This window comes from Protopterus annectens, chromosome 3.part0, assembly GCF_019279795.1.
Source record: "Protopterus annectens isolate FY-2018-M chromosome 3.part0, PAN1.0, whole genome shotgun sequence".
In the NCBI taxonomy this organism is placed as follows: domain Eukaryota; kingdom Metazoa; phylum Chordata; order Ceratodontiformes; family Protopteridae; genus Protopterus; species Protopterus annectens.
In genome coordinates this window covers 791,573,622-791,645,710 of record NC_056731.1, presented here as the reverse complement: position 1 = coordinate 791,645,710, position 72,089 = coordinate 791,573,622, and positions in this window count along the sequence as shown.

Genomic DNA, 72,089 nt, shown 5'->3' with positions numbered 1-72,089 from the left:
ACAGATTCTTAACTATTTCTTTTGCATTCTATACATTTATTTTATACATTTTATAGATTTATTAGAAACAACTGCCACAGATTTCATACAGCTCTTACATCTCCCCTTAAAATGTATTTAACTTAGCTTAATATGGCTTTTCTGCATTCACATCTTCACTGCATGGCTTACTGTCAGACAATGTTTTTCCCAGAGCCTGACTCAGTTGAAATAAATAACATTACTTAACTAAATAATGTTATTTATTGGGCCACCAACAAATGCTGTAAGGTACACACATGCCATAAGTGCTGAAAAAGAGAGGTGTTAGAATTTTCAAATTCCATGATGTAGATTTCCAAAAGAATGCTCCAAAAAAGTTAGTATAAAATGAAAACAGTGAGAAACAAGGAACAATACATTCATTTATAAAGTATTGTAACTGCAGTAGAACCAGGTAGAAATTTACAAAAAAAAAAAAAAACAGTGTCACATGGAATATCTTTACAATAAAGAACTTGTAAATACTAGTGTGTAATCACATGCAACTGATTAAACTATCCTTACTACAATAAGTAACGTGTCAAGACATAATGCTGAAAAAAATGACAGCGTCTCATGGAATATCTTTGCAACAAAGAACTCTTCTTAACATTTTGAAAGGATGTTAGCAGAATGAATCAGGAAAGGCAAAAAGGAATTTTGCACGTATGTAACAAAAAGGAGAGAGGTACTTCTGGACAAGTCGGTGTAAAGATGGGGTGAGATCACAAAAACAGGGAAAAGCAGCAATATTGAATGACTACCTTGCATCACAAGCAAGAGGAGGCTTGAAAGTTGGGAATGAGGTAAGGCAGAGTGTAGAGAAACAATGGAAAGGAACTAGTTGAAATGTAGAGGAGAAAGAAGAGGAGAGGGATCTGTCTGCCGTTATGTTGGATAAAGCAGAAGGAGTGGATGTGCTGCCTCTCAAAAGCCTTTTGGAGTATTCAGGAATTTGGCCAGTGTGCAGATGGATCTTCAACAGATCACTGGCCAGTGGGAACAGCAAGAAATATCAAGGGAAATGCAGATCCATTAACTTAATATCACCGATAACAAAAGTCATGGATAGAAGCCTGAGATGAAGGTTTATTTCTTTTCTAGAGGACAGTAATATTTGGGAGAGCATGAAATATTCATGGATGCAAAAAAAAAAAAAAAAAAACTGCCAGTCAAACCTGATTTGGATTATAACTGGGTTAAATGTGAATCTTACTGAGGATGTCTGTCAGTTATCACAGATGATTAAGACTCTGAGCTGTTTTGAGATGCTTTCTGTAGTCAGGGTACAGGTTTGATTTCTTCAACCTCCATTTGCCTGCTGTGTTACTCTGAACAAGTCTCTTATCCAGGCAGTGTTTGCTGGTCACTCATGAAAATGGACATTTGTGTTAACAAATTGATAAAAATAAATAAAAAGAAACAACTATCACCACAGATAATATACCTGGATTTCACCATGTCCTTTGACATGGTGCCATACTAGTGGCTGATAGAAAAGATGGAGACACTGGGCTACAAGCAAGAATATGAAACTGGATTTGCTGCATGGTCAAATGATAGGATGAAGAGGCTTATGGTGATGTTAGTAGTAAAAATGAATCTATTGCAGTATTGCAAGGGTCAGTCTTGCATCCAGAACTTTTGCAGTGTGTTTGTTTTAGATACATCTTAGGGTATAGTGAGCAGGATCAACTCTTCACTGATGATGCAAAAATAAGTGCAGGAGTGAGGGACAAATGAAGATCTAAGAACAGATTCAGAATGGCTGACCAAGTGGGCAGAAAGTTGGCAGCTGAGCAGTGGCAATATTTTTCAGGGGCAATATGGGTGGCCACCTGGATCCCATAGCTTCGAGGGGGCCTCTGGCCTGTGCATGAGTCAAGTGCCACAGCTGCATCTGCAGTCCCCTGGGCCATTTATCTATCTGCTTATTTTGTTTTACAACAAAGAAAACAAGGTGTGTTATTCTAGCAATAAAGAAATAAATAACCAAGCAGCCAGAGCTTGTGACAAACTATTAGTCAGGTTGGTACACTTGACCAGTCATTATATGGGCTTTTTGTTGCAATTCCATTCCACATATCATGAGATAGTATTGTTAAGGTGCATAAAATCAATAGAACTGAAAGGGAAGATGAAAGTGAAAAACAACAACAGTAATGGGAGCATGAGATAATTATTTTTATTATTTCTGGCAGGCAAGCAGATATGGGATCATAGCTCTCAAACTCTTAGTTGAGGACTCGGGGTTGGATTTTAAATATTGTTCTTATATTCCTAAAATATTTCTAGAATAACAGGTTTTATATTAGCATGATGTTTCTAAAGGACCCTCTCCCCACTAATAGATGATGAAGTTCATGCTAGAAATAAACCGCTCTTGTAGATCTTTCTTCCCAGCAGTTGCATGACTTCTCCCCACGTCTTGGTGAGATGCAGATGTTTTGCCATGCTTCCATACTTCTCCCCAAGTCTTGGTGAGATGCAGATGTTTTGCCATGCTTCCATACTTCTCCCCAAGTCTTGGTGAGATGCAAATGTTTTGCCATGCTTCCATACTTCTCCCCAAGTCTTGGTGAGATGCAGATGTTTTGCCATGCTTCCATACTTCTCCCCAAGTCTTGGTGAGATGCCGATGTTTTGCCATGCTTCCATTGCACCTCATTTGCAAGGCGCAGCTTGAGGAATGCTGTCAGGATTCTTCTTCAGCATGTGCAGCTGATATTACCAATTGACAAAGATACAGTCTAGTATTACCAAATGACAGGGACACAGAATAACACTTTAGTGCTCCTATTATGAAAGATAGAAAGAAGGTACATGTCCTCTTCTAAAATGGATGGACTGCTGCCATTTTCAAACTGTCTCGTCAGTTAAGCAGTACTTACAAGGCTGACAGCCGAGATGTTTACAAGCTCATGTATGCTGTATTTAGAATTTCCTGTGAATAACTGTGCCAATGACCTTTCCAGAATCATGTGCTTTTGAACAGTCCTAAAGGTAAATATGTGGGCAGTTATCATTTCAAAAAGAAGTATTAGTTTGCCTTGTCTCTGACAGAAAAGAAAAATGTTTCTCCCCTATTTAATTAAAATGCTGAGGTGGAGGTTCATTTTGGAGGGGTCATACTACTACCTCTTGCTGATTGCATGCCACCTGATATTCCAATTATTTAATATATGGTAGTCTTTCCAGCCACAAAAGCACTAGTAGCATATGGTGTCCGAATACACAAATGTCATTTATTGACTACAAGTAATTCACAAGGCTTTGTCAGAAAATCACACATTTTATGAGTAACAGACCAGAAATATGAGGCAAAAGTAGGGACATTCAGTGAAATCAGGAACCGTTGAGAGATATAGACCAAGGAGTGCTGGTGAACAGCTATGTGCTTGTGTAAGACTGTGTTTGGAATATATTGTGAGAGATATGGAGGCCATGAAGACTGGTATTGTGTAAAATGGTGTTTGAAATGGTTTCCTATCATGTAGTTAAGGTTTACAAGCTTGACTACTGGAACCACCGAAAATCAGTACTGAAACATGGAATACCAAAGATATACTATGTCAACTGAGAAAACCACTTTGGACCCAGGAACAAGTGCTAACATGAGTCTGGGGGGGGGGGCTTTGATATTGCTGGTCTTAGGTATTCCAGCCTTCATTGTCCACATTTCTGACATGTTCAGGTTGAGCTTGCAAGCCTCGACAACATGGTAGAAAATCATTTGGAGTACATTTTGAAGTCTTTTATTTTATTTTATTTTATCACTGTGGTACATATGATGTCACAAATTATTCCCATTAGGCAAGCAGGGCAACCAGCTACACTTAATATTCAAAGTCTTAGCTCAGGAATAAGAAACAAAGCCAAAAAATATTAGAGGCAAGGCACAAAAATAGGAATAGATTTTACATATTTTTCTTATATACTTAGAACGTTGCTTGAGTAAGAGATTTTGACTTAATGTTCATTTTTTGGAATGTTGTGAAGTCTGAAATGCAAATTCATATTACAATTTTGTGACTGCAATCTTCAATAATTAGCCAGAAAAACACAAATTTTATAACAAAACAATCTAAAACTATAAGTTAAAAACCACCAAAATTTTGAAGAATCAGGACAGCTGAGAAGTATGCAAATATGGATTGTGGGAGCTGGCAAACAACTACATGTTTATGTAAAATATAATTTGAAATATGACCCTGGCAGTTATTTTATTTTATTTTTTTAATTACAGTCAGACATCTTGACATTTGTATGGACAACAAAGTAACTACTATAATTGCTGTATAGAGGGGCAGTCTGTAAATGAAAATGCTGTTGTTTGGTTATTATTCTATCTTTGTAGGACTAAAGTGACTTTTGTGAAGACAGATTACTTTACTGTGGCTATTGTTTATGTGAAATAAAGATGGGATACATTATTGTGACCATTATTTTCATTACAATAAGATATGTGTCCTATACAACAATATGTTTGATTTTTGTATAATTTCTGGATTATTGGACAAAAGTTGCTGCAACATCTATATAGTTTTAATTACTTGGCTTTATTTAATGTACTGAAGAATGACTACATTCACTTGATATGTACAGATTGCACAATATAGCTTAAATATGTTCTATTTTTTATTTTAGTGATATAGATTTGTAGCATCTTCTTTGCAGCCTCTAGCAATTGTGAAGAGGTCACCATTTGTCATCTGCATGTCATCTGCATTATTTAAAGTGATGTTTAGAATGCCGTGATCATCAGCATCCATTATGCAGCCATTGTTACATACTACTGTGATGCAATCTCCTCATCAAGATTATTTAGGAAAGATTTCTACATTTACTTAAATATTTGTTAATATATACCTGTCTTTTTGCAATCATTCCCTGATGTGTAGCCAATCTAGTTCAGGGAGCGTTGTAACAATGTCATTAGTACATCAGTTTTTTTTCATGTAAAAAAGTCATTTAGTCTTTAAAGGCACTGCATTTGTGGATGAAGTAATGGCATATGAATTTGGCTGCCAACAGCAATATCTGCAATTGTAACAGTTCTCTTTAATGTGGACTTATTCAAAGAAGTTTTACTTTGATAGAGACTGTCACTTTTGACTTATAATATATTGTCTAGTGGCTAACAATTCTTCTTATGTCTCCATAATACTCTTCTCTTTAAACAGTGCTAAACATGGCTTGGTTTTATGGTGTGAAGCCAGTGATCTTTACATATTTGTATACATTTTAATACAATTTTGTGCAGTTTATCTGGATCTTGCAATAAAGTACATATAATTTATTTATTCACAATAGGATTGTACACAGTCAACGAAGTGGTTATAACTCTTGGTGGGGCAGGGGCTACTTGTGGATGAAAGAACTTATGCTGCTGTCAACTCCTCATTATAAATCACCTTTTATTTGGCTTTGCATGACTAGTGTGCATTTCTGTGAGGCAAGTTGGAGTACTTTACTATGTGTTTCAGCAAAATAAACTTGAAATGTTTCTTTGGCCATTATTATTGTTATTGTTGTTATTTTTTTACCAAACATATCTGAGATGTCCACAATCAACAATGTGACTAGAATTGCTGTGTACAGTGGTTAACTGTGGATGAAAATAACTAGCCCTGCTGAGTTGATTAAGTTAACCAGTCATTAGTTTGTCTTTGCACAACTAGTGTGCAATTGTGCAAATATTTAGAATGCATTGCATTTTAATACAATCAGACATGTAAAGTGTACGCAGTCAATAAATGGCTATACTTGATGAGTTTTGACATTGGTGGATTACAATAGCATTGTTCTGATATTGATAATTCACTTCATGTTGTAGAAATGTTCACAACCTCAAATTTAAAACACAAAAAAGTTGTTTTATCAAAAATAGATATAATTCAATATGTATGTATTATCATATTATAGTAATGAAGATATAGGAGCACACCAAATCCACTGGATACACCACACAGAGGAATCCACAATGTAGAAAACTTCTTTAATGAAGAACTGGAACACACAAGCGCTTTCGCATAGTAACACTATGCTTCTTCAGGTGTAATAAAACATGAAATTGAGCAGCCTTTTATACAAAAGCTCTTGGTGCTCAAAACTGGCTAATCAGAACACTAATTGAATAATTATAGCATTCAAGCTAAGCTAGTTTAAAGGGGTATCATTAACAAATTCAAAGATGTTAAACATAGACAAAAAGAGAATAAAAAACATATGAAAGAGCATGAATAAAAACAGTTAACATAAAATGCGCCAAAGCGCTTTAAAACAATTATGCTGTCACACCAAAAAACAGCAACTTCTGGCCTAAGCTGACAGTGCAAGCCTGCTGAAAACTCAGAGTTGCTTATAAAACAAAGCAGCAAGTGTCAGTGATCAAATACATAATATGGTCCATATTTCAAAAAGTTCACAAAATATGACCAAAAGAGCCACGAATACATTAATAAAATACTTTAATAAAAAATAAAATAGATAATATCCCTAGAGGTAGAATCGCTCAACAGAGTTCATCGTGAGCCCCTTATCATAGAGCAAATAATCAGAGCTAATGCATCAAAAACACCAGATGATCATATTGTTGTATCAGTAAGGGCAAATGGTATTATCAAACTCTGCCTAGCAGAAATATCCATGTAATAAATAATGTCAAGAAACGGCAGTGTAGTGTCATTAATGAATAGTGCAGAACATGCCGGTTAATAAAATCAGCTTAATATCGCCTTCTCAATGAAAAAACATCTATAGAACCTACTAATGCACAAAATCCTAGACCTATATAACATAGTTGACTTACACAAAAGGTAAGTAATAAAACTCACCAGTAACGGCAACAATGAAAATAGAAATAAAACCGTTGTAGCATCCTGTATGCACGGAAAGCCATATGACGACAGTCAAAACAACGAAAACTGGTCCGACAGTAAAAAACATCCTATAACCAACAGCAACTGTCGGATTAAACAAAGAAGGACACACCTTCATCATAACCATCTGATCAACGGCTTTACGTAAAACCAGGAAAACCAACAACCAGAACCAACTGAAAAATCAAATACTGAGTATTGATACAAGTATATGAAAATATATAATAAAGCATCAGAGGATCTGGCGGAATGCAAAACACTATTTGCCACTATAAAGATGGTGCACATAAAAAGTGGCAGCGTAAGCCGCCCCAATAAGATGTAGACACCCAACGGGGATCTCACCATAGCATATAAATATAGCGACTGAAATATGGTGTGAATATAATGCAAATCTACCATAATAAAAAAAAAAAAGGCAACAAAGAGAGACACAATGATTACAAGAAAAATATATATAAAGGAATATACAAAATGGATATGTATACAAGACGTAAAACCAACTGCAAGTTAACTGCACACATAATATTGTCCAGTTATACAAAATACCAGAAGACTTATATAAGCCAAGCAGCAGTATGTAATGGCATGAACTGGGAAATGAAAAATCATAAATGTTATGGACACAATATGGAGGACTTAGAAGTGCATGCAACTGGTTAATAAACAGGTGTAGTGTAATGTGGCACTCCTAAACTTACCTAAAGCCACTATGACATAGAATGTGCTAATTAATAAAATTGGAACATGATGAACAGTTATAGGGAGTCAAACCATAGTTCAATCATGCCTCAAGGGGGCCTTAGCAACATCACATTAAACATAACTAACAGATAGGTATGTAAAATTACGGACAGACCTAAAACTCAGTGTAAGAAAAAATGGAAAGTGCATGATACATGCGGCAATGAAGATATATAAGTTAATACACACACACACACACACACACACACACACACACACACACACACACACACACAAGTTAAGTGTATATACATACATACACGCACATATACATTTATATCTATATCTATCTATATATATATCTATATATATATATATATATATATATATATATATATATATATCGGTCAACACTAAAAATATTGAACACAAAACTGAAAAAAAAAAAAAAGATTGACACCCTTGCACTCATGCTCAAAGGTACAACCTTGGACCATGCAAAAGAATGTCACTATTCTTTCCTGGGAAGCCAACCCCTATCCCCCATACCCAGTGCTAATTCTATATATACTAAATTTGTGATTGTGCAATCTCCAAAGAAGGGGCATTTGGGTGATTTTGTTAATAACTGTACTAGCGTTTGTGTGTGTGTGTGTGTGTGTGTGTGTGTGTATATATATATATATATATATATATATATATATATATATATATATATATATATATATATATATATATATATATATATATATAAATATATATATATATATATGGGTCTACTTCACGACTTGTTTGTGATTAAAAAAATGGTTTGCTATCATAATGTTGAAGTGGATTCAGTCAAATCCACTTTGAAAAAGTCCAGATCTCAAATGGTGACAATGTTGAACTCTGATATTGTCGAAGTACAAATCATGCCCCTATCTCGACCCATATTAAAACTTGTTCCAAGGTCGAATTTAGGATGTTATTTGACAGTATCAGACTTCAGCATTGTGATGTTTTGTAGATGTGGGCTGATGATATGATCAATCGACCGAGTCCGCTTCAACATTATGATAGTAAACCTAAAAAAAGTTACTGTAACTGTAACTTAAAGTGCTAGCTGTTAGAATAATGATAACAGTGTAGAAAGTAGTGTAGTGTTTCTAAATGTGGGTATTTCTCTTTACATTTTTATGGGAAGTATCTAAAGTAATATGGCGGATGTTTCATGTGCTCCCGGCAGTAGTGGCAGTATGTACAGTACTGGAAGGTAAGTAAAAGATATATGACCTTTTTCCCACTGTAGTGCAATCCTGGAGTCAGTATATATAGTTGGGGTGTGTTTGTGAGTGGGGGGGGGGGCTCAGCCCCCCATCTAGTTTGGTTTTATATCATTCAGTTTCTGTTAAGAGGGCTGTGATGCTGCCAGCCCAGCTAGCTGGAATTTATAAGGGAATACCTTACCCCATTCCCTCTCTTGAGAGCCCATCTGTGTTGGCATTGCTAACCCCACTGCAGTGCTGCACTGTCATATCCTATGCTTGCAACCCTAGGCTCTACCTTAGTAACTTGGCATTTTGATGGCTGGCTCGATGTAGCCATGTTAAGGAATTGTGGTCTATAACTACAGTGAATTTCCTTCCATACAGATAAGGTTGAAGTTTCTGCAGTGCCCACACTATGGCTAGGCATTCCTTTTCTACAGCTGCATAGCATTCCTCCCTGGGTTGGAGCCTATGACTGAGATATACCACTGGGTGCTCTTCTCCATCTGAGGAAACCTGGCTAAGTACAGCCCCCACCCCATGGTTTGAACCATCCACCTGCACAACAAATTATTTGCTGTCATCTGGACTGGCTAACACATGGGGTCCTACCAAAGTTTCTTTAAGCTTTTGGAATGCCTGCTCACATGCTGGGGTCACCACTACCTTATCTGACCTGTTTTTTCTTGTCTGGTCTGTGAGGGGAACAACTATGGTACTATAACTGGGGACAAACTTTCTGTAGTACCCTGCTGTCCCTAAGAATGCCATCACCTGCTTTTTTGTAACAGGGGCAGGACATGCTTGAATGGCTTCCACTCTGGCAGGTTCTGGCCTGACCTTACCACTCCCCACTCTATGTCCCAGGTAGGAAACCTCTGCCATACCAATCTGACAATTGCTTGGCTTAATGGTCAACCCTGCCCTCTGTAGTCTGCCCAGCATCTCCCTGACATGCTGAAGGTTCTCTTGCCATGAATGGCTGTAGATGGCAATATCATCTAGGTAAGCAATAGCAAAATCTCCTGCTTCTGCTAGGATACGATCTACTAGCCACTGGAAAGTCACTGGGGCATTTTTCATCCCAACAGGCATCTTTGTGAACTCATACAAGCCAAAACAAGTCACAAAGGCTGACCTCTCTCTAGCACTGGGAGTCAAGGGCACCTGCCGGTAACCCTTGGCAAGATCAGTGCTGGTAAGATACTTAGCCCACCCAGCTGCACTAGGGCTTCATCTGTCCTAGGCATGGGGTAAGCATCTGAGTCTGTGTGACCACTTAATTTCCTATAGTCCTCACAAAACCTGGTACTGCCATCCTTCTTTGGTACCAGCACCACTGCGGAGGACCAGGGACTGCTGGACTCCTGAATTAGCCTTAGTTCCAACATTTCTTGTATCTCCTCCCTCAGGGTCTGTTTGACTCTCTCAGCCACCCTATAAGGGGCCTACTTAATTGACCTTTGGGGTCTTGTATCCACATGGTGCTGCACCAGGTGGGTGCACCCTGGTTTCCAAGTGAACATGTCCCCAAACTCCTGTAACACTGCTCGGATATCTTGAGCCTGGGTAGGGGATAGCTGCTGGGACATTGCTACCCCTTCCCCTGAGGTGTCAGTCTGAGCTTCACTGAGGAGATCAGTCACCAGATTCCCCTCAGACCACTCCTGCAATCCACTAAAAATACTCAGCACAAGGGCCTCCTTATCATGGTAAGGTTTCATCATGTTAACATGGTACAAGTTGTGCCCCTGCCTCCTGCCTAGCAGTTCTACCTTGTAGTTAACATCACTGATCTTCCTTACCACATTGTAGGGTCCCTCCCAAACTGCCTTTAGCTTGTTGTGTCTGACAGGAATGAGAACCATTACCTGCTGCCCTAGAGCATACTCTCTAGCTCGAGCATTCCTGTCATACCAAACTGTCTTCTGCTGTTGGGCTTCTGCCAGGTTCTCCTGGGCCAAGCCCATAGGTTCCCTGTGCCTTGTCCTAAGGTACAGGAAGTATGCCACAACAGACTCCTTGCATCTATGCTTACAAAACTTTTTCCTGTAAGCTTCAGGTGTTAACATAAAGCATTCTAACAAACACATTTTGACTGTATTATAATTTAAGCAATCAGTATCAGACAGTTTAGAAATGGCAGTTACAGCTTAACCATGGAGTAAGGGGGTCAGGAATCGTACCCAGAGGCCTTGGTCAACATTATACTGTTTATATATCCTCTCCAACATATGAATGAAATTATCAAAATTATCCCCCTCTGTAAATTGTGGAAGAAATGTACTGACCTTTGTTGCTTCTGGGGCTCAGTTACTCCCTTCCCCATTACCTCCATGACTCTGGTGAAGAGTCAGCATCTCCTTTTCATGTTGCCTCTACTTCTCATTCTCTTCAGCCTGCAGATGTTGCAGTTTCTCATTTTCCTTAGCCTCCCGATATCTCAGTCTCTCTGCTGCTTCTATTTCCAAGTGCTTGGCCTCCAACTCAAGTCTCTTTAACTCCAGATGGATTTTTGATTCCTCTGTGAAAAGGTTCAGCTGTCCATTTTCTGAGAATTGCACATCTCCATGGCCAGTCTGATTGTCCTCCTGGTTGCTATTCTGTGATGCAGCTGTGACTAAAGCTGCAATCATATCTTCTTTAGTGAGGTTGGCATGCACCAGTTCTTTAGCCTGGCACATCTCAGCCAACTGGCTCCTTGTCAGCTTGCCATACTTCTCTGTTGACATGGATGCTTGCTCTCCTTGACTAACTAAGCTAACAAAAAAATAAAACAATTGTGATATGAACTCTGAATGTTCACTGCGTGGCTGATTGACCACTGTACACAGACTACAGGAATTCAATATCCACACCACTACAAGCCAATTAATATGTGCTGTGGCTATCCCACCACTGCCACCAATTAATATGTGACATCCCTGCACTGGCCCAGTAATCAAGTAGCCTCAATCCTCACCACTAGCACCAGTGAGGGACATACACATTGGGAGGATGACAAGTACACACACAGTAAAGTAGAATTTCTCTTAAGAGCACACAGAGATCACAGTCAGTCTGGGGCTGGTTTCTCCCTCTTTCTCCAGATCCCCAGTAAGACTCCTCACTGGCACAGCTATAGGGTTAAGATCACAGCTAAGGGGTCAGGCAAAGACCTCCAGCACCCTCTCTGTCCAACCAGTGCTTTGTGCCCCTGCTCAAGTAGCTGACATACATACATTGAGATTTGATTTATATACAAACACACACACACACACACACACACACACACACACACACACACACACACACACACACACACACGCGCACACACACACACACACACACACACACACACACACACACACACACACACACACACACACACACACCTGCGGAAGGCTGGCACAGGTTTACTAGCTATGCTCCCTTCTTCCCAGACTATAAGGTAGTTATCACTGCCACCAATCCCTACTTATCAGCTACTATAAAGGCCCTTACAAAGGGTGACCAGTCCTACTGTGTAATGTTACTATTATCCAAATGGTAAGTGTGACCAAGACTAAGGCTATTTAGAAGTGGCCTCTACATTGACACCAAATACATATGCAAGTACGCTAAGACCTTAAATATGTCCCGCAAATATCAGACACAAAGATAGATTTATATATATTTAATAATAAATAATAAAAGCACAAGACAATACTCAATCAACACAGTTACTTCAGAGTTCAAAATCACAGGAAATATTTTAAAACAACATTGTAGGACAGTGCCAAATAAATACAGAAAACATCTAAACTAATCTTTACTATATTTCTATTTATAACTAAAAGAAATTACTTTTCCCTAGTTACTTGCTATTAGCAAGACAAATACAAGTGATGATGAATGGATGCTTCTAGGTCCAAGAGAAGATAGAAAATGCCCCGTCTTTCTCTAGGAGAGTTCTTAAATTACTATCAAACATTACTGCTGGGTCAACTTGGATGACATCACTCTTTGTCATCTGTCTTCAGTTCCCAGGCTAACAGATACCAACAGAATTTTATCATCTCTGTGTAAGAAGTACATATCTCTAAAATGTGCAGCTCTAGGAAGTAATAAAACATTTTACATTTTAAACCTAGTAATTAAAATTGCTTTCAAGACAATAGAAAAACTTCTAACTCTAAACATTGTGTCTGCTTGCTGCATTGAAACTGAGAGATAACACAATCCTGTAATCATGACTGCACTGGTAAAACAACACACACTCCAAAGCCAAGAACACAGCATCCATGGGACCTGAGAATATCCCAGGCTGTGTTCTACATGAACTGCAGAATGAACTGGCACCCCATCTAGGAACCATGTTCAATCATAGCCTCACCTCAGGCTTTGTGCCCACTGAATTGCGCACAGTGACTGTTATCCCACTCCACAAATGGGGAGCCACCATGGACTCTGGGAACTACTGCCCCATTAGCCTAACGAGCATGGTCTGCAAGGCCATGGAACGTATCATCATGGAACTTATAAACAAAGACATTGGTAATCTTCAAACTTTGGACCCCACCCAGTTCAAGTTTGTAAAAGGCAGATCATGTCTCCTAAACCTGATCGACTTCTTTGAAGCAGTATCCAAAGCCATAGACGAGGGTAAGGTGGTTCACACAGCCTATCTAGATCTCGCCAAGAAATTTGACATCATCCCCCACTCTGGAATTATAGATAAACTCTAAACTAGGTATAAATCCCTATGTCACAAGATGGGTTGCCAACTGGCTCACTGACAGAACCCACAGTGTGAAAATCCAACTTCAGACCAGTGACAAGTGGAGTATCACAGGGTTCAGTTCTGGGTCCTCTCCTGTTTGGTATCTACTTTTCTGAAGTACAGGCTAACACAAAAGGTCTTTGGCTAATGAAGTTCACAGATGACTGCAAACTAGGAACCATAATCAAAACTCCTAACGATTTGGACATCCTACAAAAGGGCCTCATGGAGACAGATGCCTGGTGTCAAAGCCATGGCCTCAAGCTCAATGCCAAAAAGTGCATTGTCATCCCCTTTGGTAAAAACTCTGTACCCATGAGCTACCACATAGGTGGTAGTCTACTTAACACCAAAAGAGTGATAAGAGACCTTGGGATACAGGTGGGAAGTAGTCTCTCCTTTGATAATCACATCACCACAGTAGTCAGGAAATCCTTCTATGTGGCACACCTCATCACAAAAGGTTTCTCATCCAGGAAAAAGGGGTCATTGTTCCCCTCTACTCATCACTCATTAGACCCACTATAGAGTACAGCACCCCTTTTGGTATGTAACTCACAAGACATCTACAACAACTGGAAAGGCTGCAGAAATACCTCACAAAGAGGATTAATGGTCTCAAACAGATGCCCTTTGCAGACCATCTCAAAAAACTCCAGGTTTACTCCATCGCATATTGCCTACTCAGAGGTAATCTCTGCCTAACATACAAAGCTATGTCAAACCCAGAGCTGTTGGACATGCTGCATTTAAAGAAATCCCAATCCCTCCGAGCTACACACTCTAGGGACCTAAACCTTGTCACCACAATAAACAGAACATGCTGGAGGGATAGATTCCTGTCCCAGAGACTTCCCATACTCTGGAACAAACTATATATCTATATCAAACAAAGCTCCTCATTAGCACTCTTCAAGAAAAAACTTGATGATTGGATGGGAAATAGGAAATTCACCCCGGGGATCACCTCTGTGGCTCTGCTCGACAGGGGCACAAGAAAATAATTTTCTTGGGTGGCGAAAGCCAGGGTACCTTTTTGGCTAGGCTTATATAGGCCCTAGGACCAATAGCCTAGTACCTACCTATGAACCTATGAATCTATTTTGATTCCAACTTATTTTCTTGAAGTTTTGCAAGTTAACTCTGTATGTTCTAGATTCTACTATTAAAACATACATTTGCACAGGTATATAGTTTATATACATTTCTGTTCTTTTCCAGTAGGGTACACTGTGGTTACATTCTTGAAGCTCAGTACACAACTTACAGTTCTGTATAAATCATAGCAATATTCACAAATGACGTAGAATTATTTACAAAATTCCAGCTAGCTGGGCTGGCAGCATCACAAGAGTAAATAAGTAGTTTTTAAGTTTTGGAAAGAGTTAGTCATTGGTGTTTTAAGTGTGCACGTCTATGGTTTAAAATTCAGTATTTCGAAATCCAGAATTGCATTGTAAGCTTTCAGTATAATAAGACTCAATCAAATGAGTTTTCAGTATTTTGAAAATTAGATATTACGGTCTCAGTCAAACGAAATTCAGTATTTTGAGTTTTCAGTCATGTGAAGTACGTGCGTATATATATATATATATATATATATATATATATATATATATATATATATATATATATATACATGCACACACCAGACACACACACACACACACACACACACACACACACACACACACACACACACACACACACACACACACAAACATACACACGCATATGCACCACAGGTATGTGTCTAGAAATGTGATGGAGTTACCTGAAGACCCTACTCCTAGATGTCAAAGTCTCTGTGGAACACCTACATTGGTATCATATAATGAGGATGTGAGTTTGATTTTTTTTTTTTCATTACTGAAATTCAGAGCTAAACATGTTGCTGTTGCATCCCTTTGTTTTCACAAGTGTCAGACAGCAGAGGATTTCATTTGGGTTTTGCAACTGTAGGCCACTTGTATTCTGCAGATGTATACCTACTGAAGGTATATTTACACAGGTGCATTCCTGTAAATGTAATAGGGTTGAATGGAGAAAGTACAGTGTGTGTCAGCCCATGTATCTGAATCATCAGGTAGTACTCACACCTCCACCATCAATCTAATATGATAAGACCATTGGGTTGGTTTCATTTGTAGTGTTTTGGATTACTTTTCTGTGACTGACACTGCAGTGGAGGAGGTATTGCTGACACACACCTTGGGTTCATAGGTGAATACTAGACAAACCTCCCTGAAGGACCACTATGAGCCTAGTCAATAACCTGAGGTCAGAATCAAACCCTTTATCTTGTGTCTATGAGGTGAAGACCTTAATCATTGTGCCAAACCCACCCCCCTTGAGCATAGCTCTCAACCTGCAAAATTCTGACTCGGATACATGTTTTAAAATTATCATAACTATGGAAGGAAATAGGGATAATGCAGGGCAATGTGTCTTGCAGGATCGTAGGACATTACTAGGCTATTGACCTGAGGATCTTTACAAGCTTAGCCGTTAAATCCTAGTATAATACAAGATGAAAGATATCGTCTATGCCTAAGATTTTTCTAGCAAGGACTACCCATGTCCAGAAGAGAAGCAGGGACAATCCCCAGCAGAAATTTATGGTTCCCCATCCAGTCGTCCAGGTTGTGCTTAAACAGGGTCATGGAGGTGCTCTGCTTGAGAAGGATTGGAACCCTATTCCAGAGGAGTGGCAACCTCTGAGAGATGTATCTGTCTCTTCAGCAGCTCCTGTTTATGTCACAGGCTAGATTTAGGTCCCAAAATGGGTGATTCTAGTCCCATTTGACTTACGGATGTGCAGCATTTCCATTAGACTTGGGTTAGAGATAACCCTGTAAACCAGACACAAGTTGCCTCTGAGTAGTCTATACACTACTGAGTACAGTGACAGTGACTTCAGTCTGTCCATATAAGACATGTGCAGGAGAATCTGAATTTTCTTAGTTAGAAATCTGAGATTTCTTGAGTTGTTGCAGGTGTCTGGTATGGTGCAGAACAGAAGGAGCATTCTATTCAATAATAGGTCTGATGAGGGAAGAATACAAGGGAGTTATGACCTCTTTTGCTCTTGATGTAATGCCTTTGCTAATCAGGTGAATGACGTAGAATGCCTTCCTCAGCACAGTAGACACATGCTGGTCAAAGTTGAGGTCACAGTCAACTTGTGTTACCAAGTCTCTCACTACTGAATTGGTACTTAAGGTATTATTGTTTATTTTATAATGAGGAGGGACATTGTTTTTACTAAAGGGAATGATTATGCCTTTTTTAGCATTTAGTTTATGACCATGGCTTTCGCACCAATCCTTGGTCTGTGTAAGCTCCTTTTGAAGTATGCTGATATCACTAGGGTATTCAATGATAGCACCTAATTTGCAGTCATCCACAAACTTGGTTGGCCATAGCCCCTCTGTTTTTGCCCAGACTTTTGAGAAGTATATGCCAAACAAGAGGCAGCCAGCGCTGACCCTTGTGGAATCCCACCGGTGACAGGTCTGCTGGTAAAGGTAAAGTCTCCCACTTTGACTGAATGTTGCCGATCTGTGACCCAGCTTGCAACCCACCTGAGAACATAGAGGTTGATATTCAACTGGGTTAGTTTGTCAATAATGCCCGACTGTGGGATAGTGTTGAAGGCCTTGGCCAAGTCAAGATAGACTGCGTGCATGGCTTTGCCCTCATCTATGTCTCTGTTCACATTCTCAAAGAAGTCCACCAGGTTTAGCAGACATGACCTGCCCTTGCCAAAACAGAACTGAGACAGATCCAGGCTTTGAAGGTCACCTATATCCTTATTTATGAGGTCCATGATGATTAATTTCATTGCCTTACAGATGAGGCTGGTTAAACTTATGGTTCTAAAGTTACCCAGGTCTGTTGCTGAGCTGCCCTTGTGGAGGGGGTTAACAGTCACTGTTTTCCATTCAGTGGGGACAAAGCAAGTACTCAGTTTGTGGTTGAATAGAGTGCCTAACAGAGTAGCTAGCTCTTGTTTTAGAGCATTAAGAACACAGCCTGGAATGGCATCTGGTCCCATGGAGGCTGTGTTCTTAGCCTTGGAGAGAGCATTGATGATTTGCTCTTTGGAGATGCAGGAGGAGGAGCAGATGATGGAGACATGGGTTGTGGTATGCTTTGGGGGATGAAATTTTTGCCATTCCTGTCTGCTAGCAGGTTTGAAATTTCCACAGGGTCAGTGTGCTTGATGCCATCCACAATTAGTTCAGCACACATCTGAGTTCTACCTTTTAGGTTGCAGACATAGCTAAAGAAAGACTTATGGTTATCCCTAGCTATAGTTGCTCTTTGAAGATTTTATGAGTTGTCTTATTTGCTTGTATAGGCTGAGGAGGTGCTCTTCCAGTTCATTTGTATTTTTAGACAGCAGCTTCTTTCACCTATTTAATAATTTATGAATGCTAGACATCCACCAGGATGGTTTGTTTTTTTTTCCTGAGGAGCTTGCTTTAATCCTATCTGGCAGGGCTGTGTCTATACATGTGTGTAGATGTTTATACAGGGCATCAGTGTATACCTTAGTATATCTGTCAATTCCATCTGTGGAAACTTGAGCTTGGAAGTTGATTATGCCTTCCCTTAGGAGGGTAAAGTTAGCTTTGGTGAATTTTCTTACCCTAACTTCTTCTTTGGGGAGTTTTGGTGCTATTGCTACTTCAAAAATGACTGATTTATGGACAGATTAACTAGTGTGGGCCCTACACTTGAGGCATTGCATCTGTCACTCATATTGATGAGGACCAGGTCTAGTATATTGGAGCCCCTTGTGGGGTGGTGCACTATTTGTTCCAGGGCATTTGAATTAACAAAGTCCAGCAACTTTTGTGCGAGTAAGTTTGGACTCATATACGTTTCCCAATTAATGGAAGGATAGTTGAAGTCACCCATGACTAGGGTGTTAGGTTGTACCTTGATTGTCACAAGTAGGTCTAAATAAGCTGTGTGGGCATCTTGGTTCATGGAAGGGGACCTGTAACTGATGATGACCTGTAGGACGGTCTTACCCATGGTAATTTGGACTTGGAGTAGCTCCACAGAGTTTTCTTGTCTAACCAGTCTAGATGTGCAATTATTTTTAATGAAGATAGATACTCTACCTCCTTTGGTTCTCACACCTTCAATTTGTGGTCTGAAAGTGTAGAAGGCATTGTAGCCTTGCAAGGCCAGTTTACTTTTTGCGGCCTTGAGACAGGTTTCTGTGACTGCACAGATGTCAACATCTTTCAGGGAGAGGAGTGCTTCCAGAGAGTGCAGTTTCTGATTTAAACCCCTAGCATTTAGCAGCATGACCCTTAGTTTCTTTGCATTTGATATTTTTATGTCGGGAATTTTGTTGTTCTGACCTTGCCTAAAGAAGGCATTATGGGGGAAGCAAGTGCCTTATCCAGCAACTGGAAGCCTAGAGGTACCAGGTGAAGACCATCCCTGGCAAAGCAGCATGGTCTATCCACCATGTCGTCCCAGGCTGACAGGAACTGGATTCCCTTAGAATGACACCAGAAACTAAGCCAATTATTGAAGTCCATCATTTTCTGTTTATATTGTGATATCATCCTAGGTGAAGGTAAAATGCTTTTCAAAGCTAGGGACATACCTGCCTAGGACACATATTCAGAGAGCTCAATCATGTCTCTCTTCATATAGTTCAGAGAGGTCTGTCTGAGGTTGTTCACACCAAGATGAACTATGATGGAGTCATAGCGGTACTTGTTAAGAGACCTGAGTGCATGTGTGATCTGGTGAATCCTTGCATCAGACAGGCAGCTGACCATAAATTTCTCCTTGTTCAACCTGGTGAGCGGGGCATCTGTATGTCTCACTATACAATCACCTATAACTAAAACATTTGGAATAGTTGTGCATTGCATTAAGGGCTTATTTGGTAAGACACAGGTGCTAGTGTTTATTGGCTACTGTGCGTGTTGTGTTAGGTGTAGCATTTTTGTGTTTTGGAGGTCTCTGATGTTTAGGTAGATTTCTGGAGAGTACCTCTGCATATGAAGGTTTATGAGTTGGGTGCTTATTATGAATAGGAGTTGTGGTGTGTGTCAACCTGTTTAGTGTTGCTGCTCTGTGTGTGAGAGAACAGTGATTCCAGATTCCTACTGTAAGAGCATCTCTCACAAATTGTACTCTAGCAATTTAGGAGTAAGGAGTTGCCAATGTACATGAGGCAGTTGCTGCACTGCCTCAAAAAAAAAAAAAAAAACATGTCCACCAGGCTGACAGGAGAAACAGAGGGAACCTGAGATTCTATAATGCAAGGTTTGAACATGGTATCTCAGCAGATAAGTTGAAAAAGCTGCAAGCAAGAGTAAAGCAGCTAATACAAAGAAACCAATGAAAAAGTTCAAACTGAGCCCTGCACCAATAAAATAGCTCAAACTTAGCCCTGCACCAATGAAACAGCACAAACTGAGCCCTGAACTAATAACTTTCAATTAGATAGTCCCGCTGTATGCTCCTGCCATGAGGATACAGGAAGGCATCTCCAAAAAATGATGTCCAGATTTTTAGTGCTCACTTTACAAACATAACTAAATTCAGTCAGTCTGAATCCAGTCTATACTACAGCCCATAAAAGTGCAATGGAACAACAGAAAAAAACAGGATAATTATTGTTTTTAATTAAATAAACAATGTAAAAAGCAGCACAGATTTTCTTGAATTAATAATAGCAACAGAAATAAAGACAACAGAAACAAATATTTTCTTAAATTAAGTAAAAGCAGCAGTTTGTGTGAAATACAGTCAAAGTGCAATGGGTACAGTAGTAAACACACAGTGCAAAGCAGCAGCAAACACTGCAGTTTGTTTTTTTAAACTGCTGAAGTACAGTCACAGTATATAAGAGAAGTGTAAAGAAAAAATACTTATAGCCCTTTGGTGGGGTTCCCAGCTTTGAAAGACCAGGTAAACACCTACAGCCAATAGATGAATAATCCCAATTATCCTAATGTAAAAGTAGAGTAAGAGGGTGTCCAGACTGAAGTGCTACCACAAATAAACAAAGATATGGATACAACAGAGTATATTAAACAGCTCACAAAAGTGTGGTTATTCAATAAAAGTAGTTCACTTTATATAAATGAGCAAAGAGCCACTCAATTGTACAGAATTTATAAAGGCATTAAAAAGAAGATAAGCTGATTAATAAGCCTCCAGCCAATAAAACTACATGCAGAAATCTCAAGTGTTTCCTCAAAGTAGACAGACCAGGCTACCTCCCAGTGCTCTAGAAGGAAAATCCACTGACCTTGATGAGAAAACAAGTGCTTGCTAGAATATAAAAATACACTACTTTATCCAACAGCCAGCTAGATAATGAATTCCAATGAAGTAAATCAGTATAACAGACAATAAGAGGCAAAATGCACTTTTTTTATATAAGCACAAGGAAAGGCAAATAAATAATTCAAATAAAAAATTGAAGATATCAGCAGCAGTGTAGAAAGGGTGGAGCTTATTAAGCTCAATTTACAGAAGGGGTGGGAAGCTAAAAATCACCAGGTTTAAAACCAAGACCAACAAACCAGAAAGTGGGTGGGAACCCCTAGCAGGGAATTTCCAGTAGTGGTATACATTATGCAGGCTTGAAATCCTTCAGACAAAGACAAAGACCCAGAGTTTTGTATCACTCAGGAGACAGTTCAAATAAATCAATGAAAAACATATGAAATAAGAGCCTAGATAATTTAAGTGTCTGTCTCTCACACAAAACAAAACCACCAGGCCAAGATTTTTTAAAACTGAAAACAAAATGGAGCAGGTAAGGCAGAAATTAGCACTATCAGTCAAAGTCAAAAAATATAACTTTATTTTCTCACCCAGCAGGGAATTACCAGCAGTGGTATACCTTATGCAGGCTTTAAATCTTTCAGACAAAGACAAAGGCACAGAGTTTCACTTTGTATTTAAGTATCACTCAGGAGACAATTTAAATTAACCAATGGAAAAAACATATGAAATATGAGCCTAGATAATTTAAGTGTCTGTCTGTCACACAGAACAAAACCACCAGGCAAAGATTTCTTAAAACAGAAAACAAAATGGAGCAGATAAGACAGAAAGTAGCTTTATCAGTCAAAAAACAAAAATTACAAAAATATAGCTTTATTTTCTCACCCAGCAGGGAATCATGCATTTACTATTCTAACAACATCTACAATACAGAACGTTTTTTACCCATGTATCAGAAATACATAGAGGGCTTTTTGCAATACTGGACTCTATGCTTCTACAATTACTAAGAAGTTGCCCATTTGGGAATGTGGGAAGACGGGGGTTTCACACATGTGCCAAATAAAAGCATCATACACGCTGCCAATACACCATGCAAGTATATTGTTAATAATACAATCTGTATTAGAGCCATCCTAACACTTAAAGGCATGGCAGCAGCCTTTCCTGCTTACACAGACATCCTGTCTTGGGACAGGTGATGCCTTATGTATGTAATCACTGCCCCTAAAGACTAAACGGAGGAGGAGGAGGATGTTATTAATACTAAACTCCGTCATGACAATGGGTCTCATTTTAAGGAAATTAAATATGTTGATCCACATGCTGCAGTACCACATCTAAGAATTTATTCAGGATCCTCAAGGCAGAGGAGTGGGAGACCCCCAGTGGGCCCCATGTTGGTCACTGAAAAGTCACTGCGACTAAGATTCTTCAGACATCATACCTGTGTGCCATGCAGCCCTTGGGATGATATATGGCTGGTACAGGTAACAGTGGCTGCAGAGTAGATTCATGTCATCCCAGTATTGATCCATTACTGGACAACCTATCAAACCATGGTAACTCAGGTGTAGTCAGCACTGTGGGTATTCCTGTCATACTCCTATGTTCAGCATAAGTCCTAGTATTGTCTGAAGTTTATGTCTATGGTTCAAATGAACCTGTCCCATCGCAACAACTAACATTTCAGCCCCAATGGCAATATTTTCCTGCATGTTTATATGTATGACTGTAGAACACTAGTGTTCCACACTCTTCATAAACCACCACACAATTACAGTTCCACTCTGTTCCTAAACCACAACACCACTGCAGTTCCATGCTCTTCCTAAACCATCACACCAGTATTGTTTCACACTATTCCTAAACCACCACACCTGTGGTAGTCACTCAGTTGCATACATTATGTTCTACTTTTCATGCGCTGCATTTTGTGTGATAACTGGTTCTCTTGCATTTAGGTTGAAGCTCCTACATGATAAAACATAGCAGTACAAGCATCAGCTCAAGCTCAGAAAAACCTGGAAAAAAAAAGTATTTTTTGTAAGGGGAAGTTTGCTGCACTCCCAGTGTGGAGGGTTTTGCTCCGCTACTTATTTATACATATTAATAATCACATAACTTAAGAGAGAACCCCAGACAACTGAATCACGGCTGGCAAGCAAATAGAAACTGTGCCTTTGGAGAGAACTGATCGCAGACTTCAACACTGGAGACTTGAAATGGTTTCCACACAATGAAGTGTTGTACAACAGTGACAACTACCAATGCAGACCTTATTTTTGAATATGGAAAACCATACACATTTGAAAACTATGCAAGTATTAATTATGTACCATACACAATTGTTTTTGAATCCCACTTTTAGTTGTACAACTATAGCCTTATGCCTGTTTCCTAACCTCTTGAATTGCTTTTGATGTTTTGATATTGTACGGTTTCAGGAAGATTGCTCCAATCATTGCCCAATGTTATCTATGAAAGAATACTTTCCGTATCTCTCTGAGCAATACACTTTAAAATGGGTTCTCTTCTTCTTATCTCTCTGTCTCACGTTTGAAACATGGCACTTAACTGGATTCAACAGATTCTGCCAAAATGCTTAAGAATTTCTGTCGTGTCTATCCTCTGCCTTCTTTCGGCAGTACTACATAAATTATACTCCTTTAGTCTTTTTACATGGTTTGGGGGCACACCATGCACCATTTGTGTTATCTTAATCTGAACTGCCTCTTTTCGGTCTGCTTCAATGTAGTGATGAGACTTTCAAAGTTATAAAAAGTATTTTAGGTAGATTCTTAACAGCTGATTAAAAATAAGAATAATATCGTCTCATTTTGTTTAGTGATTATGAACATCTTAGCATTCCAATAAATGCCCCTGCAGCTTTTTGAGATTACTTGCTTCACTTTCTGCAGTCTGATACAACTGCCCCTGGCTTCTTTCCTCTTGTATTGTTGCCTGTACATCTCTCCCAATCTGTATATTATTTTTCTGTGATTTTTCTCCCAGATACATATTTTTTTCATGTTTGCAGTAAGTTTAGGTAAGTAGCATATTAGTGCAGTGATTAGCACTGTTGCCTTAATTCTACTGTCTGGTTCTTGACTGGAGTGCCTTATCTTTGTCTACATGTTTCCCATGTGTCTGCATGGGTTAACATTGGATTCTCTGGGTATCTTCTACATATTAAAGATCTGCAGTAGGTGAATGTGTGCATGAGTATATGTGCGTGTGTGTGTGCGTGTGTGTGCGTGTGTGCGTGTGTGCGTGTGTGCGTGTGTGTGTGTGTGTGTGTGTGTGTGTGTGTGTGTGTGTGTGTGTGTGTGTGTGTGTGTGTGTGTGTCAGTGTGGGAGGGGGCAGTGTTTATCATGTGATGGGCCTGTGTTCCTGTTAAGTTTAGTTTTTCTTTACTTCGTGCCTAGTTAATGCCATAATAGGCTCTGGATCCTCATGACATTAAGTTGGAATAAGCAGTTAAATTTGAGAATGAATGAATGTTTAACATACCTAACACACTAGTAATAGGTGACTCAATAGTCAGGCACACTGATGCCCCACTCACTAGGCTGGACAAGGAGAAGGTTACTGTTAGCTGCTTATCGGGAGCCAGAATCTGCCACATAACACAAGCACTCAAGTCACTCCAGAACAAGTACAAATATAACTTTGTCATTGTACATGTTGGTGTTACTGACCTGAGACATACCTCCCTGGACTACATGAAAAGAGACATGGAAGAGCTCTCTGATCATGTAGCCAAGACGGGTATGACCCTGGCCCTGAGTAGCATCCTGCCCTCACCAAGAATGATACCTCAGTATAAAGAAAAAATGATCAATTTAAACAACTGGCTAAGCTTCTGGTGCCATTCACAGGGGATCCAGTGTCTGTCAGCCTGGGATGACATGCTCGACAAGCCGCATTGCTTCACAAGAGATGGCTTGCACCTGTCACCCCTTGGCTTTCGAATACTGGCCAAGGCTCTTGCTGCCCCCATAGTGCCTTTTTTAGGCAAGGCTCAGAATTCAAACCCACCACTGTAAACAGCACAAATAAAAAAATGAGAGTTATGCTACTCAACGCCAGGAGTTTAAATCTCAAAATGCATGTGCTCGAAGCACTCCTAAGTATAGAGAACGTCGGCATCTGTGCAGTAACCTAAACCTGGTTCAAGGCTCCAAAGAGCACTCCAGCACTACTGGGCTACAACTCATATCACACATTTCAGCCACAGAACACAGACCGAAACACAAAAGGAGGGGGTGTATCCAAATTCATCAAGGATATCCACACCTCCAGGTTAGTGGCGCAGCATGATACCTCTGAGATCGTCCATGTGCAACTAACATCGGGCAAATCTGCAATGCAAATTGTGGCCTGCTACAGATCACCCTCCATGACCCAGGACCACCACTCTGCCTTTCTGGAGACACTGGAAAACATGAAGGTCCTACCAAACACCCTGATATTGGGCGATTTCAATTACCCTACCATTAACTGGGAAAACTACTTGAGTACAAACTCCCAGGCTCAGCGCTTCCTGGAATTTATCAACTCAAATGCCCTGGATCAGCTGGTAAACTCCCCTACCAGAGGCCACAACATATTGGACATGGTCATCACCAACATGGGCGACAGGTGTTCCGTACCAGAGGTCAACCCGTCACTGGTTAGATCAGACCATAAACTAACCACCCTGGATGTCCACACCCCACACCACCCCCAACCAAGGAAACCACAGTGAAAAACTTTTCTAAAGCAAACTTCGCCTTACTTAAGGCAGAGGTGGTAAGTTTCACAGCCCCCACGCTAAAGGATAACACTGCCCAAGATGCAGCATCCTTTACAATTGCACTCTATGAGCACCTACAAGGATGCATGGATTGTGCCATTCCTGGCAAAACCAAGACTCACTCCTGTAAGAGAAGGAAACCAGTCTGGTGGACCCCTGCCATAAACAGGTTATACAACAGAAGGAGGAAACTAGTTCAGAAAAAAAGCAAATCCCAAGAAGGAAAGACATCCCTGATCAGTATCAGTAAGAAACTAAGGTCCCTCATAAAATCATCAAAGGCTAACTTCGAAAGAAAAATAGCCAAGGATTCGAAAAATAACCACAAAGACTTCTTTAGCTATTTCAAGATAAGTGGCAACTCACAGATATGCTCTGAGCTAGTGCAAAGTAGCACAAAATATACTGAACCTACTGATATTGCCAACATCCTGGCAGATAGATTCAGTGCAAACTTCACCTCCCTCTCACTTTCAAAAGGGCCCACAACCATACCGGAAAAGTGTGGTGTCCCAGAAATCACAGAAGCACAGGTGAAAACAGCCCTTTCAAAAGCCAAAAACACAGCATCAATGGGGCCAGATGGTGTCCCAGGCTGTGTCTTGCACGAACTACAGAACAAACAAACCCCCCACCGAAACATGCTGTTCAACCTCAGCCTCTCCACAGGCTACATGCCCATATAATGGTGCACAGCAACTGTTATTCCACTCCACAAAAGAGGGGCCACAACAGACCCTGGTAACTATCGCCCCATAAGGCTGACTAGCCTGGTCTGCAAGGCTATGGAGCGCATCATCATGGAACTCATTAACAAAGACATTGGGAACCTCCAAACACTTGACTCGACCCAGTTTGGTTTTGCTAAGGGCAGATCATGCCTACTAAACCTGGTTGACTTCTTCGAGACAGTCACCAAGGCACTAGACGAGGGAAAGGTGGTTCACACAGCCCACCTTGATCTCACCAAGGTGTTCGACACCATTCCTCACTCGGGTATTATAGAAAAACTCACCAGCTTGAACATAAACCCCTACGTAACAAGATGGGTTGCCAACTGGCTTACAGACAGAACTCACACGGTAAGAATAGCGGGCTCCAGGTCCGACTCTAAACCAGTCACAAGTAGTGTCCCATAAGGCTCATTTCTGGGACCCCTACTGTTCGGCATATATTTCTCAGAAGTACAGGCAAACACAGGTTGACTATGGCTAACCAAGTTCACCAATGACTGCAAACTGGGAGCCATAATTGACTCTCCGGCTGACACGGACATCCTTCAAAAAGGCCTTACTGAGATAGACACCTGGTGTCAAAGTCATGGCCTCAAGCTAAATGCCAAAAAATGCATAGTCATTGCATTTGGGAAAAACAAAACACCCATGAATTACCACATAGGTGGCAGCCCCCTTAATACAGAAGAGGTAATAAGAGATCTGGGGACCCAGGTAGATAGTAATCTCTCCTTTGACAATCATATTGCCAAAGTAGTTAAGAAATCCTTCTATGTGGCCCATCTAAGTACTAAGGGGTTCACATCTAGAAATAAAGAGGTTATAGTGCCCCTCTACTCATCACTCATCAGACCCATCATAGAGTACAATGCCCCATTTGGGATGTACCTCACAAGACACTTCCAACAGCTGGAAAGACCACAAAAGTACCTCACTAAGAGGATTACTGGCCTCAAACATATGTCCTATGCAGCCCGACTGAAAAGACTTTGGCTGTACTCAGTGGCATATCGCTTACTCAGAGGTGATCTCTGCCTGACTTACAAAGCCATCTCCAACTCAGAATTGATGGACATGCTCCACCTAAAGAAATCCAAGTCACTGCGAGCCACACGATCTAGTGAGCTAAACCTCACCACAACAATAAATAGAACATGCTGGCGGGATTGATTCCTGTCACAGAGACTCCCCATGCTTTGGAACAAAATTCCTAACTACATTAGTCAGAGCCCCTCACTAACACTCTTCAAGAGAAGCCTTGACGTGTGGATGGGTAACAGAAAATACACCCCTGGGATCACTTCATTGGTTCTGCTTGACAGAGGCTCAGATAATTAATCAATGGGGCGGCGAAAGCCAACACACTCTGGCTAGGCTTATGAATGCCCTCGGGCAGATAGCCTAGTACCTACCTATGAACCTATGAACCTATTAGTGATGTATCTCCTTAAAATTTTATTTGTTCTTTTGCATTAGTAATGTTCTATAACTCAGGGTCATTATGAAAAAGGACAAAGTATTCCTTCCAGTCCTTCTGAAACATCATTTATAAAGGCACTAGAAAGAATCAGTCAATGTATTTATTTACCTTGTGTTAGTTCATTGGTTGCCATCCTTTCATCTCACTGATCTTTATTTACTGTAACTCTCTGTAGCATCTTATTTAGCCAGTGTTTCCTGATGTGTCTACCTTTCATTTTCTAAACTTGAAGGGTAAACCTCTTTGGGTTTCCTTACCATATCCACCATTGTTTTTTTAGTTCTTTCAGGACCCTGTTCTCTGTGAAATGAATAGAATCAAGCACCTTATTCAAGCAATCATTGTTAGTTGGCTTTGGTAAATATTTCTTGTATTGTTTCTTTAATACTGATGAAAGGCATTCATGTGGATGCCCTTTTTACTATGTTTTCTGCCCAACTTCATCCATTTTATCTCAGTTGCTTATGTATCCATAAAAGGATTGTGTCTACCTTCTTGACAGAAGTGGCTATCTTTTTGTCTGCTTGAGCATTTGCAGTAATGGTTGCCTCTTTGCTTCCTTCTGTTTTAGTATCTTATTTCTGCTCTGTTTCCTACTGCACTCTGAGCTCAGTTATTCTTGCCTTGGGCTAGTGTAGTGTAACTGTGAAATTCTTTGCTGTTAGAAACAAGAACATAGTTAAAAGAGTATAGACTCTCTCTCTCTGTTTAGTGAGAATTCACTCAGGACCCCCAAATCTTCTTGTATGACTAGTACATAAAAATTCTGAGAAGGCATGCAACCCTTTGGTCTTTTTCCTCCTTCTACCTCTAGCTATGTTTAGATTTTGTGGGTGGATCCTGTCTTATGCAGAAGAAAATGTATTTCTAAACTTGGTTTACCTATGCGCTAAGAGAGCCTGTGACCTACAGAGAACTACAGTATATTGTTTAGAGCAGGGTAACTCCTATAAGGATACATTAAACTGTAACTGCCTCAAGTAATGTTAATCTTCTGGCACGGATGACAATTGCTTCATGATGTTTTAGAGTAGCCAGTTTTAAACAGCCAAGTTAAATATCTCATATGCTTCTCAAAATGTGCTCATAACTGAACTTCAGCATCTTTTCCAATCAGTTTCGCTTTGACATGCAAATCCTTGTAGCAAGTCAGGAAATGATTCTTTGTAGCAAGTCAAGAAATGCTTCAAAGCAGAAGTCTGTGTGTGCGCGTGCGTGTGTGTATACATGTGCATATACATATCTTCCTTTAAAACAAATGGTAAAAAAGATATAGTAAAAGAATGACATATTTTCTTCCCCAGCTGTAAATCAAAATGTTTCTAAAGAGTCTTTCTAATGAATTAAATCATGTTCTCAAAAAACTCGATCAGTTCAATAGAATACAGTGTACTTGTATTGGTGGCACTTAAAATCTGCGTTACAAATGCCTCATGAGTTATTTCAGATGCTGATTTTCCTTAATGTAAGTTAAAAAGTGCGCAAGTCATAATTTATAGCTCTGATCATCTTGTGGGCAGTATTGCTAATGGTGTGGTTTAGTCGTCAAAGAACTTCTTGGAAAGGGGAATATTACTTTAAGATTAATCATTTAAAAGGAAGTGGGACATGCAAAGGAAATCTATCCACTGTGCTTCCAGGGCTGATGACATATCAGGATATCAGGCATTTTCTGTTTATTCCAAGTGTTTAAATGCATATCCTGAGCTACACAAAGGAGCAGTCATTCAAAAAATAAAACCAGAGTACAAGGCTGATGGTGTTCTGACGCTTCTTCCATGTGGGAGCATCACAGGAAGCCTAGGTTTAGGATCAACTCACACAAAGGATTTAAAAGTGCACAAATAGTTCTCATGTGGCCTTTGACATTAAAGCTGAACAAATCTGGCTGCATGCGGAGATGAGGAAATACTTTGCTCTTTGAAGGCTGTATCCCCTACTATAGTTAGATGGGAGTAGGGATAATTAATAATGTTACTGAATAACTGGAGCAGGAACTGTAATTATTAAACACTACAAGAGTGTTTAGTAACCCATTATCATAATCAGACAAAAAAATAAATATCACATTTGGTATAATGCAGTTGGAGAGATGCTCATAGGGGGCATGCCTCCTTATTCTTTATTATATTACCTTTATGAGATCAGCATTGCCCTCCTCTTATATAAGTTTGTGCTTGCTAGGTTTTACTAGGATGATGTTGCATTGTAACCTAGCTTTCATAAGCATTACTTAAATTTGTAAGAGCACAGCTCTATCCCAACTCTAAAGTCAAATAAGTAACAAATCAGGTCAGAAATAAGGAATGCCAACACTAGTGTGACACCACTGTCATCTAGGTTCTCTCGCTTATCACATTTAGAATTCATTGAACTTGCATGTGACATCATAAAACATATACACCTACTTAACATAATTAAAAAAGTATGTAAATAAACAAATACATTCAATTAAGGATTTAAGAAATAATGCTAGACTACAAGTTGGTACAATGCTACAGTGATTAACATTACAACCTCATGGTTCCTGATTCTTTGTTTTGTTTCCTGGATGGGGTGTAGGGAGTTTGCATGTTCCCCCTTTGTCTGCATGGGTTTTCCACCTAGAAGTCTAGCTTCATCTCACATCCCAGAACTTGCCGAGAGGTAAACTGGCTGTCTTCTAAAGTACATGTAGTTGTGTGTGTGTGTGTGTGTGTGTGTGTGTGTGTGTGTGTGTGTGTGTGTGTGTGTGCGTATGTGCGTGTGTGTGTGCGTGTGTGAGTGTGTGTGTGTATGCGTGCGCACGTGTGTGTGTGTGTGTGTGTGTGTGTGTGTGTGTGTGTGTGTGTGTGTCTCTATCTCTGTGCTTTTGTCTGCTTATATTTCTGCATGGTGTGTGTGTGTGTGTGTGTGTGTGTGTGTGTGTGTGTGTGTGTGTGTGTGTGTGTGCATGTGTGTGTGCGTGTGTGCGTGTGTCTCTATCTCTGTGCTTGTGTCGTTATATATTTTTGCATGGTGTGTGTGTGTGTGTGTGTGTGTGTGTGTGTGTGTGTGTGTGTGTGTGTGTGTGTGTGTGTGTGTGTGCGCGTGTGTATGTCTGAGTATATTTGTTCATGTTTGTTTGTATTTTGTAATGATGTTCTGTCCAGGACTGGTTCTCTGCCTTCTGCATTTTGCTTGTCAGGATATACTCTGCCTCACCTGCCCCATCACTGAATAAAAAAGATGGCATCAGAAAATAGATGAACGACTGAAGCACTTGTCAAATTTGACACTGATATATTGCAATAATAAAAGAAATGCAAATGCTACAAATGCATTTGAGACAATCTGCTAGACTGGTCATTTACATGTTTCAAATAATAGTGTCCTAAACTTGACTTATGCAAATGCTACAAATGCAATCTAGACAATCTGCTAGACTGGCCATTTACATGTTTCAAAAAACAGTGCCCTAAATTTTACTTAGTAAAGAAGTCTGTCTTTAGATCCCAAAGGGTTCTAAGAACAACCTTACAATGAAGCTTAATACATGATTATCTAGACATTTTCTGAATGGAAGGGCTGAAATTGTTAAAGTATTATTATAAGTCCCTCAATTATCACACATTAGGGCAGTTTTTTTCCAGATTTGAGATTTCTTCTCTCACAACACAAAACAGCATGCTTAGTCTATTCAACTTCTTCCTGCCGCTGTACAGATGTTCAGTTTATGAGTTCTTAATGCAGTGGTCTGTTTCCAGAATTTAAACATGAAATGACAGTTGTAACTGACTCTTTCTTGACTTGAGTCCCTATCGACAGCCTGAGCAGAGGATCTCCTTGGGTGCTAAAAGGAAATGAAGAATGGGTCTGAGGGGAGGGTGAAGGAGGGACCTATTGGAGTGGTACTCTTTATTTTGTGGGTGGCAGATCTGGAATTCCATAATCACTTTAATACTGTCAGACATGACATTACACTGTATTAGCTTTCTTTCAGTTATGTATTTTCATCTACTCTGTATTACTAATTTGACTTTGTAACAGCTATGGTCTATTCTGGCTTATGATAAGACTTAATGGAAATGTTCACATGGGAAACATACATTCATAAAAAATTAATGTTTTTGTCTGACGTAATGCACCTTTAAAATGAATTACAATTGCATTACAACATTCAGTTTCCTGTTGCCTGCATTTTTACTCAGGAGTTGTGTCTTTCGGCTTTTCCCGGTTAGGGTTCGCCACAGCGGAACTCCGGTTCGCTAATGATTGGCCCATTCACACATGTCTCCACACAGAAGACGCTCTAGCTGAGAATCGAACAGGACAACGTATTACTGTGAGGCGACAATGCTACCGCAGCACCACCACCGCAGTATTGTCATGTATTAATCTTTTAAAGAAACATATTTTATTCCACAATATTTTTCAGTTCAATAACACAAAGAAACATAATATCACATTTTAATTCTTTTAACAAATACATTTAATTCAGCAGCACTTCCAATATTCAACAACACAAATAAACATAGTTTATGAAAACAAACTGAGATACAATCTTGCAGCACTGCAATGCAAAAAAATTATACTTGTGCATTATAAGATGAAAAAGGTGGAAAACCCAGAAAATAAAGGCCTAACAATAATGATTATTGATGATAAAGATTTTGAATGCAACCAGCAAGGTTCAAGAGTTTACAAATCATTTTCCCTCAAGAATATTTATGGGAGAGCTTCTCCGCCAGGGCTGCAGGATTGTTTTAATAGCAGAACATTACCAAGATCCCAGCTGTCATTCAACATACAGAAATTCAAACAGTATTTAGTTGAGACTATAGATGAAGAAAGGTACTGGAAAGCTGAAGAAATGTATGCCCTCCTTTTAATTTTGGGTATGAAAGATTATTTAAACATATGGCTAGGATTCTTCTTGTTACATAAAAATTAATTTGTCTTATTTATTGATTTAAAATGGCATGCTCTAGGAAAAGATCTGTTGCAATTATCAATACTTTTGCTAATAAATTAGTTTGTATATATGCAAATAACAGCTGGTGTAGTAACTGTGAAGCGGTTAACTCTTTATGCTCAGAGAACATTGAATTTTTGGCCTTAAAATGCAGAGCCTTCTACTTGTCTAGAGAGCTCAATGGGGTATGTATTACAGCAGTCTACATTCCACCCAATGCAACCACCAGTGAAGCACTGTCTACTCTCTTATCAGTCTATAAGTGATGTTCAAAACAGTAACCCAGAGTTTGCAATAGTAATTGGAGGGGACTTTAACCAGGCCAACTTAAAGTCAGTATTACCCCATTACCACCAACATGTGGACTTTGCCATGAGAAGGGTAAATCCACTGGATAAGGTATATACCAACATGAAGCAAACATATAAAGCAGCACCTTATCCACATCTAGGTAGCTCTGACCACCTAGCCCTCATGCTGGTTCCTGCATATAAATCACCAAAAAACAACTAGAAAACAAATAAGGATATGGCCTGAGGCAGCAGTCTTAGCTCTGCAAGACTGCTTCTAGTGCATGGACTGGTAAGTGTTCAAAGAAGCAGCCATGATAAACAATCACATCGACCTGGATACATACACAGAGTCAGTTACAGACCACATCTCAAAATGTGTGGATCATGTAACAACCACCAAGTGCATCACCATATGGGCAAATCAAAATCCAGGGCTAACCAGTGAGGTATACAAGCTTGTAAAGCTAAGAACGCAGCATTCAGATCAAATGACATGGATGCTCTAAGGGTTGCCAGAGCCAAACTGAACAAAGGTATTAAGGATGTGAAGAGAACCGATGACAGGAGGATCCAGGCCACTTTAGTGACCAGATGGATATCACACGACTATGGAAGGGCATACAAACCATCACTGACTACAAACCTGCGTAAACCTCATATGATGACAGCAATGAATTTTTGAACCAACTGAACATCTTCAGCAGGTTTGATGTAGATAACAAAACAGTGGCAAATAAATTACCTGTTGACAAGGTTGAAGTAGTGCTGAGCCTGAACACAACTAATGTCATCAGAACCTTGAAATGGGTCAACTCGAGGAAAGCAGCTTGTCCAGATGACATCATGGGTAGGGTACTACGGGGATGTGCGAAAGATCTGGCACCAGTACTCACGGACATCTTCAATACTTCTCTATAACTAGCCAGTATACCAAAATGCTTCATACTCACTTTTGAAGGAGAATATTATCGTCAGGTTAATGGTATAGCCATGGGTACTAGTTGCACAGCATTGTTTGCAAATCTTGTAATGTATGGGTGGGAGAGGTTATACATTTTTAACACCCCTTTTTCTATGTATTGGACTCACTACTTGTGTTACCTGGACAATATTTTTATTTTATGGAAGGTGGGAGATAAACATGAAGAATTTATGGTATATAACTTGTCTCCACTCTTACCTGTGACATTTGGCGTACCTCAGGGATCTATACTGGGCCCCCTACTATTCTTAATTTTTACTCACAATCTCCACTCAGCTGTAAATAGTTCAAACCTTATCCAATACGCAGATGATTCTACTATAATATGCAGCACCCCTACCCTAGCAGACCTACACAAACAAACCCAGGAAAATTTTCACTCATTCGAAAGCTGGCTTACTGAGAATGCCTCGATACTCAACCCCAAAATAACTAAGCTCCTCATATTTCATCCCTCAATCACTGCTGCCCCACTTTCTCCTTTACTATCAACTCAGTAAACAGGACCCCTATTTCACCTGACTACCAGACAAAACTTCTAGGTATTACTATTGATAACAAGCTGAAATTTGATGTACACATTAATCTCGCCATAAAAAGTACTAACAAAAAGCTGGGAAGTCTCTACAAATGCAAACCATTCCTGACCCAGAATGCTTGAACTACAATAGCACAAACACACCTTCTCTCAATTCTACTGTATGCATCACCAACCTTGACCAACCTATCCAAAAACAGAAACCAATAAATTGACCTCCTGCTATAATCAGATAGTCAAATTTGCCAACAACAGCTCCTTCAGAACACATCACTGCCAAAACCTAAAGCAATTGGGTTGGCTTGAACTGCCAAACCTACTAACCTATAACCAGCTGGTTATCACACACAAGCTACTCAATCATCCAAGCACAACACCTTCATTAAGAAACATAATCCAACAGCATTCTTATCCTAGGCAACTCCGCTCCACAAATAAATTACTGTTAGCAGTTACCAGATCTCACAACCATGCTGGTGACTCCCTATACTCTTCTTATATAATCAAAATCTGGAATTCCCTGCCTACATCCTTAACCCTAGAAGCATCCCTTTCTAAATTTAAAATTACTATCAAATCTTACCTCAGCATAAAATGGCTATGTCCTATTTCCTCACCAGACTAATACTTGTGCCATATCTATAGTATTGTAATTTATGGCTTAACAAATATCTCATATTTTTACCCTCATAAAATTGTATACCACAACTGAAGAATTATGGCATATCTGTGTTAGTCTGCACTATGTATTGTCGTTCAAAGACCTACTTTCAACTGTACCTCACTGATGCTTAATACCTTTATGTGTGCCCAACTACATGCCTAATGGGCCTAGTTGAAATATGTATCCTAAAATTATCTGTATGTCTGTAAATTTGTCTCCTTGGAGCTTTTCTCCCCGGGCCTCCACTGAAAATGGACATATATCCAGTTGGACTATCCCGGTCAACAAATGTAAAATAAAATAAAATAAATAAATAAAATAATAAATATAAATAATTTAAGTGAATATTTTAAATTTACTAGTACTTCTAACAATGACAGTATTAATTATCTTGATGTTTTTACTTAACAAGAATTATGAAAACAACAAATTTCAATCTCAAATTTACAGAAAACCCACTTTTTCAAATGATTACTTAGAATTTAAAAGTAGCCCTCCACTATATACAAAAATAAATATAGTAAAGGGTCAAATGGTCCGGGTAGCAAGAATGTGTTCTAATATCGATACAGTAAAGAGAGAAATGGGCACACTAGTAAAATTTTTCTCTAAAAGAGGTTCCCCGTTAGAATTTGTACTACCCATTTGTGAGCAAGTTATTAGCAAGTGAGGTAGTAGGTATAAACCACTGCTGGGATCCTATTTAGTGAAGGAGAACTAACACAAGGAAAGATTATACTCAATCCATGGTGGTGACTTGTGGAGAAACAAGTAGTAAGATTAGGAACATTGTCAAGAAAAATTGGGTGTTGTTTAAAGGGAATGAGGAAATATTATTAGCTATGAAGTAAGGAAAAACAATATTTGTTTTAAAACCTTTACAATTTAAAATTTTTATTGGAACACCCCATTAATGTTAAGAGCAATGTGAGAGGGACAACTAGATGTGGAATTTGTGAGGAATATTGGCCAATTTTTACCTTAGTGGGAACCTCCAGTATGGTTGGAAGTAAGGATAGGAGATAAATTTGCTTGGTCCTGTATTACGAAAGGACTTCCAGTATATATAGCTATTTGTCAGGAATGTCAACACATTTCTACATAGGTAGAAACGAAGAACTTTTAAAAGGAGGATCTATGAGCATTTGTATGCTGTGAGAAAACATGATGAAAATAATGCTATATACAGGCACATTAAAACAATCCCAACCACTCTTTCTTATTTGGTATTCTGGAGGTTACTGGTAGAAATCCAAGAGGGGGTAATTGGAAAAACAACTAGGAGAGGGGCAAGAAGTAGGGTGGCAATTGAGACTTAATGCCCGCGAGGTAACTTCAAGGGATCAATGACAATGTATCTGTAAAACCTGAATTGAAACATAGGGCTACTATTTTGAAATAGAAAAGAACCTTGTTTAGTAAACAACATTTTTGCCATTCACAGAAATATTAAAATTTACTATATTTTTTTAACAGTTTCTATAGGGTTAACATGATTCAAATTTTAATTAGTTAATTGTCAGTATAAAAGTGGGAGTGGGTTTTAGTAAACACAGTTCTGAAGAAGTCCTAGAGCAGGACAAAAGCACTTGACTGTGTGGGATATACTACATTGTGTTCTATTTATTCTGTATGGTTTTTAAGCTATTTGACTGCTTTGACTGGTTGGAGTAATAAACATGTGTTTTTACCAATATTTCGGATCATTTCATGCCTGTGGACTTTTTCTGAGGCAACAGCACAGAGTGGGTTGTTTTTTCCTTGTGGCGTTTTCTCCACTCTGGTCACTGGTGTTTTGGTTTATAAGAGCAATATTTAAAGTCCATCCCTATTTTTGTTCCTGTGTACCCCTTTATTTGTGGCTCTGTCCAGATTTCTTGTGGTAAGATTTTGAGAGTCACACGCAGTTTATAGAGTTTCTACATCAGTCTACAGATTTTTTTAAGATTTACTTTTAAATATTCTTTTGATGAAATTGAATTTCTTGATGTTAAGCTGAACAAAACTGATTTGACTGGCCTAGTAACTAGTATTTATAGGAAACCCACAAGAAAGAATAATCTGCTCCATAGAGATAGCATGCATCCTAGGCATGTTACCCGAAATGTTGTTAAGGGGCAGGTGTACAATATTAGGTGCTACAATACTTCTACTTTTAGCAAGGTTTTACAGTCAGAGAGGCATGGCACTTTTAAATGCAGGAATTGCAGAGCCTGCAAGTTTATACACTCTAGTCCTACTTACATGCACCCTAATATGCACTTTAAAATAGACACAAACTTTTATGCTGATTGCAGGACTAAGAACATTGTTTATTTTAGTTACTCCACTTTCTGCCATGCTTTTTATGTAGGCATGAGTAACAGACAACTCAAAGACCGGGTGATGGAACATCAGAGAGACATTAGAAACACTTTAAAATAGACACAAACTTTTATGCTGATTGCAGGACTAAGAACATTGTTTATTTTAGTTACTCCACTTTCTGCCATGCTTTTTATGTAGGCATGAGTAAGAGACAACTCAAAGACCGGGTGATGGAACATCAGAGAGACATTAGAAACAAGAAAGACACCAATGCCCTTGCTAAGCATATTATGTGCCATGGACAGGAATATAAGTTTAAATTCCTTGTGCTAGAGATCATTCCTGAGAGTTTAAGAGGGGGAGATCTTAGGAATCGCACAGAATCTGCAGAGCAAAATGGATTCTGTCTCTTAATGCTGATAAAATACCAGGTCTTAATGATGTTGTCTCTCTTAAGCCAAAAAAGCTAGACCTATGAAACACTGAGTATAGGACTGTTTTTTATACATATTTTTTATATATATGTTTTATCTTTTTTATATGTTTCATTTGCCTGCTTTCTTGTTGTGACATTTTTCTCTTAGATAATTGATGCTTTTATCACTCCTTTAATTGACTAATTAACATGGTATTTAACTGCATTTGTTACTAGTTTAGAACAGTCTGACAAAGTGGCGAGAGCACACCGTGAAAGCGCTTACTCTGTTTTGTGTGCATTAAAGTTTATTGTTTTACCTTCAGCTGTGTTAGCTTCGGCACTTTTTTGTTTTTCTTTGGCTTTATTGGCCTGAAATTGTCCATTAAAATGACTTCAAACGTAAAAGTCATGGGCAATCAGAATTGTCATATAGCTGAAACACCTGATGTTCATAAGGGTCATTTTCATATATCCCATGTGCCTCTGTTACAGGAGGTTTGGAAGGTCACTCATTGGAAGTTCTAGCTTGGCTGGAGTTTTCATTTAGTTTTTACTGATTGTTTTTTCAGTGTGACCTTCTAACTCTTTGTTTTAATTTGTTAGTTGGGCTATTTTGCAGTCACCCTAATGATAATGGCCATCAACTGGGTATAACAACCCTGTGTTCCATGCATATAGCAAGTGTCTGCTATGCTGATCAAGTCATAGCAAGGCTGAAGTTTGTATAGTCATAGCTTGATGGGTTTGGCTTTATTGACCTGAAATTGTTTATTAAAATGACTTCAAATGCCACAGGAGGTTTCATTGGTTACTCATTGGAAGTTCTATCTTGGCTTTTTTTTTTTGGTTTTTTTACTAATATGTAAACATGAATGCAGTATTAGCGGGTGGGCTTAAAAAGAAATAGCATACACAAAGTTGCACTAATTTAAAGTTTTTGTTTGTGGTTTTGGAGAAGGAAATAATTAATTTAAGGCAATAAGGGATGGCAGAGATCTGCTCTTGGCAGACTAGTTTAGATTATAAGAAACTTTGCTGACAGATTAGGTTAAATGCAAGAAATGTTCCTAGGTTAAGTGAATTTATCAGTATTACTGGTGCTTTAAAGATGAATCTATACTGTTATAAAAAAACCTTTCCATGTTTTTATTGACATTTAAATAATAGCAAAAGTACTAATTTTACATAACAGTGATTTATGCAGTATGCTTTTAAAAAGTTGTCAGCTGATTTTTGTCATGTGATCTTACTTTGTCATGTGATCTTACTTTTTTCTGTATCAATTGGCATTGTAACAGTGCATTCTCCTGTAATGAATTCATTTGTTTCTGGATGAAATCATGCAATCAATAAACTTATTTGGGGGTTACTACATTGCCGGGATCTCTGCTTTCTGCATTGTTTCTTGTTGTTACTAGTTTTATTTTACACTGCTAATTGATGTTTAGGATTGTTCCTTGGTTACTGCATCTAGACAGTGCAATATACGTATACATATAGGTCTACCTTGTTTTATCGAAGTTTCAAACTTCAAAACCCATATGGCTGAGACCATATGATCGAAGTTTTGAAACTTCAAACACTTTGAATTGAGATCGTCGTACAGCTCAGAATGGGAGATTTACTGTTTTCCGCACTGTAGTGCGATCTTGGAGTTGGTATATTTAAGTAGCAGGAAGTGTGGAGGTGCAGGGGCGCTGCCTCCCTGAAAAAAGTAAAGCGGAAGCTTTTTGTTTAAGTTTAGTGTTTTTGTTGTAGTTTCGAAGTTTCAATAGAACTGAATAGAACTTTAAAACTTGGGGACAAAGTTGGTGTACAGGGACTGGTCAGCCCATGTCTAAGTTTTGGTTCTGCGTGGTACAAGTTTATCTGTAGATGTTTCATTTCATAAACTCTGACATAAAAAATCTTATTGCTGTAGACCTACAATATGGTTTTGTTAAATAAAGATTGTATCCACTTAATTTTTGTAAATTTCTTTGAGAAAATAATTGAAGATGTAGACAGCAGTCAGGTAGTTGATAGAGTAAACTTGGATCTCGCCAGGGCCTTTGGAACTATTTGTCATGCTGAAATTATAAATAAGTCTGACGGCCTATATGTTTACCTTATTTTGTAAGATGTTAAGCAAATCTGGCTGATAAAAAGAACCCACATATTTAATATTGCAGGTTCCATCTCAGAAAGCAAAAAAGTGATTGGTGGTATTCCCTCAGTACCGGGTCCACTTTTGTTTGGCATCTGTTTCTTAGATCTCCAAACAACTAACACAGATATATGGTTAACTAAAATTGCAGATGAGTGCAAAGTGGGCATTGCCATTCACCCAGCATCTGAAACTGTCTTACTTCAGAAAGGGCTAAACCATACAAATCAATGGTGGATGAGAAGGATCTTGGTTTAAATGCAAAGAAATGTAGCACTGCTACTTTTTGTAAACAAGTATTGACAATACCCCACTCTACAGTGACACAGTCATCAGAGATCTCTACATATACATAAACAACTTAATATCCCTTGACCACCATAAAGCAACAGTAGACAGGAAATCCTTCTGTCTCACCCAATTAATAACTAAAGCTATCTTCTCCAGGTCAAAAGAAGTTATCATTCCTCGATATTCTGTGATGATCAGAACAATTATAAAATAAAATGGCTCTGTTGGCATGTATTTGTCCAAACACATAATACATCTAGAAAGACTTGCTTCTGCGAACATTAATTCATCTGACCGATAATAGTTCAATGGCTTTATCAATGAAAACCACTTTGAATGAACAGGTGGCATTGCTCTTTCTCTACTGTTGTTTGACCTTGGAGTTGCTATATATAGTTTTTAGGGAAAGGGGGATCCCCCTCACACACAAGGAGCTCAGGGGTCTTACTTCCCCTGCAAAAAAGCTCAAAATAATGTTTGCTGCAAGTAGTTTTAATTTATTTTTTTGCTGTTTTGTCAGTCATGCAAAAAACATTGGACCAACATTATGAATCCTTGTTTCCTAACTAAAAAGATTACCAGACTAAAGATTCTCAGCTACAAACTGACATACCTGCATCTACACCCTCCCAAATCAGCCAAGAGCAATTCCCCAAGCCACTATCCAAGGCCAATAACACTAATTCTGTGGGGTCAGCATATCAGGCTGCCTACTGGTGAGCCTGAAACATGACTTGTCAGACCTCCTATAAAGATTATTCAGTATCAGTCTCCAAATAAGGTTCATGCCAGATGAATGAAGGGCAGCAACAGTAATCTCCTTGACAAAGGTGGGGCACCAGTGAACCCAGTTAATTACAGAGCCATAAGCCTGACCAGCCTCATCTGTAAGGCTATGGACAGGATCATAATTAGATTCATAAATATGGACATAGGTAGCCTAAAAATCTTGAACCAAGCCAATTCAGATTTGTCAAGGAAAGATCATACTTACTTAACCTGGTCGACTTCCAGGAAGGTTACTGAAGCAATGGATGATGGTAAATCAGTACACAATATATACCTAGACCTAGCAAAGGCATTCAACACCATCATGCAGTCAAGTATTGTAGATATCCTGTCCCTGATAAATGTAAATCCCTTGTATAACACATTGGCACACAAACAGAACCCTCATGCAATATAAACAAAGATGTTGGAAGGATGGACATCCATCACAGAGAATACCTCTTCTATGGAGCCATTATCCATGCCACATGAAGCAAATACTTCTCTTACTCTATTCAAATGCAATTTAGGCAAATGGATGCAAAGCTGCAAATTCACCCTTGGTTTAGCATCCACATCCCTCATGGATAGGAGCAACAAATAAATGCCCCAACATTTCCTTGTTCTACCTACTTCTTGGTTATTTGTATGCAAAATGGTAATGCTGAGAGTTAAAAGCTTCCATGGGAATGTAAGCATAGGCTTCTTAAGATCCTCACAGATCAATAACCTAATGATTAGCTATGAACATACCTATGAACCAAGGCAGGCCTGAAGGTTTGTTACTGTTCTCTGCCTCTTACGGACTGCTGCAAGGTGATTTATGCCTGTAATTCCATCTCTTTCACCTCTACAAACAAATGGCTTCATAAACAAACTAAAGACTGGAATCACTATCAAGAAATAAATAAGATATGCTGGGGGGCAAATGTATTACTCATTGTTTTCCCCAGCTCTATAATAATATTTTGTTGTATATAAAGCAGATAGCCTTGTGTTTTAAGGCAAACATTGACAATAGTAGGGCACTTCTAAATTCATCATGGACCTGAACTGTTGGGTCTCTTGTAGGCAGGATTTGCCATATTAGAGTGGGTATTTTTAAGGTGATTGTGGTCTACAGACTGACTCTGCCTTGTAAAGTCTATGTATTTATGTATCGTTAGGTGGATTTGCATAGTCATAGATAACTGAAGAATGAAAACCCATCCAGCAAAACATAACAAATTAAAATGCAAAATTTATTTTAAATCTTGAAATGAATTATGGCAGAGAAATCACAGTCACTTTCCTTGTTTGTGTATTGGCTTAGATGCAAGTGGAAAGAGCAGCACTTTGGCTTAGCAGAACTATATGCAACAGAATAAAATATCTAAATGAACTGGTACCCAGACAACAATAGCAGTAAATAACTTGAACAGCAAAGACTTTGAACTGCACCGGTGAACCACTCACAGCAAGTAGCAGCATAGGTTTGACAGTGCTGTAGCAATTATCCTGGCAGATTTATTGCTTTCCATTACTACACTCAGCACTAAGGCTGTCTTGCTGAGTGATGCAATTCTGCTATAAACATTCATGTACGGTTCTTTGCTGCAGACATTTCTAATCTACAGACAGAATAACCAAATGTTGAAAAGGAAGCACTATTACACGGTGTTGTGGGAAACGAAGATATATTTGGGACAAAAATAAAATACTTAACAGCTGTCTTAGCAATAAAAGCTTTATACCTGACTAGTTTTAGAATTTTATCTTGTGTAGTCCTGTCTGAATGCAATAGCATTTTTAAAGTTTAATTATTAATCAGGGATATCTAACAGCTTGTTTTTTAGAAGACTGACCTTTGCTCCTCACAAGTATTATTGTGGTTGTAAATGTAATATTACTTATTTGTTTTTCTCCCTTTTGCTTTCAGTTTATTTTAAAGCTGACGGGCAAGCAAACCTACCTGCATGGTCAGAAAAAAGAAATCTAGAAATCATAGAACAATGTCAGTAATTCAGTAGCAAGAAATTATTTCTGCAAATTTAAGCAAAATATTGAGATATTGTATCAGAAGGTCATCAGAAATCAATATGTCATTTCTGCATGTAATTAGATATTCTGCTTTGCACGAAAGATGAGGATGTATACCACACATTTATGCACATAATAAGCAAGTGATGAAACAAAGCAGTTATATAACCCTGTGGAAAATAATGATGCATTTTGATAAAATAAAATAAAAGCTTATCAGCTCTCCTAACTCACTGTACTCCTCACAGCTGACTGGTTTGATAATTATTGCCCATGTAATCCATTTTGTCTGACAAGTTATTTTAATAAATTTTATTATTCAGAGATGTTTGACAGCTTGTATGTTGGCATACTGATTGGAGTGATGTTATTAGAAGATTTCACTTTCAATTCTTTGCAGACATGCTTTCAAACACACACTCACTTTCAGACTGCAAAATGAATGTGTGAGAACCAGAGGAGGCATGTTTCTATCTATATTAGAGAAAAGTTCACCTCCTGTCTAGTTAGACTAGACAACTCCGTGGAGTTACTCCAAGTTCAGGTTACAGTGGGTAAGACATCCATTCAAGTCATAGCCAGTTATAGATTCCCTTCCATGGGTCATGATGTGTACAAAGCCTTCTTGACCAAACTGGAGACAATATAAATATTACCGAACACTCTGGTTATGGGGGATTTCAATTATCCCCCTACCAACTGGGAAACCTATGCTAGCCCTAACTCATTAGTGCAAAAGTTCCTTGAGTTTGTTAACTCAAATGCCATGGAACAAATTGTTCATACCCCAAAAAGAGGAAGAAACATACTAGATCTGGTCCTCACTAATATATCAAACAGATGCACTGCCACAACTGTTGGACCTTCATCAGTTAAACCTGACCACAAATCAGTCATCTTCAAAATGACACTAACACTAGAACTAACATAGGCTGAAATCAGACTAAAAAACATCACCAAGGCAAACTATACCCTCCTAGGTGAAGGTATAAATGCATTCCAAGCCCCACCCCCAGATGAAAGTGGTAACTACACTGAAGCTTACACTAAAGCCCTGTACAATCAATTGCATAAGTGTATAGACTCGGTTGTACCAGAAAGAAGCAAAGCCAGAGCTCAAAGTAAAAATAAGCCAGCATGGTGGACATGCAGCATCAACAAACTTTACAATAAAAGCAAAACGTTGCTGTCCAAAAAACAAAGGCAGGACCCCAGCAATGGAAATGCACCCTCCTCAGCCTCAACAGACAAATAAGACAACTTGTCAAATCCTCGAAGGGCTTCTTTGAGAAAAACATAGCAAGCACAGCCAAGGATAACCTTAAGGCCTTTTACAGTTATGTACGTAGTCTAAAAGGTAGGACCCAAGAATGTGCAGAATTAGTGACCAGCGATATCACACACACTGACCCCACAGAGATAGCAAACCTGCTAATGGAAAAGTTTAGTGAAAATTTCACTCCCTTATCCTATCCAAACCTATCACAAACCTTCCCCCAAACTCCCCCCACCCTACATATGTGAATCATCAAAGACTTGTCTAAGGCAAAACAAAGCCTCTATGGGACAAGATAGCATCCCAGACTGTCTTCTAAACAGGCTAAATCATGAACTAGCATCACCATTAAGTACCCTTTTCAATCATAGTCTAACCACAGGCTTTGTTCCTGCAGAATGGAGAACAGCAACAGTTATTCCCCTCCACAAAAGTGGCCTAGCAACAGACCTGGGGAATTACAGACCCATAAGCCTGAAAAACCTCTGCTGTAAGTTCATGGGATGTATCATTGTGGACTTCATAAATAAAGACATAGGCAACCTCCAAACCCTGGATCCTTCCCAATTTGGCTTTGTCAAGGGCAGATCCTGCCTCTTAAATCTGATGGATTTCTTCAAATATGTGACCAGAACCATGGATGAGTGCAAATCTGTGCACACAGCATACCTGAACTTGGCAAAAGCTTTCGACACAATCCCACACTCAGGCATTACCGATAAATGTGGTAAACTGAATGCAAACCCCTTAGTTGTAAGATGGGTTGCCAACTGGCTCACAAACAGACACACTATCAAAGTGGGTGACTCCACATCAACCAGCAGACCTGTTACCAGTGGGGTGCCACAAGAGTCAGTGCTGGGCCCCCCTACTGTTTAGTATATACTTCTCAGAAGTTCAGGTAAAAACTAAGAAGTTGTGGCTGACCAGGTTTGCAGACGACTGCTAACTGGTTCCAATTATTGAATCCCCAAATGATGTCAGTGTACTCCAGGAGGGTCTTACACAGATCAATGATTGGTGTATTAGTCACGGTCTCAAACTGAATGCACAAAAATGCATCATCATTCCCTTCAGCACAAAGTAAGTACTCACAAAGTGGTAAGGGACCTGGGATCACAAGTAAACTGCAACCTTAACTTCAACCACCATGTTTCTACTGTAGTAAGGCAGGCTTTCTACGTAGCACTCTTGATTAGTAAAGGCATCACCTTGAGAGGAAAATAGGTTATAACACCTCTATACTTGGCACTAATCCAGTCCATAATTGAGTGTAACATCCCATTTGGCATGTACTGTACAAAGCACCTTTAGCAATTGAAGAGACCTTAGAAGTTTCTAACAAAGAAGATCAAGGGACCCCAGTACGTGCCTTACACAGACCGACTAAAGTCTCTGTCACTAAACTCTGTATCATATAGACTTCTTAGGGGAGACTTATTCCTGGCTTACAGAGCAATCTCAGACCTAAACCGTATGAACTTGTTGCATATTCATAAATCAAATGGGACCAGAGCTACCCATTCCAGGGACTTAAATATGGCCCGCGACTTAAATAGGACATGCTGGAAGGACAGATTTATCTCCCAGCAACTGCTGTGTCTTTGGAACAGGCTACCAATTCATGTGAAACAGAGCACCTTAATGACACTGTTCAAGAGGAACCTGGATGAGTGGATGGGCAGCGTAAATAATTACTGGGAATAGCACTCACAAACCTCCTGGACATGGGCAGCAATTATTAAATGCAATCTTGGGTATTGACTAGCATTTCTATGGTATTACATTGGGATAAAATTGCTAGGCTTGAAATGATCTCCGGGTCAATAGCATAGTAATCTCCTATGATCCTATGATCAAAATATATGGAAAACTGTAGACTAGATAAGCAAATACGGCTCCAGCTTCATAAGCAAGCAAAGCATTGAGCTTAATTTCTTTGTTGTCATCATTTATCACTGCAGGCAGAATATCCAAATGCTGAAATGGGAGCACAGTAACATAGCTCACTGGGAAATTACTTTCCATTTAACAAAAAGAAAAAAAAGAAAAAGATCTTCCATCTTTCAAATGATAAATCAGGAAATGATGGCTAATTTGCTCAAAGTGGGAGGGTTGGCATAATGTCTAAGGTGTTTACCTATGAGACACAAAGGGCAGAGTTTGAGCCTCACCTTTAAGAAATTGACCCAGGAGTGCAGCTAGTCTAGTACTAACCTATGAACAAAGAAATGAATCAGCTGTGTTATTGCTGACTGGTTTGTAGAGAATAGAAAAAGAAAGTATGGTAGGACAAAGTTAAGATGTTTAAAAAATTAGAAAAATTACAAGAAATGTGAGAATGAAGGTATTATGAAACAAAATATAGATCTACTCATTTCTACTCTGTTGACTGATTTTAGTCAGCATTGTTAGAATTATGTGAAAATACTAGTTTATTGTCAAAGTTGCTGATTGCTTGATGAGTTCTTTGCTATCTTTTTTTGCAACCCCCCGCTTCATTCTATGGCACTCCTACCCCAATGCCCCACGTTCATTACCAGGTATGTCAGCCTCTCCCATCACGCCCCCAGATTTGTTCCGATATGGGCTGGGGCTGGCACAGATCTTAAAGGCATCTTGGTGGTGTCTCAACTGGCAACCATCAGACAGGGGATTTTTTATTATGCCCTACTCAGTTTTCCTGTCCCCTTCCTCTGCATTCATTGATATAGCATCTGAGGGATACTCCCCTCTTTTAACCATGCCTCCCCTCAGATAGCACCATTGATGATCACCCTCCCTACAGGATGAGCATGCCCCTCCATTCCTCCCTCCCTCCCTCCCTGACAATGCCTCAAATATGTGAGCTGCTAATCAAATCCATAACTAAGGCTGCGTCTTTTTATTCCATGGTACCAATTAAATGTTTTACTATCTTATCACAGAATATCATGTAGAAGAGCTAGAGATTTAGGGCCCAGGCTTGTACGTGTCACTATAATAGGAAAAAGGTAATATGAAGACAACAGTAATCATTCATCATAGAGTGAGAAGTTTAGCTACTGTAGTTATAAATGGAGAACAACTCTTTGCAAGGCACTGTTATATACTAAAATGAGGGGGTTAGTTATGCTATACAATGTTATATACTAAAATGAGGGGTTAGTTATGCTATACAATGTTATATACTAAAATGTTGGGGTTAGTTGTGCTATACAATGTTATATACTAAAATGTGGGGGTTAGTTATGCTATACAATGTTATATACTAAAATGTGGAGGTTAGTTATGCTATATAATGTTATATACTAAAGTGTGGGGGTTAGTTATGCTATACAATGTTATATACTAAAATGTGGGGGTTAGTAATGCTATACAATGTTGTGATTCAAAGAAATGGCACAATCGGCAGACAAAAGAAAGCAGAAGTTATAAATTTAGGTATATTTAAGGGACATCAAAACTGGTAATTTTGTAAGTGTAGTTTTAGAGCACTTGCAGCAAATTCATAACACTGATGTTTCTCATTTTAAACTTCTTGTGCTAGATACAACTATTAGAATCAGTGTGCTGATACTGAAGACAGACTGAGGCAATTTGAAGCTAAATATTTTTTAAATATAATATTTTATATCATAAAGGTTTGAATGTTAGAAGTCTTTGGAAGGTATTCATTTTAAATGTTCGATTAATTTTATATAATTTACATATAAAGTAAAATGTATAGTATAGCATTTTGGGGTTATTTTTCTAGGGATATTCTGAGTGGAATGAAAATAGATGAGTTAATTGATTTGTAAATTCAGTCAACCACCTTTTCTGGCTGCATAAAAAGGAAGATTTGATAAATGTTCAGACATTCTGTAGAAGGTAAAAGACAAAACAATGCAGATGTAACTTGACAAAATAAAACATATTGAATGATGTTGGGCCGGATTCAGGAAGGCTTACACAGAGTTCAAGAGTAGTGTAAGCCTCCGTGTAAGCCTCCCGATTCAGGAACAGCCCAAATCTCCGTGTAAGAGACAGCTAACACATCTCTTACACGGACTGGGCGTGGAAATGCTCAATACCTCATTTGCAGCTCCAAGATATGCAAATGAGGTATGTGAGCGATCCACGAAGCAGAAACCAGTCCGTGTAACGGACGTGTTAGCTGCAGAAATGTACTCAGCTGACAACTGAGTACATTTCTGCAAAATCAAAAACGGAGCTATGTCAGCTCCAAATAAAGGGTGCATATGTCATTAAGCATGCCAATGGCCAAATATGTGGCCATTGGCATGAAAAGTGTTGCAAAAATATGTAATATAACTTTTTTCACGGGTTTTGAGGTTTAACTGCAGCGCACACCGCACAACGGGTGCGCTACCTAAAACTAAAACCGAAGCTTATAAGCCCACAATTGTGGGATTTATGTATTACATGTAATGTCAATGGAGGGACTTGCAGACCAAAAACAATATGGCCTCCATTTAGTGGTTGTCAAGGGGGGGAAGCTCCGTGTAAGACATGTAACTAGTCATTACTAGGCAATCCTATGTAAATGAGGGTTACAATACTGAATCACACTGCCACATAGGTAATGAGCACTTTCTGAGTAGTGTAAGAGTTAGAGAAGGGGAGGAACAGAGTAAGAGGTAGGTGACATCACGGGGGGGAAGGATAGATACAAATGTACCAGATTGGAGGGCAATGTAAGGTGAAAGATGACAGACAGACTTCAGGGAGGGAGGTGTGTCCCAACAGAACACTAGGAAAGTCAAGAAATTGAATGTTTACGCTATCCCTACACTCAAAGTTTCTTGATATACGTGCATGCGCTGCGTGCCATGTAAGGCAGGTTCAACATGTGGGAGCGTGTTGCAAACCGTGTACAACGGTTTGCACGGGCATGCACATGTTTAAGGCAGTGTGCGCGCGTTTTAACATGAATCAGCCTAGTTCACACCATGTAAGGATGTGTGCGCACGTGTAACACCGTGTAGAGATGTGTGCGCGCGTTTAAGTGACTGTGAGCGTGTTTAAGCTGGTGTGCACATTGCTCCCCCTCAGGTAACAGAGAGGAAATAGGAAACAACTAAATTACATGGAAACTGCCAGAGGATACTGCTGCAGTTAATTGCTGGAAACAATTGGAAGCAGGCAATTATGCAGACAGACTAGGAGCCCAACCCAGCACTTAAAACACTGCAAAGAGCAGTGCAGGGTGTTTCGCACAAGAGATACAGCAAGAAAGTAAGCTATCAGAATTGAAAACTGAAAAAGCTGAACTCAGAGCAGAAATGCTAGGGGCTGCCATAGCTGTTATAATCAGGCAAAGGTGGATTGCTGAGGGTGGTGTCAATGCAGATGCTGACAGACAACCCAGAGTGAGGAGAAGGAGAAGAGCATACAGGCCCAGGGTCACCTACCTTGGGTTACATGAGCTGGAGATAGTAGAGTGCTACAGAGTGGACAGAGACCTTCTGCAGCAGATTGTTGAGCTGTGCAGGCCACATCTCACACACAGAACCAACAGAGGAGAACCCATCCCAGTGGAAACCAAGGTATGTGTTGGCCTAAGAATACTAACAACAGGTACCTTCCAGAGACCAACTGGTGATATGATGGGGATATCACAAGCATCAGCCTCCAGGGTACTGCACCAGTTCCTGGATGCCATGTCAGCACATGTCGGTGATCATATATATGTCCCTAATGACCGTGAGGTTGTGGCCAGCAATATGCGTCTCTTCCAGCAAATAGCGGGATACCCTGAGGTGCTGGGTGCAATAGACTGCACGCGTGCGCATCAAAGCACCAGCTGGTGAGCGGGGTAGAGTCTACATTAACCGCAAGGGATACCCCTCCATCAACTGCCAGGTCATGTGTGATGCCCAGGGCATAATAATGAATGTGTGTGCTGGCTGCCCTGGGAGCTACCACTATTCCCACATCTGGCATCTGACGCATCTGTACCAATCATTTGCCAGTGGGGACTTCCCACACGGACACCTAGTGGGGGATGCAGGTTATGCACTTGAGCCGTGGCTGATGACACCCATCAGAAATGCACACCACCTGAACAGGAACGCCATAATGAGGCACACGCACAAACACGTAATGTCATAGAGCGTGTGTTTGGGCTGCTCAAGTCATGGTTCCGGTGTCTGGACACATCTGGTGGAGCCTTGCAGTACACACCAACTACATGTACCCAAATGATCATGATATGTGCTATGCTACATAATATGATCCTGCGGAAACAGCTGCAGCAGGACCAGCACAGGGCTGGGCCTAACATCCCCCCACCATTGCCAAGGCCACCACAGGCAGAGGGTGACTCGGAGGAGGAACAACCTGACCTTGTCCCAGTAGGCAGAAGGAGCCGTGCCCAGTATGCCCTGGCCTTGGCAAAGAGGCAACGCATAGCACATACACTTGGTCAGTAGGAACACTGGGACTGATACCCGCTCTGACTCACTCATATAGTAACAGGGATGCCTAACATGACACAACCTGCTTCCAAACATGTACAGGGAGTATAGTATGTGCATCCGACAGAGGCAGCCCTGCAGCACCACCTGAGGCATGAATGCCATGTGTTAAGTAATGTAATACCATGTACCATATGCACACCTGAGGACCCGACTAACATCCACCCACACCAATCATAAACCACAAAAAACACAAACCTACCTCATAGGTACCACAAGCGATAGTAACCTAGATGTAATGCTACCCAATGCCAGAAGTATAAATGCGTGAGGTGTAAACGCACACAGTATAGAGAATGTAGATATCAGTGCTGTAATAGAAAACAGGGTCAAAGCCCACATCAGCACCCTGACACTACCAGGTCACACCTCTGTCCTAATATCAGGAACTGCCCCAGGCCTACTCTGGCAATGTGAGTGTCAAACGAAATATTACTGTCAACCTGGGTGCCCAGGACCCTGATAACCTCTTCTGTGCTTAGAGGATTGCCACCTAGATGGGAACTAGGGGTAACCCTGTTGTTCCCGAAAGGTATGACTATGCATTGTTTAGCGTTTAACGTAAGGCCATGGCTCTGGCACCAGTTATCTGTGTCTATGAGACCCTTCTGAAGGATGTCTGTGTCAGATGGGTTTCCAACTATGCTTCCCAGTTTGCAGTCATCTTCAAACTTTGTCAGCCATAATCCTCCTGTGTTTGCTCGTACTTCTGAAAAGTAGATGCTGAACAAATGTGGGCCCAGGACTGAGCCCTGTGGGACACCACTTGTGACAGCTCTGGAGTGTGACATGGCACCAGCAACTTTGACCCTGTGTGTTCTGTCACTTAGCCAGTTTGCAACCCATGCTGTGATGTATGGGTTCACAATTAAGCTGGTGATGTTTTCAATGATACCTGAGTGGGGTATTGTGTCGAAAGCCTTTGCCAGGTCAAGGTAGGCTGTGTGGACTGCCTTGCCCACGTCAATGGCCTGGGTGACTGTCTTGAAAAAGTCAACCAAGTTTAAAAGGCATGATCTGCCCTTGACAAAGCCAAACTGGATTGGATCCAATGTCTGCAAGTCCCCTATGTCTTCATTGATAATTCCCATTATGATCCTCTCCATAGCTTAGCAGAACAGGCTTGTCAAGCTGATGGGATGGTAGTTTCCGGGGTTGGTGGAGGCAACTCCTTTGTGAAGTGGGTCCACCATTGCCGTATGCCACTCCTTGGGCACATATCCTGAGGTGAGGCTAAGATTAAACAGCTGCCCTAACTGCGGGTGTAATTACTCATTGAGTTCATGGAGCACACAACTGGGGACACCATCTGGTCCCATGGATAAAGTGTTTTCCGCCTTGGATAGAGCAGTTCTCACCCCAGCATTGGAGATGTTTGGGGGGCTACAATCCTCTGGTGTAGATACCCCTCCAGTTGGGGGGGGGGAATCTGCACTGAACCTGTCAGCCAGTATGTTGGCAATGTCTGTAGGTTCAGTGATATTTACATCATTCCGAACTAATTCTGAGCATATCTGGGAGTTCCCTCCCAGGTTTCAAACATAGGTAAAAAAGGCCTCATGATTGTCCCTTGAGTCGTTAGTGGGTTTACTCTCAAAACTCGCCTCGGATGATTGTATGGGGGAACCCAGTGTTTTACTCACAATGAGCAGGGGTGTCTTCCCTTCTACGGATTTCGCTCTATCTCGTAGTAGCTCCTTCCTTGTGTTGTAGAGCTTGTTTATGGCTAGGGTCCACCAGACTGGATGCTTGCCTGTGGTACAAAGAGTCTTTGTTTTGTTTGGGATTGCCTGATCCATGCAGTCCTGGAGGTGCTGGTAGAAGGCATTTGTAAGTGATACAGTGGCTTGGGTAATGGTGTCCGCTGGCTTGGGGGCCTTGAAAGAGACCACACCAGTCCTTAGAAATGTGAAGTCGGCATCTGAGAAGGTCTTCACTGTTTGTTTTTCTATCTGGGGTGTGGGTGGGATGTGGACTCCCACTGAGATTAGTCCATGATCTGATCTCACCAATGATGGGTATACTTCTGGTGTTGAACAGTGTGACCCCATGTTCGTGATGATGAGTTCTAGTATGTTGCCTCCACTTGTGGGGATTGGGACCAGTTGTTCCATGGCATTTGAGTGTATGAACTCTTGGAACCTTTGTGTTAGAGTGTTGTGGCTTGATTAGTGATCCCAGTCTATATGTGGATAGTTGGAATCACCCAGTAGGATGGTGTTTGGAGATACATTTATCCCCTTCAGTGTTTGCAGGACAGCTGTGTGAGGTACCTGAGTTTGAGAGGGTGGCATGTAACATGCTACAAACTGCAGAGCAGTCTTGCCTACGGTCACTGGCACCTGGATGTTCTCCGATGCATCGTGTGTTGCCACCAACCATGAGATGAGGGTGTCCTTGATGAATATGGACACCCACCCTCCTTTCTTGGTGTTGTCCGGATTCTGGTGCCGGAACGCATGATATGAGGTAACACCCGATAGTGCCGGGGTGCTGTCAGAAGCTGTGAACCAGGTTTCAGGCACAGCACAGACATCAATGTGCTACATACTGAGAAGGGCATAGAGTGTGTGCAGCTTGAGGTTGAGACCTCTGGCATTGAGCAGCATTACCCTTAGTGTCTTTCCTTTACTGTGTTCTAGGGTGGTAGGTGTAGAATCTGAATCTTGCATAAAAAGGCACAATGGGGGTGGCAAGAGCATCAGCCAAACCCGGAAGCCCAGGGGTGACAGGTGCAAGCCGTCCCTTGCAAATCAGCGTGGCCTGTCCAGCATGTCATCCCAGGCAGACAGACATTGTTTCAATGACACCATAGTTTAAGCAAATTATTACAGCTGATCATCTTGTCTCTGTTTATGTGGCATCATACTTGGTGAAGGTAGGATACTGCTGAAGGTCAGGGTCATACCTGCCTGGCCTACATAATCAGAGGGATCCTCTATGTCTCTTTCCATGTAGTCCAGGGAGGTACATCTCAGGTCGTTCACACCAGCATGGATAATGACTGGGTCAGACTTGTACTTGCAGTTGAGTGACCTGAGTGCTTGCATTATGTGGTGGATTCCAGTGCCCGATAGGCAGCTTACTGTGACCTCCTCCGTACTCGATCTGGTGAGCGGGACGTCAGTGTGTCTGACTATGGAGTCACCTATGACAAGTGTGTCTGGCATTGTGTTTGGCCTTAAGGGCTGTGACTGTTTGGCACACCGACTCTGTGGTCAATGTGTTACATGTGCTGTGCCCTGTGGAGGCAGTTGTGTGAGTGTCTGCTGTGGTGGCCACTGCCGTTTTGGTAGAATTCTGATCAGAGCCTCCAAGTATGTCTCTGTGTGTCTATGTGTATGATCTTAAGTTGTGATAGTGCCATGTGAGACTGGGTTTGTGATGTGTGTGGTTACCTTCTCCTTCTCTCTGGTCTCGCTAGTCCTATGTTGAAAGAGCTCAGCCTCCACTTTGGCTATATAGTTGCATCTCTCGCATGTATTTGTGTTTTATGGGAGAAGGAGAGAGTTGTCAGTGTACATGAGGCAAGTGTAACATTGCCTCAATATTCCCAGGTTCACCAGCTGAGCAGGAGAGGACACTAGCAACTGATCCCTAGACATGCTAGAAGGAATAGACAAAACAATGTTGGAATACAGGGAGATATCAAGCCCCCCACACCACATCATAGTGCTTGACTGACAATACCTACACATACACCAGTGTTTCATAGTGTCATAGTTTACTACTAGGCTATCTGCCCTAGTGCATGTATAAGCCTAGCCATAGTGATGTGGCTATTGCCACCCCTTATAGTGGTAATAAGTGTACAGAATAGATTCCGAATATTGTGCCTCTGACTTAGTAGTGACACATTATGACCCCCTTACGTAATTGAATAACATGAATGTGCCTCTGTCTAGTCTGTACCTCTGTCTCATATGCAGTTGTCCAGATGTCTCCTGAAGAGAGTCAGTGAGGGACTCTGTCAAACATGAACCGGGATACTCTGCTGTGTGAGATGCCTCTGAGTTATGACTCTGTCCCTCCAGCATGTCCTATACATGTATGTGCTGAGGTTCAAATCCTCAGCTCTCATGGCTCTGATGGATTTGGATTGCTTGCAGTGGAGCATGTCCACCAAATCCTGATTGGACATGGTCTTGTATGTCAGGCATAGGTCACCTGTAAGTATGCGGTATGACACTGAACAAAGCTGGATTTCCTCTATTTTGGAAGCATATGACATGTGTTGAAGAACCCTGATCTTCATGGTAGGTACTTTTGGGGTGTCTCCAGCTGTTGCAAGTGCTGGGCGAGGTACATACGATATGGGGCTTTGTATTCAATCATGGGCCTGATAAGGGAGAATGATAGTGGAACAATGATCTCCTATGATCTGGATGGAAAACCCTCCATGATAAGGTGGGCAAGATAGAAAGTCTTCCTAACCACTTTGGCAACAGGGGTGTCAAAAGAGATGTCACTATCTACATGTGTCCCCAGGTGTCTGATTTGTTTTCTGTGCTCAGTGGGTTGCTGTCTATGTATTGATCTGTGGGTACTTTGTTCCTCCCAAAGGGGATGAATACACATCAGTTGCATTCAGTTTCAGGCCATGCATCTGGCACCAGCTATCTGCCTTTGTGACGGCATTCTGTAGTATGTGTGTGCCAGCTGATGTATTCACTATGGTGCCTAGGTTGCAGTCATCTGCAAACTTTGTCAGCCACAACCCCCCTATGTTTGCTTTCACATCTGAAAAGTAAATACCAATTAAGAGGGGTCCCAGGACACATCCTTGTGGGACACCACCTGTGACTGGCTTTGAATCTGACAAGGCACCTGCAATGTTGACTTTATGGGTTCTGTTTCTTAGCCATTTTGCAACCTATCCTGTGACATATGCTGTTATATGTCAGCTGTTGAGCTTGGCTATGATGCCTGAGTGGGGTATTGTGTCACAGGCCTTAGCCAAGTGCAGGTAGGCTGTGTGGGCTGCGTAGCCCTCATCGATGGCCCTACTGACAGTTTCATAGTAGTCAACTAGGTGCAAAAGGCAGGATCTGCCCTGTACAAAGCTGAACTGGGTGGGAACAAGGGTCCGTAGGTCAGCAATGTGTCTGTGTAAGAGCTCCATAATGACTCTTCCCATAGCTTTGCAGACAAGGCTGGTTAAGCTTGTGTGGTGGTAGTTGCCATGGTCTGTGGAGGCATCACCTTTGTGGAGTGGGACCACTGTTGCCGTACGCCAGTGTTCAGGTACATATCCTGTAGCAAGACTAAGGTTAAATAGCAGTTGTATATACGGGTCCAGCCCCTTCTGGAGTTCACATAGCATGCAACCGGGATACCAGCAGGTCCCATTGATGCTGTGTACTTGTCTTTGCTGAGTGCGGCTCTCACATGGACATCCAAGATGACAGTGAGGTTACATACAGCAGTGATAACTATCTTCTTTTGGGGGTGAGGAGGGTAAATCGCACTGAAGCTGTCCGCGGAATGTTGCCAATATCTGTCAGGTCACTGGAATATATGTTGTTGTGTACCAACTCTGAGCATATCTGAGGGTTCACAACCAGGTGTCTGACATAACTGAAGAAAGCAGTGTGGTTACCTTCATTGTCTTTGGTGATTTATGTCCCCAAGTTGACCTTGCATGTCTTTATGAGATAATGTAGCTTTCTACTAGTGCTGATCACAGCTGTTTTCCCTTTTGGAGATGTAGCTCTGTCTTGCATTAGTAACCCTCATCTGTCATACAGTTTGTTTATGGCTGGGGTCCACCAGACAGGACACTTTCCCTTTGTGGAGAGGGTCCTGTTTTTATTTGTGATTGCATGGTCCATGCTTTCTGACATCTAGCTAAGGGGAGGTCATCGTGGTTCTGCAGTTATCTTTCATCAGCATTAGAAATGACCACAACAGCCCCTGTGGGTGTACCTCATGCAGACACATCCAGCACCTGTAAAGTCCACAACAGTACCTCACCAGGAGTATGAAAGAGCTGGAACACATGTAATGTGTCGCCTGATTAAACAGAGTGCAGCTCCACACACTGCCATGCTGTCCACCCAGATGCAAGCTGTGCCTGATGTAGAAAGCCATGTCCAAGCTGGAATCAATGCACATGCTGCACCTTGTACAATCTGAATGGCAGGGAGCTATGCACATGAGGGACCTGAACCCCAGCACTGACATACATAGGACAGGCTGTACTGCATTATCCATAACACAGAAGCCACCCCACGCATGAGTAAACTACCAGTACAGGTTGTCCAGAGACACTCGTTGATTCCCTCAACAGGAATCCTAATGAGTGGATGGGAGATGGGAGGTTTACCCTGGGTATCAATGTTATGTCACAGGTAGACAGAGGCACAGTATACTAAACAAGACATATGTCATGGCAAACTACACTTACAATGTGTTGATGGACAAACACACTCTCCGACTAGCATTAGAAATGGCCTAGGGCACATCGGTAGTGTTTGCCAATGTACACCCATGTTGTGGAATACACTACTGATGTTGGATGAGGCTGTTGTAAGTAGTTCACATCTGAACATAATGCAACATGGTCAGATATGTTCATAGGTACATAGGTTTATACTAGGCTATCTTCCCTAAGGCAGGTATAAGCCTAGCACAGAGTTCGTTGATGTACACCACCCCTTATATGGAAACAGTACTGTGCCCATTATTTTGTCATGCCTCTCTCCAGCAGCGACACAGTGACGATCCCCGGGTTAAACGTATGACCTTCCATCCACAGGTCAAGATACCTCTTGAACACAGCCAGCAAGGTGCTCTGCCTTACATGGACCGGGATTGTATTCCACAGCATAGGGAGTCTCCGGTGATAACTCCATCCCTCCAACATGTCCAACGTACATCCCTGCTAAGGTGTAAGTCACTTGCACTAGTGGTTCAGGTGGATCTGCCGATTCTGAGGTGGAGCATGTCCATTAATCCCTGTTTGGACATGGCCTTGCATGTCAGGCACATGTCACCTCTAAGCAGACGGTATGTGAGTGAATAGAGTGGGAGTGTCTTCAATCTGGCAGCATATGACAGCTGTTGGGGTTCCTTGATCCTTTAGGTGGGGGACATTCAGGGTGTCTCCAATTGCTGCAGATGTTGGGTGAGATACATTCAGAATAGGGCATTCTACTTGATCACCGGTCTGATAAGTGAAGAGTACAGGGGAACAATCACCCACTAGATCTGGATGTGAATCCCATCCTGATCAGGTGGGCAATGTAGAAGGTCTTTCTAGCCATTTTAGCAACGTGAGTGTCAGAAGAACGGCGACTGTCAACCTGGGTCCCCAGGCCCATGATAACCTCCTCTGTGCTCAGAGGATTGCCACCTATATGGTAGCTTGGGGTTACCTTGCCTTTCCTGAAGGGTATGTCTACACATGTTGTGCACTTTGACTTCAGGCATTGGCTCTGGCACCAGCTATCAGTTACCGTGAGTCCCTTGTGAAGGATATCCGTGTCTGATGCACTGTCCACTATGGCGCCCAGTGTGCAGTCATCTGCAAACATTGTCAGCCAAAGTCCTCCCATGTTGGCCTGTACTTCTGGGAAGTACATGACAAACAATGGGGGCCAAGGACTGAGCCCTGTGTGACACCACCTGTGACCAGCCTGGAGTCTAACATAGTGCCAGCAACTCTAACCCTGTGGGTCCCGTCCTTAAGCCAGTTTGCAACCCATCTTGTGACATATGGGTTTACATTTCAGTTGTTAGGGTTTTCCACAATACCTGAGTGGGGTATTGTGTTGAAAGTGTTTGCAAGGCCAAGGTAGGCTGTATGGACTGCCTTTCCCCAACAATGGCCTAAGTGACCGTTTTGAAGATATCAACCCAGTACAAAAGGCATGATCTGCCCTTGACCAAGCCAAAATGGGATGGGTACAATGTCTGCATGTCCCCCATATCTTTGTTTATGAGTTCAATTATGATCCTCTCCATAGCTTTGCAGACTAGACTTGTTAAGCTTATGGGGCAGTAATTACTTGGGTCTGTAGAGGCACTGCCTTTGTGCAGATGTGCACAACTGGACCCTAACCAGGCTGTTGTGCACACTATGGAAATGTAAAGCAGTGATAGGACTAAAGCCCAGGATACTGACCACCACAGTGAAAGTACTGAACCACTACACTATACAGTACTACAGTGTTAGGTCAGTATGAACGGATGTTGACAATTGTGTGCAAAGTATCCCATGCAAAACCTGCAGGCACAGTATACTCCCTGTTGTCTTCACACAAAAAGCATTTGGACAGTAACTACACAACATGGCACAGAACACACAACCATAAACTGGAGGTATTTGTTGTAGGTCACACTCATCCACAAATGTGATGTGCTGCAGAGTTCAACATATGGAAAGCCCACACTGGGCATGCTCACACACTTAGATAAATGAGACATCTTTCACACAACATGCCATGGGAAGGCTGAACTGGGCATGCTCACACACTTGGTCCAAATGTTACTCCTAGCAACTGTGAAAACACACCAGAGGATGTTCATTCCCCTTTCTAGACACTGATCATGTAAGCACCCTATAAGTATATCAGGAGAAAAGGAATCTTTCAGTAATCTGAATAGCGTGCTCTGCTAATGCGTCCATCTCTAGTGTCATAATATAGTTAGGTAGGGGTTTGAATCTGGCAAGTGTGTGTGAAGGGGGGTTAAGTGTGTGTGTGAAAAGAACATCCCTTTTGGCAACTGTGAAAACACACCACAGGATGCTTATTCCACTTTCTAAACTCTGATGATGTCAGCACCCTATAAGTATATCATGTGAAAGGAAATCTCCCAGTAATGCAAATAGTGCGCTGCGCTAATGCGTCCGTCTCTAGTGTCATAACATAGTTAGGTAGGGGTTTGAATCCGGCAAGTGTGTGTTTAGGGGGGTAAGTGTGTATGAAAAGAACATCCCTTTTGGCAACTGGGAAAACATACCACAGGACGCTCATTCCACTCTCTAAACTCTGATGATGTCAGCACCCTATAAGTATATCATGTGAAAGGAAATCTCCCAGTAATGCGAATAGCGCACTGTGCTAATGTGTCTGTCTCTAGTGTCATAACATAGTAAGGTAGGGGTTTGAATCCAGCAAGTGGCAAGTGTGTGTGTATGAAAAGAACATCCCTTTTGGCAACTGGGATAACACACCACAGGATGCTCATTCCACTTTCTAAACTCTGATGATGTCAGCACCCTATAAGTATATCATGTGAAAGAAAATCTCCCACTAATGCGAATAGCGCGCTGCGCTAATGCGTCTGTCTCTAGTGTCATAACATAGTTAGGTAGGGGTGTGAATCCAGCAAGTGGTGAGTGTGTGTGAAGGGGGGTAAGTGTGTGGATCAGTGTATATGAAAAGAACATCCCTTTTGGCAACTGGGAAAACACACCACAGGATGCTCATTCCACTTTCTAAACTCTGATGATGTCAGCACCCTATAAGTATATCATGTGAAAAGAAATCTCCCAGTAATGCGAATAGTGCGCTGTGCTAATGCGTCCGTCTCTAGTGTCATAGCATAGTTAGGTAAGGGTTTGAATCTGGCAAGTGTGTGTGAAGGGGGGGTAAGTATGTAGGACTGAAATATCCCTTTTGGCAACTGGGAAAACACACTACAGGATGCACATACCCCTTTCTAAACGATATCACAATTATGTATGGTTTTTGAGTACAGACATGCCACATGTGTTTTGCCCACACAGAATGCCCATGTGTGCGGGTTGTCCCTCACAATAATGCATGACATTGATTAAACCAGTTATGGCAATGCACACATGATGTATGTGTGTGCCAATTGCACATATGTACCTGTGACCTTCAATAGTTACCATGTGTGATGCCTGACACATGTGAATACATGGTATTTGCACAGGGTAACATTATGACTGTGGTCTTCTGTGCAGGTGCTGCATGTGGGATGTGTATATACAGTGTGAGATGTAGATGCTATCAGCCTAGTAGTGAGGGATACACACCTGGTCTGGGGCATATAGTCTACATGTTGTTGATGTACAGGTGCTGCATGTTTTCACCTGTTGTGGGAGTGGTAAGACGTTATTCCACAGCAATGCAGTGACAGCATGCTAAGAACCGTTCAGCCAGGGTGTTGTAGCTACACTAATTCATTAGCATTCAGTAATATGTCAGAATCCCTGGTGAGGGTCTGATGCCAACCAAGGTCAGGGGTCTACCAGCCTGTGTCACTTGCTCAGTGATCCCTTCCATGTTCCCTATCATGTATCCCAGTGAGGGACATCCCACATCAGCTGTGGTGGCATGGACAATGACTGAGTCATATGTGTCCATGCATCTGACTGACCTGTATGTTTGTGTTATGTGGTGGACCACAGTGCTCCATGAGCATATCACTCTGACCTACACATTGTCCAGCCTGGTGAGCATGTTCTCACTGTACTGGACAATAAAGGTACCTAACACAACTGCGGCAGTAGTGTTGTATAGCTGTACAGACTGTGCTTGTTTGACACACAGGATTTGTATGCTATGTGTTATGCGTGTTGTGTGCAGGCCTAATGTATGCCTGTGTGCCAGCTGCAGAGATGTCTGCCAGTCATGCAGGATTCTATCCTTAGGCTCCACAACTGACCCGGTGTTTTTCCATGCTTGTATTTCTGTCCGTGTAGGTCCACATCAGATTGGTATTGCTGTCACTGTAGTATTTCATGCCACCAGACAGGTTATGCCAGTACTGGGTTCAGAGTGCTTAGTCCACAGTTCGGCCATGTGTTTCCATCTCATACATCTGTTGTACATCCATGGGCAGGGGATAGGGTTGACTGTGTACATGTGGCAGCTGTGACATTACTACATGACACACATATCCCACAACTGTACCATAGAGGTGACTGACAACTGACCTTTGCACATGCTACCATAGTATTGAGATTGCATTGGTGATTAACAGCACATAGGGCCAATGGTGAACAAGATACATAGGTCCATAGGTTCATACAGGGATGTCTGCCCAGGGCATGTATCCACCTAGCCAGAATGTGTGTGGCTTTCAACATGCATTGTAAATCTGTCTTGCTATGCCCTTTTCCAAGGTTAGTATACTGTGCCTCTGTCTCACAGTGACACATAAGTGATACCCAGGGTAACCCTACAATGTCACATCCAGTCATTAATATCACTCTTGAAGACAGTCACTGAGTCAGTCTGCCTAACCTCTATTGGGATAATATTCAAGAATGAAGGGAGCCTCCAGAGTTGTGAATGTGCCCTCCAGCATGTCCTATGTATATCACTCCTGAGGTTCAAGTCTTTCCAGCATGTATCCTGATGGGATCTGGATATTCTGAGGTGCAGCATGGCCATTAAGTGAGGGTTTGACATGGCTTTATATGTCAGGCACAGATTGCCTATGAAGAGGCAGTATGCCACTGAGTAGAGTTTGCAGTCACCTGCGACTTGCTCAGCCACAGTACTTCCATGTTGGCCTGTACCTATGGTAAATATATAATGAACATGACAGCTCCCAGGGCTGAGCCTTGTGGGACACCACTTGTACCAGGTTGGAGGCTGACATGGCTCCAGCAAGTCTAGCCATGTGTGTTCTGCCCTTGAGCCAGTGTGCAATAACCATAGTGACATAGGGGTTAATATGTACACTGATGAGCTTCCCTATAATGCACAAGTGGGGTATTGTATAAAAGGCTTATGCAAGGTCCAGGTAGGCTGTGTAGACCACCTTCCCCTTGACAGTGGCCTTGGTGACTGTTTCAAAGAAATCAAACAGGTTTGAGAGGCAGGATCTGCCATTAACAAAGCCAAACTGTGCATGGTGACATGTCTGTAGGTACACAATATCTAGATATGTGAGGTTCATGTTGATCCTTGCCATAGCTTTGCAGACAAAGCTAGTCAGACATATGGGGCGAATAGTGTCCAGGATCCGTGAAGGCACCACCTGAATGTAGAGGGACCACTGTTGCTGTACGCCACTCTCTGGCCACATATCGTGTAGTAAGTCTGGGATTGAACAGTGGTGATATGTCTGGGTGTAGCTCTTCTTGTGGTTCATGTAGGACACAGCCTGGGACACTGTCTGGTCCCATTGATGCAGTGTTTATTGCTTTGGGAAGGGCATCTCTTACCTGAGCATCTGTGATGTCAGGGGGGGCAGCACTCTGCCACGAGACATATTTGCCTTTTCGGTATGGTGGTGGGGAGAAGGCAGCAGTGAACCTGTCCACTAGGATGATGGCAATGTCTGTGTGTTTTGTATTTTGTGTGACATCTTGGATTACCTCTGAGCATATCTGGGTAGTACCACCCAGGTTCCTAACATAACTACAGACAGCCTTGTGATTATCCTCAGTGGCTTGTGGAATCTTCTCTCAAAGATGGCCTTAGACAATTGTATGGGTGCCTGTAGTTGTCTTCCAATACTCATCAGTGGTGCCTTCACATTTTGGGAGGTTGTTGTATCATGTAGTGGCGTCATCCTTCTATTGTATAGTGTGTTTATGGCTGGTGTCCGGCACCCAGGACATCTGCCTTTGGAGAATTGGGTCATGCTTTCATATGTGGTGTCATGATCCATGCATTCCTGAATGTGTCCATAGAATGCCTTTATACAGGTATCTGCAGTCTGGTCCATATTTTCAACAGGCCTGGGACCTTTGAAGGTTTCCACATCATTTATGAGGGGTGTGAACTTGCTTGACATGAGCTGTTGACAGACGTGCCACCCCCCCCAGACAGAGCAAGGTGAGGGTCACATTTAGCTACCTGTCGGGTGATAGAATGTGCCACATAACACAGGCACACAGGTCACTCCACAGCAAGTACAACTATGAGGCAGTCATTGTCCATGCTGGTGCAAACAACCTGAGACGTACCTCCCTGGACCACATGGAAAGAGACACAGAGGAGCTCTTACAGCACCCACTCAAACTCAGGACTCCCACACAGCCTTCATGCTGACACAGGAGAGTATAGATTTCTCTGCAAACACCATCATACTGGGTGACATCAGCTACCCAAACATAGACTGTGAACATTACACAAGCCACAATACCCAAGCTCTAGGGTTCCCATAGATCAGACATTCTTTAGCTATGGAACAGGTAACCAACCATCCCACAAGAGGGGCAGATATACTAGACCTGATCTTCACAAACATGAGTACAAAATGCTCACCACTGGGAGTATATCCCTCATTGTTGCAATCAAACCATATACAAATCACACTGGAGTACTGGATCCCCCACATATGCAAACCTCGAACACATCGATGTGTGTGTGGGAAATGCCCCTATTAGCAGCTGTGACAGTACAGTACAGGATGCAGATCCCCCTTTTGAAACACTGATGATGTCAGGACTCTATAACTATATTACCTGTATTAAAGTCCTCCAGTAATTCGCATAGCGCGCTCTGCTAATGCGTCTTTCTCCAGTGTCATCACATAGTTAGGTAGGGGTTTGAATCCTGCAAAGGGGATGTGTGTGTGTGTGTGTTAGTATAAGTGGGGTTTATGTGTGTGCACTATGCTAGGAGGGCTAAGTGCCTTTTGCCAACTGGGAGAACACACTACAGGGTGCACATCCCTCCTCCTACACACAGATGATGTCAGCACCCTCTAAGTACAGCATTAGAAAGGGTTTTCACAACTACTGCATATAGCAGACTCTGCTAATGTGTCTGTTTCTACTGACATAACAGTTAGGTATGGGTTTGAATCTTGCAAATGGAAAGTATGTGTTTTACTGTGGGTGGGGTTAGTGTGTGTGCACAATGATGGGGGTGGGATGTGGCTTTTGCCACATGGGGCTATGCACTGCAGGGTGCTCATTACCCTTAACAAGCAGTGATGTTGACAGCACCCTATACAAACAAAACTACAAAAGAGAAGGTGGTAGTACCAATAACACATGTAAGGTAACACTTCTTCAAGTAATGTCCACAAAACGAAGTAGGATAATCAAACAATTCTTTTATTCTATACAAACAACATGACAACAGACAACTGCCAGTACTCAGTATAGTGTTACATGCTACTGTAACATGCACATGTACCAGAATATACCTAGATAGTGTTTTGAAGCCTGAATGTGGCAAGTGTGTGGATGTGGGATGTGTCTGTGTGTGCATTTCCATATGGGAAACATGTTTGATGTGGCAATCAGGGCACCACAGTACCTGATGCACATTACATCTTTGAACTGATGAGGTTGCCTGCACCCTGTGAGTACAGGTAGAGAAGAGGAAGTGAGTAGTAAACAACATAGTGCACTTCTCAAATGTGTACCTGTCATGTATCAACAGCTACTCATGTAGGGTAATAAATAATGGGAATGGCAGGTGAGCATGTGCATGTGTGTGGGTAGCAGGGTGTGTATAAATGCATGTGTGACAGAACAGATACATATAGCTGAATCTACATAACAGCACATGATGCGCATTCCCATGGTCAATGTTAGCATGTGATGGTGTGCAGCTGGTACTCTTTGGTAAGTAGTATGGGTGCAGATAACAATTGAGGACATTCATACAGTTACTGCAGCAGGACTACTGGGATATACACACAATCATACTGGAACAGTGAACAGTTACAAACATGTTACTACTTATACACATCTATGTAGTCACCCTGTGCATCAGCAACATGTATACCTTTTCCTGCACCAATGTTGTAGTATGCAGGAGGTGGCACAGTGTCATCATATGCATAGGGTGTGGGTTAGGTATGCCCAAGCCAGCCACTGGTGACACCAATTGACATGTGTGTGTATGTGTGTTTGTGAGGGGCAGCAGTACAGGGTGGACCAGTGTTGGTGCAGTGTGTGTGTGTATGTGTTTGCCCTAGGTGTTAGGTTTCTGCATGTGTGTAAGCATGCACACAGTCCCACATAATGGCTGCCATGTACAGGGTTTTGTGGACAGCCACAGACTGCACCTGTCAGGTCATCCAGATCAGTGTCTGTGGGCACGGACACGGTACCTGTGCCTGGCAGGGGTGCTACGGGCCGTATCCGGTACTAACCCAGACTGGGTACTGTCGTCAGAAGCAGGGGTGTGCTGACTGGACACAGTTCCCTGTTGGGACTGTCCAGAGCCATGTGCACGTGGTCTCCTGGGGTGTCCTGATGACAGCACAGACCCAGCATTGCTGGGGCTGGTGCTGGCACTTGAGGTGCGTGAGTGGGCCTGTTGTCGTCCGTGGCCACTGCCAGCTGGTGCTGTTGCTGGCATACGGCCACATCGACATCGCAAACGCACACCATCGCCCTGGCCCATGGACATCTGGTTGTGGAGCAGCTGTTCTATGCCCCCGCAACGTCTGTCAACGACATCTGTGAAGTTACGGATAGCATTCGCAACGTCACGCATGCCGTCTGTCATGGCTGTGCGACATGCTCTCAGCTCCCTCAGACCCTGTCTGGTGTACCTTTCCATACGTGCCTGTGCCTGCATGACAGTTCTAAACATAGTGGAGGTTGACATACCTCCTTGGGCACGCCGCCAGAGGCAGTACGGCCACGGATGCCCCCACGAGAACCCATGGGTGACTGTCTGCGTGGTACCATTGGAGGACCCTGCTCATGGCTGCCTTGTGGGGATGCATGTACCACAGGTACCACATTACCCTGATCTATGCCCACTGCAGACTGTCCATCACCTAGGGACAATGGTGACAAAGGATGTAACGGCAGGATGACTGTGCGCATTGACGGGGTTGACAGCTGTGTACTGTCAATTGGCTGACCAATGGTGGACCCAGACACACCTTCCTGCACCATTACAGACATTTCATCATCATCAGTACCTGGGGCACAAGATTCAGGTTCCCTGCTGCAGGTCACCAGAGCAGCACCAGAACCTACGGGAGGAAAACAGGGAACACAGATTACAGTCCCAACACATATTTGACAGAGATGCACTTCAATACTAATGCACACATTCAGAAATGGACACATGCACTCATGGACACTAACACACATGCTCACAATGGGCACAGGCACACTCGCACACATGCACACCCCACAGTAAACACACACATCAGTACCGTGTTACACTACTCTTAATTTAGTACAACTGGGTATTACAGTTATTATTAACACACTCACCAGCATGTCTACTACAGCGTTACACTACTCTTACTAGTATTATAAATTGTTTTTCAGGTAATGTTAAAAACACTCACCAGCATGTATGGCCTGCCTCATTGCTAGATGGGAGGGACCTGGAAGTGTGAAGAGAGTAATGTCAGTGGGCACAAGTGTGCCATTTGTTTTGCACATGATACAGTACAGTAGTACACTAGTTCCCTTATACACATCAGCTGCTCATAATGTCTGTATCACACATGCACAATTACATATCATGTTGACATATACATACCACATGCACACCTTATGCGTGCATGAAGTAACAGTGTACAGAACAGTCATATGTACATACCAGGAGTTAACTCTAATCTCACCCTTACCTCTCTTCAAACAACAACTCAAACTGTACTTCCAAAGCCACTGGCTTTGTTCTTGTTGGACTCCAGGCTAACGTCCGTCTCCCCACCCTCTCTTTACCTTTAACCCCTCATTGTGCATAAAAACTAGCTTCTACCCTGTTTCTTTCACCTTGATGTCCTTCTATGCTCTGACCTACTTCTCCCATCCCTCCCACCTCCTCTTGACTGTCTTCCTTCTTTTCCTCACTTACCTTCTTGACTCCTGCCTCTTCCCTATTATTTTATCTTTCATACTCCTTCTACTTCTCTACCCTTCTGAGCCCTAAGTATTATCTATATGGCTTTTGCCTTATTGCATAACCGTTATGCTTTAGGTAGAATTGCTTTGAAACCGACAGTACATTGTGTATGACTCTAAACTGCTTGAGTTCCTTAAATGTATGTTGATTTAATTAGCAGGCTGGTGTATATTTCTATTCTGTTGGCTGTCTGTATTAACAACTTGTCTGTCTGCCTTTATTATGTTATGTGTGGAGCTTTTCTCCCCAGGCCTCTACTGAAAGTGGACATATATCCAGCTAGACTATCTTGGTCAACAAATGTAAAAGTAATAACAATAAATAAATATGGCATCTTACCTGCACGCTCGGTGTCTTGCTGCTGTGTGGATCCAACCTCCATCATGATGCATGACTGTTGCTGTTGTTGTTCTGGGGCTGGATCCACAACACTTAGCAGTAGCCCCTCCTGTCTGGTGAGGGGGATGTGTGGCCACCCCACCTGTGGCAACCTGTTGCCTGCGGATATCTGCAGCACGCTGGCAGACATTTCTAATCAAATCACTGCAGTGATGTCTCACCTGCTCATATGTCCTATTATGCATGCCAACATCATTTATCCTGCTATGTAGGTTTTGCCACAGTGCAGACCTCTCCTGCTGATTCTGGGTGGTGCGTGAGAACAGGATGGCATAGTCACGCACCAGGCTCTGGTGAATCACGTCATCCTCTGCAGCAGAATATGCTGGGTTCCTTTTTGGAGCCATGTTGATCTGGAAAGGTACACAAACAGGTTATCAGCATAGTATCTCAGCAATACATGGTACACATTCTATACAGGGAGTAATAAATTGCACTTATTACTGCTTGGTTGTAACTTGATTACAGTGTAGCTATCATTCTAAGTCATTTTGACTAAGCACTTGGCCTTCAGGCCAGTTGTTTTACATTAGGGAGGTTTGTGGCAAGCGCTGTGGTGGCAGGACACATATCTTTCATTCATTGAAGTTGGGAACTGCTGATTGAGGGCCCAGTGTACAAGTGTATTAGTTCTGGTATAGGCAGTTGGCCTTCAGGCCAGTTATTTAACATTAACAAGGTTTGTGGTCTGCACTCGTGTGTGAAAATAGGCTGTACTCTGCCATTCATAGCTGGGGACATCTGGTTTCAGGTTTATAGTGCCTGCATATCTGAGCTGTAACTTACTGACATTGCTACACCTTGTTTGCTGTAGCAAACACTACATCCAGGCCTCCTGGATCTACCTTTGTTTATATGCTTGTTATTTGTTAGCTTGTTATTTCACTGGTATGCTACTTCCACATAATATACAGCTTCTCAACATGTCTGTGACTCACTACTGATATCTGCATTGCTTACTGTACGTACTTCCATGTTACACATGACAGCAAGTGACTGCTTGTCATTGTTGCATTTACTTAATTGCGACACATTGCACTTAGGTTACCTGGCACTTGCTCACTGACGCTTTTATATCAGTCAGCAGTTGTAGGTAATATCAGTACACCCTCACTCCCCACTGGACCTTGTTTTCAATTATTACGGAATTCACAATAGTATTCTAGCATGTCCAGAGGTCAGTTGTCAGTTCCCTCCCCAGTCCAGCTGGTGAGTGTGGTACTCCAGAGACAATGTTAGAACAGCTGCATGTACACAGACAACCCTCTCCTCCTAATAACAAATTCAAACTCATGTGAGTGATGCAACCATATACCAAACTGGAGGCTAGGCTCTGTCTACTCAATACTGCCATAACCAGTCAGGTGGCGAGGGAAACCACACTCACTACACTTCCAGTCTCACATAGACCTACCACAACAGCAGAACTAACACATGATCACACATGAACATACTTGTAGGCTCGGACTACAGGTCTGCCTATGCAGCAGAGACCTCCAAAGTAGACACTCAGGCAACCACTACCACGGAAACTAACACGTGCAACACATATCACACAAAGCCAATGTGCTGAACACTAACAGCCATTAACAGTACACAACACACCTCATACACCTGTACTAGGTGCCTCTATCATCAGGCACACTAACATCACGTTCACCAGGCTTAACGAGGTGAGGGTAACGGTGTGCAGCCTGTCGGGCACTATGACCTGCCACATAACACAAACACTCAGGTAACCCCAAGGCAAGTACAGGTATGACTCAGTCAATGTCCATGCTGGTGTGAATGACCTGACACATACCTCCCTGGACTACATGACATGAGACAGTACAGAGATCTCTGAGCACGTAGCCCAAGACAGTTTGACCCTGACCTTGAGTAGCACCCTACTCTCACCAAGAACAATGCCACAATATCAAGGCACGATGATCCCTTCCATCAATTGACTGACATACTGGTGTCATTCACAGGTGTGCCAATGCCTGCCATCTTGGGGTGGTATGCTTTGCTAGGGACAGCTTGCACTTGTCACCCCTGTCCTATTGGAATTTGGCGGAGCCTCTTGCTACACCCATAGTGCCTGTATTGGACAAGGCTCATAAGGCAAACCCACATCCATTTGTATCACAAAGGATGAGGAAGTAAGAGTGATGCTACTCAACACCGGAAGTCTAGACCTCAGGATGCATGCACTCAAAACCCTACTTAGCATTCTGGACATCGATATCTGTGCAGTAACATGAACCTGTTTCAGGTTTCACAGGAGCACACCAGTACTACCAAGTTATAGCTGTTACCATTCTTGTCGGCCCCAACACTTGAACAAGGGAGGGGAGTATCAGTATTCAATGCAGATTCCCACGCCTCCACATTGGTGGCAAAGTACAACATAGGTGTTAGGCCATTGAGTACAGAAGACGTAGTTGGGGACCTGGGGAAGAAACATGGTAGCGGTCTGTCATTTGTCAACCACATGGCCAACGTGGATTGAAAGACATGTTATATAGCCCAGCTAATCATGAGGGATTCACATGTATGGCAGGGGAGGTCATTGTGCCTCTTTACTCATCCATCATCAGGCCTATAATTGCATACAATGCACCTTTTGGGATGTACCTAACCAGACACCTACAGAAACTGGTACAGGACAACAGCACCTCATCAAGGGGATGCAATGGCTCATACAGATGTCATATGCTGCCCAGGTAAAGTAAATCCAGCTGGACTCAGTGGCATACTGCCTGTTCAGAGGCAATCTGTGTGTGCCATATACAGCCATGTCCTACCCAGCAGTAATGAACATGCTGCACCTCAGGCAATCAGAGTCCCATACAGCCACATGCTCAGGAGACCTGGACCTCAGCACTGACATACATGGACATGCTGGAGGGGCATATTCCTAACCCAGAGGCTCCCTTCACTCTGTAATGAGCTCACACTACAGGTTAGGCAGAGTCCCTCATTGACTCTCTTCCATAGGAATCTGGATGAGTGGATGGAGATCATAGTTGTACCCCAGGTATCACTTCTATGTCACTGTTAGACAGAGGCACAGTATACTAACATCGGACAAGGGCATAGCAGCATAACTTGTAATTGGGTGGCGAAAGACAAACACATTCTACTAGGCTTACCAATGCCCTAGGGCAAATAGCCTAGTATGAACCTATGAACATGTGTGTACTGCTATAGTACTTGTTGCATGTGTGTGTGTTGTCGGGGATGCACAGGTAATGGCCAGATATTTCTGCACAGGCAACACGTCTGACACACTCTGGGTGTTCATCCCTACATACTGGATGTGTGTTGCCATCCAACCCTGTGATGTGGACACACATTACTCAGCCTGGATATACATATCCGAACAACACCACAAGCACAGTACACTACCTTGCTATGTATGCATGTAATTACACAGTTATTCACTAGTTATGACAGTGATGCTATCCATGCAGCCCATTGGGCCAGTGGAAGCCACAACACACACCGGCACCTTTGCATATGCTTACCACAGACATCCCACATACTGCATGTACTGTGCACACACATATCTAACCCAGAACAACTGCACACCACTTATTAATCCTGTCCATTGGACTACAGATACAGGCATATTGTATAACAATAGTAGGAGGCTACTGCAGCACAGGGCAGATTCACATGACGGCAAGGCATCTGTGGTCAGCAGTGTTAAGATGCTTCACATTCACCAAATGCACAGATATTGGCAACATTGTTGCAGACAGTTTAGGTGCAGGTACCCCCCCATTCTCCTACACATGTGGTATTAGTTATCCCAGATGACTGTAACCTCCCTATCCTCTCACATGTCCAGGTGAGAGCCACCCTCATCATTGCAGAACACATAGCATCACTGTTACATAATGGTATCCCTGGATGTGTGCTACATTCACCCCTGGAGGACATAGCACCACATGACAGACTGATATTAATCCC